Genomic DNA, 71746 nt, shown 5'->3' with positions numbered 1-71746 from the left:
TACTGTATGATTTGAGGGAAAGATCCTTCAGACAAAAAGTTAATATATATTTAATGTATATGCATATGCATATACAGATACATACATGGTGCGTGTGTGTGTGTGTGTGTGTGTGTGTGTGTGTGTGTTCCTCCGCTGTTCTATCATGGGGGCTGAACTCCCATTATTTAAATCTTTGTTAATGCCCCATAGCAAAAGACCACTAGGAGCACATCTGTAGTCAAGCAAAGTTGGATTTGTATTACTTGCTGCTTGAAGGACATGGAGCCCCTTGTGGCAGCTTGGGGTGGGTCAGAGGGTACTGACAGGGGCTGGTTGCTGGTTGGGGAGAGTTTGGCTCTCCCCAAGTGCTGTCGGAAGGCAGAGGCAACCCAGTGATCAGGTATCTTTTTATCTAAGACAGGGAAGAATGGAGAACTAAGTCTATAATTGGTAAAGAAGCCGCCTCATCACTCGTGTTCCCGAGAGAGGAGGATGTTGGTCATTTTTACGATTTTGTCTGTATTCAGGCGTGATTGTGGAGTGGTATATCTTTGTCTTGCCGTGTCACGGTTACTGCGACCTTGTCTCGTGTTGACGTCCATGTTCGCTCGGAGAATGCCATGGCCTAGCTGTGAGTGCCAGGCCAGCCGGCCACTGACAGGGCTGCTATTTTACGTCCCATCTTATTTATTCACAAGACAGTGACTGATGCCTTTTATGCATGATCACACGTATCATCTCATCTAAACCTCACCGCATCATCCTGTGAGGGATAATTATCTATCTCCGTTTTATGGATGAGGAAACAGACTCTGAAAGATGAATGACTTTCTAAATTCATCCAGAAAAAAAAAAAAAAAAAAAAAAAAAGATAGTCTCCAGGGACTTGAATTCAGAACCATCTTCTCCGAGTCCGAGGCTCATCCAATCAAGCCGCTCCACAAGGAGCCAGGTTCTGACATGGCTGAGGATCACCCTAGTCCTCTTTTGCTACCTGAAAGAGATCGCTGTTCCTGGCAGGACTGCTGGGCTCTCCGGGTCCCCCGCCGAGGAGGTGACAGCGCAGAGGGGGTGCTGGGCCGGCCAGCGAGGCGCACAACTGGCTGTCAGTTGCACAGCGGTTTGGCATAACTGAGAAGGCAGGCGCTTGGGCTGTTTGTTCTAGACCTGCCAGTAACTCCCCATGTGACCTGGAATCAGTCATCTCCTGACTTTGGGCCTCAACCTCTCTAATGATCTAAGAGCCCCTGAACTCAGGAAATCTGTGAATAAACAGTGAGTGAATGTGTGAAATGAATGAATGAATGAATGAATGAATGGGAGGCTGACCAGAAATTGATTTTCTACAGTCAGTATTTTGTTTTGTTCCGTCTTTCTCCTCTTTCTGGTTTGTATGGTTCCAACCTCTGCTCCCGTCCCAGGCCTCCCTCCTCCGTGTCCGGGGCTCCCACGTACTCTCCCAGCCCAGTGGCCCAGCAGTGGCTGCTGACGCGGTGGCATCTCCTGGCAGCCCCTCAGTCTCAGTGACCTCAGCCCTCATTTCCAGCTGCTCCAGCCAGTCCGCAGCCACCCCCAAATACTGCTTCCTGCAAACCCCCTCCAGGTCTGCTCACCCTCAGACCCTGAGAAGGGGCTGTGTCCTGCCTTAGAAATGACCAGATCCACCCCCCTCAGGCCCAGAGAGGGGGCAGTGTTTACACATGGTCACATAGCAACTGAGCCCATCACAAACAGAACCCAGGCATCCTGGGACGCCTGGGAGGCTCCGTCGGCTAAGCGTCCGACTTCGGCTCAGGTCATGATCTCACGGTCTGCGAGTTCGAGCCCCGCGTCGGGCTCTGTGCTGACAGCTCAGAGCCTGGAGCCTGCTTCGGATTCTGTGTCCCCCTTTCTCTCTGCCCCTCCCCCAACTCATACTCTTTCTCTCTCAAAAATAAATTCACAACAAAAAAAATTAAAAAGAAAAAAAGAACCCAAGCATCCTGATTCCTAGTCCTACATCCTTATCTCCTGGAAAAGGTCTGTTTTCATTTGAAGGCTGCCAGTTGTAGTCCATTCAGTATGTTGATTCCACACATGTTTGTTGACCAGTCTCCTGTGCTGGATTCTGGAGACAAGGAGAAGAATAAAACACTGTCTGTGCCTCTAGGGAATTCTAGTCAAGTGAGGAGACAAATAAATAGCTAATCATGCTATGAGTGCTCTGGAAACTAGGTAGACAGAATGCTGCAGGAAGATGGGGAGGGAGCAAGGGACTGCTAGGGATGGAGAGAAGGTCATGACATTTGCACTGGATCTTGAAGAATGGGTAGGAGTTTCCCAGGCAGAGAGCCGATGTGGGGCAGAAGAGCATTGCAGTCAGGGGTGGCTACTTAACCCATAGGAAGTCATGGAGCCATTGAAAAGCATGGCAGGAGTCCCCAAGTACGCAGTGGTGATGCAGAAAAAAATGGTCCTAGAATAAGAAAACACTTAGGTTCTGATTTCAGTCCTGCCATGGAGTTGCCGGATGCCTTTAAAGCCAATCGCTTAGTCTCCCTGTGCCTCAATTACCTCCTCGTCTCTCCAGGAAGAGGCCCAAAGGCCGTATAGTCGTAAAGCTGCTCTGTCCAATATGGTAACCACTAGCCACAAGGCACTATTTCAATTTAAATTCATTAAAATTAAATAAAATTTAAAATTCAGTTCCTCCATTGCACTAGCCACATTTCAAGCCCTTCAAAGGCACCTGTGGCTAGTGGTCACTGTATTGGACAGCACAGATATTGAATACTTCCATCGTCCCAGAAAGTTCTATTGGGCAGTGCTGCTCCAGAGGCCTCTGGGTTCGGAGAAGGGAAGGGAATTTTTCCTGTCACAGAGCAAACTCTCCAGCCTCCTCACCTGCCCGTTCAGGAGGAGATCCCAAAGAATGGGATAGAGAGGACATGCCATTCCACTGCCAGCCTGGCTCCTGTCACACGATGACCTGGCTGAGAGGGCAAGGGTTCTTTGCCCCTCAGTCAATGTACACTATTTTCTGGTTTACCTGTGGGAAAACCTATCACAGTACCTGGCCCATAAAAGGGGACTTCATAAATGTTCAACTAGACTACCCCCCAGTTTCCTTCTGGGGAAGCTGAAGCCCAGAGCGGCTTTGTTTAGGACTCAGATCTCCAGGTTTCAAGCTATCTTGAACGATGGGATTTAGGGCACATCGATGGTCCAAGGGCCTCATTTTGTCCTAAGCACCTAGGTTTTGTTTAAGTTGTAATCCAAGTGATCTTAGGAGGAAACTGTCAGATGTGTGACCTCTAGTGTTGCTTTATCTGGGGCCGCATATGTGAATGTGGGCTGGGGCTAGCAGGAACTGAACAGTGGAAAACCCTGTTTGCAACGCGCAAGACTTTCATGTGATCTGGTTCCACGGTTTAATAGAAAGAATTCAGTAGCAGGTAGGATCAATTTTTTTTTTTTTTAAAGAATAGGAATTTCCTGCCTACTCTGTACCAAGCAGTGTTTGAGAGGGTCTAATAGATGACAGCCTGTGAGGCAGGGGGTGAGCAGGCTTGTTATCGTCACTCTGCACACAAGGGGATGGAGACAGGAATACGGACTTGCCCAAGACCCCGCAACTATTGAGCGGTGGAGCTGGGTCTCATACAGGCAGTGGCCTCAATGTCCAGAATGTTAACCAGCCCTCTCAACCTGCCAGTGCTGAATATCAGGACTTGAGGGAGGCTACTGGACCATCCAGTCCAATCCATTTCTTTATTTTATTTTATTTTTTAAATACAATTTATTGTCATTTGGCTAACATACAGTGTATACAGTGTGCTCTTGGTTTGGGGGGTAGATTCCTGTGATTCATCGCTTATGTACAATGATCATGGGGATGCTGAAGACCACAGAGGGGCATTGATCTGCCCACGGCTACTTAGAAAGCTTTTTACGACAGACTTTGAACCTGTGGGACTCCTGACTCCTGTTCGATGTTCTCTTTGCTTTACTACTTTAAAAGAGACAATGGGGATGCCTGGGTGCCTCAGTCAGTCAAGTGTCTAACTCCCCCGCTTTTGCTCACTCTCTCTTTCTCGCTCTCAAAAATAAACATAAAAAAAATAAAGGAGTGAATAATTAAAATGACCCCTGAGCATCTTCTGGTTGCCCAACTTGTGCTGGATACGTTTGTGGAAAAAAACCTTGACCTAACAGAGAGATGCCTGGGAATCAAATCTTACCTCAGCTGCTTACCCAGGGACCTTGAGCAAGTCAATTTACATCTCAGCCTCAATTTCTCCAGATAAGGAACAAAGATATAAGCACCTTAAGGATTAAAGTAGAATGCTTAGCACAAAGTAATTGCTCAAGAAACAGGAATGGATTCTGAAGACACAGGTCCTGCCCTTCACAATCTGGATATGGAAGCAAGACTAACATGCAAGGAGGGTTGGGGGACAGCAGAGAGTAGGCTTGTTTGTCAGGCCAGACAATGTATTTTAGGACAATTAACCGGCTGTTGACTCTGTCTGGGCAAAGGAGTCTTTAACCTTGAGCTAAGGCACAATGAAGAGATGCTATGGAAAAGGCTGGCCTGCAGGAACCAGACTCGACACTAGGTGGCACTGGCAGCCCACTTGGGAACTGGGAGAACCCAGCAGGTAGCAGAGAACCCGGTGACCCGGTTTCCTTCTGGTGGCTGCTAGGACATTGGCCAACAGAGAGAGGGACAATGCATGCTGTGCTGAGGGGCAGGGTGCTGTGCCCCAGGAAAGAAGGATAAACAGGAACTTCTCACTCATTAACAGCCACTCTGCCACGTATTCTCCCAGTTTTACGCATAAGGCACTGTGACTCAGAGAAATTAAATAATTTCCCCAAGAGATACTATTAAGAAGTGGATCCCAGATGTGAATCCAGCCCCACTGATTGCAAAGCCCGTCCTCTTTCTAGGAAAATATGTTGCTACCAGCCAGTGGCATCCCACTTTATTGGCAGGCTAAACAGGATGTTGGGGGAGGTAACACCAGAAAATAGAAAACAGAATTAAAACTGCTTCCTCCCCTGTGACCTTTCTGCATAAATTCCCCATCCTTTTTCACCTGGTCTTCTGCAATAGCTTCCTGATCTATTTCCTTGCTTCTGTTCTTACACCCTTACAGCCTGTTCTCCAAGTGATTTTATTAAAACAAAGCCACATCACATTATTCCCCTGTTCAAAACCCTCCAATGGCTTCTTATGCCAATTAGAACATATTTATCACCAGGCCTACAAGCAGCAGTGTGCTGGTAAATACTTAACGATAGGTTCTCAGGGGTGGGGAGCCCTGATTTGTAGCATTTGCTAATGGTAGTGTGCATTCTCCCTCCAAGGCCAATTCCAAGCTTCCAACATGACATCGCTAAACAATAAGTGCTCCAGAGCCAGTCTGAGTTGGCTCCAGACACTGCTGTGCCAAGGCCCCATATGTAGGAATTGGCCCCAGACCACTCCTCAAGAAGAACTGCTTATCCCTCTCCCCCTGCCCACTCTGCCGGATCCCTGAACTTCTCGCTGTTTCTTGAATGTAGCAAGCACACTTCTACCTCAGGGCCTTTGCGCTTGTGCTTCTCTCGGTTTGGGATGCTCTTCCCCCATGTCTGTGAATAACTTGCTGGACCAGTTCTCTGCTCAAATGTTACTGAGAGGCCTTCCCCGAGCAACTTAACCTAATATATATGAACCCCCTCCCTCCATCACTTTTACTCCCTTACTCTGCTTTATGTTTCTCTATGGGCACTTTCACTAACTGATAATAAATGATAGACTTTTTTATACTTATCTGTCTAGGTCCTTATTGTATTCCCACCCCCTAGAAAAGACAGGGCTCAAAGAATGCACTCAATATATAGTTATTGAATTAATAAATGAATAACTGTCTTTCATCTACCTGGAAGGAGCCCCACATGAGGCCAGGGCTACGCCCCACTCGGGTTCAGTGACTGGGCGTGTGAAACCCCACCAACATCACGGGATGAGAATCTTGAGTCATCAGTGTGAAACCTGTGCTGGATAAGGCCCCTGAGGTCTAGGGAGAAACCATGAGGCAAGGTGGTTAAGTACAGAAAAATTAATCCCACTTAAGAAAACCCTACAGACGAAAATCCCAAAATACATGAGGAAAGCTGAAGCTGGTAATGCCAACAAAATCAGTAACTGGCAGAATGACTCCCCTACAGACAAAAGCAAAATAATATCATTATCTAAAAACGACTTCAAAATCAATGTTGAAGCTCTCCAAATAACATCCACCCATAAAAAGAGAAAAACAAATTATAAATTTAATACAGGCAGAAATGAAAACCATTTATAAACTCTGGAGATGAGAAATAAAGTCATCGAAATAAACTGAGGAGACAGAATATATCTGGATCGGACACAGTAGAAGATAGAATTAATTATTTGGAAGAGAGAATTAGGGATCTCACTCAGGATGCGACAAGAGATGAAGAGCAGTGGAGAAGTCGGAGAAGCTGTAAGGCATAGAGAGGTTGCAGATAGGGTTGATGGCTGCTCACATTCCCTTGGCTGATCCCAGCACTCACCTGAAGATAGCTCTGTACAGGACAACAGCTTCCTGCATGTCGACGTGAGGGCATGCTCTGGCTGCCGGAGCGTGCTCAGTTTGTACAAGGGACAAGCAGAGTACTGGGGGAGTTAGCCCCAGGAAAGACCCTCAAGCAATAGTTCATGGCTAAATGCTCCACCTTCCTTGCGCCTTGGTGGGACAATTACACATTCCGTTTCCCACAGTGGGATAGAGCCTCAGTCACCCCCAACAGGAACTGCTCCTGATCAAATCTTTTGTCTCTTCCCTGTCTCATTTCCCTACTTCTTCACTGTGCTCCCTGGCATCATTTCCCAAATAAACCACAGTGAAACCTTGCTTTGCGAGCACAATTCATTCCAGAAGCATACTTGTAATCCAAAGCACTTATATATCAAAGCAAATTTCCCCACAAGAAATAACAGAAACTCAGATGATTCGTTCCACAACCCAAAAATACTCATATAAAAATGATTACAGCACTGTAATATAATACAAAATAATAGAGAAAATACAAAAGCGGAGCGAAAAATAAACAAATTAACCTGCACTTACCTTGAAAACCTTCGTGGCTGGTGTGAAGGAGACACGAGAGAGGAGGGTTATTGTGTCGGACGACTTTCACTATCACTCACGGAATCACGGCTATCTATTGGCTCAACAGAATCTTTTTCTTTTTATGCAACTTTAACAAGGAACCTATCCAATGACACTTGCTTTTGCCTCCTTTTGAGGATTTTGTGGAAATGCCACATTGCATTGATGATCAGCTACAATCCTGCAGTGAGAGAGAAAAAAAATCATCGACTCAGTTGTGATCATGTGACGTTTAGCATCACGTACTACTCGTATTGTAAGGCATCACTCATTTATCAAGTTAAAGTTTATTAGAAATGTTTGCTCTTCTTGAGGAACACCCACAGAACAAGTTACTCGCCATCCAAGGTTTTACTGTACTTGCATCCAGATCCTTGTCTCAGGATCTGTTTTTGGGAAACCCAAACTAAGACAGGAAAATAACCATGGCTTACACAAGATACAAGTCCATTTCTCTCTCATAGTGGTTCATCATTAGGAAGTTTAGAACAACCTTATAAAATCATTGAGACCCAAGCTCCTTCTATCTCAATTCTTTCTTTCTTTCTTTCTTTCTTTCTTTCTTTCTTTCTTTCTTTCTTTTAGAATTCAGCATATTTTAAATGTTTATTTTTGAGTGAGACACAGTGCGAGCTGGGGAGGGGGAGAGAGAAAGAGGGAGACACAGAATCTGAAGCAGGCTCCAGGCTTTGAGCTGATAGCTCAGAGCCCAATGCAGGGCTCAAATTCATGAACCGTGAGAGCATGACTGGATCTGAAATCGGATGCTTAACTGGTTGAGCCGCCCAGGCATCTCAATTCTACTTTATGGTCTGAGATGGCTCCACCACTCCAGCCATCCTGTGCATTTTCCAGATAGCAGGAAGAAAGACAAGTCAAACAGCACATTCCTCTGCTTTAAAGACATTCCGAGGAAGTTCCATATGACTCTTGCTTGTGTCCACTGTGCAGAGCTCAGTTATTTATCTGTATGTAGGTAAAGGGAAGACAGAGAAGTATAGTCTTTATTCCCAGCAGCCACGTGCCTAATTAAAAGTCAGAGATTCTGTTTCTAAGGAAAAGGGGAAAATAGATACTGGGAAACAACTAGCATTTTATGCCCCAAGCAGTTAAGAAACGTGGAGTATAGGTTGACAGAATGCCATATAGGGGTTCCAGGAGAGCACATAGGGAGTGTAGAAGAAGCAAGATTAAAGAAATAAGGGCTGAGAATTTTCCAGAATTAAAGACAGACGTGAGAGCTCAAATTCAAAGTGCATACTCAATGCTGAACAGAGCAAATAAAAGTAAATTCACACCCAGATGCACTGTAGTGAAACTACAGCATATCAAGGATAAAGAGAAAACATAAAAGCTACTGCAAAGACACCCCGGCTTCCTGGGACCTCATCCAGAACCAGATTTTATGCTGATGCCTCAAGGCTCTCATCCTGTGATGCTGGTGGGGGTTTCACACATCCAGTCGCTGAACCTGAGTGGACTCCGGCCTCACTGGGGCTCCTTGAGCCCCCTACACCCCGAGGGAGTCAAATTCCTGGCTGTCCTCCCTGCTTCTGTACACACATCCCTAGCTTCCTTCCGTTTTATCGAGCCCTTTGCATGACTATTCCATTTCTGGTCCATGAAAATGTCTATCCTGGATTTGAGCAGGGCTTTTCCTGTCTCGAATTTATCTGGTGTGTGTGTGTGCGCGCGCGCCCGCGTGTGTTTTAAATCCTTGCTATGAGTTTAGTGCGTGGAGGTGGGATTCAGAACACAAACTTATAGGTACCATCTTGACCAGAAGTCTCTGGACGCTTCGGATCTCCCCAGGGTGGAGACACCCTGCCTGTTGTAAGACTGTTTCCAGCAACCAGGCATGCAGATATGGGAAAGGAAGGAATCTGCCCTTCTGGATGCTTCTGTTTCCTTCTCCAAGGAGATGCAGGCCCTGGAGGATCCAAAGAGCCCCCCCCCCCCAACCCCAAATAAAGCGTCTTTGGGCCTCCTGGCCTCCCGGCCCCCTGGTTCATTGCTCCCTGACTCTCCCAAGTCACTCCATCACAGGGCTTCCTGCCAACACTCCACCTCAAAGGTCTTCACTGACGTGGGGCTTCAGGTGTTCATGGCCATATTTGAATTTCAACAAGGGACTCATAAAGATGTTTTCATCTTTAAAATGTACAGGAATGGAATTCAAATGGCGGGATGACAGGCGGTGTTTGGGGTCGATTGGCTGGGTCAGAGACATCACACCTGGCTGGCGGGGAGAGCTTTCTGACGACAGGAGCTGTCCAACAAGGCGTGGGCTGCTGTCACTGGAGGAACTCAAGCGGTGGACGGCTGACCTTGCACTGGATGGAGGGAGTCTTGAAGCAAGAGGGAGGGTTCTGGGAGCAGCAAGGGAAACAACTCCACAAAAGCATCTGTACATCGAAAAGCATCACTAAAATGTTCTTACTGTTCTGAAGCCAGCGCACTCCCCACACTGATGCGTTTCCAAAAGCATATCCTACGCTGCCACCCTGAAAATTGAGCACATAGTTCACCTTCTTGGGGTCTCACCTGTGAAGGAAAGGATTGGACTCAATCCCGGTGATTCTGAGAGTCTCCACCAGCAGATCTCAGAGTCCAGGCCATGAGAGGCCTCCCCCCTGCTTCCCAGAGCTCAGCCCCCTCAGTCTACCCCACCCATGTTCTCCCATCTGTGTGACCCATTCTGAAGAGGTGATCCCACCTGCCAGTGCTACTGTCCCCCCAAAACCTGTATGATCTTTCATGTGTCACAGTTACCATAGCGGTAAGATTTATCTTCATCTTTTACAATTAAAAAAAATTTTTTTTAATATTTATTTATTTTTGAGAGAGAGAGAGTGTGAGTGGAGGAGGGGCAGAGAGAGAGGGAGGCACAGAATAGGAAGCTGTCAGCACAGAGCCCAACACAGGGCTCCAACTCACTACTTCAAGATCATGACGTGAGCCAAAGTCAGATACTCGATTGACTAAGCCACCCAGGTGCTGCCATCTTTTACACTTTAAAAATAGGAATGGCATTACTGGTTTGGTCTGTGTTTTAAAGCGATAGCATTTTTCTTCCATTGCTCTCACATTTGCGATGCCCTTAAAATTTACTCTAAGAGAGAAATATAACCGCAGAAAGAGTCTCAGGGAAAAATGGGTATTTTTTCTCCTAATTTTGGTAGGGCTAATAGCATGATTGGCAACATATTAGAGTTTTTGTAGCATGACTGGTGGCATAGAATGGATTCTCTTAAGGGCCCTTTCACTGCTCACCTCCCTTCCTGGGCCCAGCAGGTGACGGCAGGATCCTTGCAGACCAGTGCACCTGTCATTGCTGGTGGCTGCCTTGAAGAAGGAAGAGAATTCATATTTATTGAGTGCTATGTCCCTCACAAGTGCTATCCTTTTCATCTATCCTGGGGCCCATTTTACAGATGAGGTATCTGGGCCCAGAGACGTGGAGTGACTTACCCAAAGTCACACAGCCAAGAAGAGGCAGAGCACCTTGTTCTCTCAACCAAATTCTGTCCAAATCCTGCAGTTGGTCTCTGTTTGGCCGCCTTTTCTCAGGGAGGGAGAGTTTCTGCTTAAGCAAGAATTTCTATGTGGATTATAACCCTTAGGTGATGACACATTGTTACAAATTTTAGCTCTCACCTGTGTGGCACTTAACATTTGGGGCCTTTTCTGATTACGAGTGTAATATACAATCTGTTCTTTGCTAACTTTTTGGGGGGTAACTTTTTATTTTACAGATACACAGGAAATTGCCAAAATAGTACAGAGAGGTCCCATGACCTTTCATCCAGTTTCCCCTAATGGTACCATATCAAAACCAGGAAATCCATTTTCATACAATGTGTGTGCACAGTTCTGTCATTTTATCACATGTATAGGTTTGTGTAACCACCACTGTAATCAAGATACAGAACATTCTATCCCCACAAAACTCCCTCGTGCTGTCCTTGATCCTCACATCCACGGACTTTCCTCCCACTCCCTAACTGCTGGCAGTCACTAATCTTCTCCCATTTCTATAATTTTTTTCATGCCTAGAATGTCATATAAATGGAATCACACGGTATGTAATGTTTTGAGATTGACCTCTTTCACTCAGGATAATGCTGTTGAGCGCCATCCAGGTTGTTGCCTATATCAACAGCTGGTTCTTTTTTATTGTTAAGGAGTATGCTATTGGTGGGGGGAGAGGTCAGTTTTTTAAAAACTTAGAATTACAGACAATATACAGAAAACCATAGGGAAAAAAATCCCAAGCCCCCAGATTGGAGGAGGGAGGTCTCCTGGTTTCCTCCTTGCCCAGGTGAGGCCCGTTTTAGGCCCTAGGACCTGGCTGTGAACCCAGGTGCAAAGTCGGGAGAGGAGAGCCAGACAGAAGACAAAGCTGTGGGCCCCAGGCCCTGCTCCTCCCTCTCCTCCCCTCTGTGGGACTCCAGCTGGCTGCTGGGACTCTCTCTTTGCATCCCTCTTTTCTTTTTTCCCCTCTCTTTCTCCTCGCCCCGTGTGTCTCCATCTGTCTGAGTCAGTCTCTCTTTTTCTCAAACCACAAAACATGGCTAAATGCAATTTCCATTGAGTGCAAAATCTTGTGTCTGTGCTTCATTATTCTGTCTGGATCCGTACATGTTTTCAATTGCATAATTCCCCTCCTTCCTCATTTTCTCCCCAAGACTTTCTCCCACATAATATGAGCATTTGGGGGCCAGCTTTTGACAGTTCTGCCTTTGAATGTTGTGAAAAGTAGAGCGAGTGCCTCTTTCAGCCCTGCGCCACCAGGGAGGCTTGGTTGGCAAATTCCCCGGGGTTCCTGCAGTGCTTTGTCCCCTAGGCCAGTCCCGGGCGATGCGAGTGCCCCTTTACCAGCCCGCGAGAAGGCCAAGGCTTGACGTCAGCACCTGCCTTAGAAGAGTCCAAACAGCCTTCTGATGGTCAGCTCAGGACCCTCCACACCGCTGGTGACCGTGGCGGTGGGGCCGAACTGCCCACCCCCCCTCCTCCAGCTCTTCAGAGCCTTAAACATGTGGACCGCCCCTATTCATTCATTTATGCTTTCAGTCATATACAACTGGAAAAGTCTGGCTTTTTGCTCCAATGGCCATTGCAGTTTTGAAATGCGGTTGAGAGAAAATAACCTAAATACCAACAAGAAGGGAACAGTTAAACACATTGTGAGATGTCCTATGAGATCAAACATTTAAAAGTCACTAAAAATCATGGTTTGGAGAGTTTTCAGAATGGGAAAGGATGCCTGGTATACTGTTAGAATCCCAATGGTGTAAAAATGCCTCAGTATGGAAAAATGGCTTAGAGAAAAGGCACCAAAGTGCTAACAGTTCTTATTTCTAGATTGTGGGATTACAGGTGACTTACATTTTTTCTTAATGTTGGCAATAAGCACGTTTTATCTTTATAATCAGAAATAAATATGCATTATTAACACTAAATGAAGCCTGCTGGATAAAACGTCGCTTCTATAGCCTTCTGCTCAAGTGGTGTTATAGAGCATCTCCCCTCCCCAGGGAGGGTGGACCCTTGTCCAGGCACCTTCCTCTGAGCTCAGGTCCCTGCTGCTGGGCCAGGTGGTGCCTGCCCTGCCCCACCCTCCTCCTCCTTGTGTGTGTGTGTGTGTGTGTGTGTGTGTGTGTGTGTTTAATGTTTATTTATTTTTGAGAGAGAGAAAAAGAGACAGAGTGCAAGTAGGGGAGGGGCAGAGAGTGATGGAGACACAGAATCTGAAGCAGGCTCCAGGCTCCAAGCTGTCAGCATAGAGCTTGACAGCATAGGGACTTGAACCCACAAGTCTCAAGATCATGACCTGGACCGAAGTCGGATGCTTAACTGAGCCACCCAGGTGCCCCACTTCCCATGTGTTTTTAAAGGGAGTTTGCAGCAGAGTGGGCAGGTCCTGCCTGACATGTGCATCCCTGCACTACACTTCTGAAGCCAGGGACGGCCCTACTCTCCTGATGCAGTGCCCTTGACCATCCTCACGGCTTCCAAGTGGATTAGATGGGCCCCGTGTACCCCATGCACTCAGCACACACCCTTCATGCAAGGCCACCATGCGGTCTGGCCACCTGGACACTGGCATAGGCACTGGGCTTCCAGACGTATGCGTGGAACTCACAGCTCCCTGGTTCCAGCCCAATGTACTAGAACGAGCACAGAGTTCTAGAAGCTTCGATTCTGCCATTAACTCCTCCCTGGGAGAAGAGAACCGTCCCATTTGCAGCACAGAAAGTCACAAACAGTGTCTGGGGGACATTTTTTTGACCAAGGGATTTTCAAGCCAGTTCCAAGTGCAAGAATAGTCTGCAGTCTGGCTACCCCAGTAATGGCTTAGGGCTGGGCTCTGGGGCCAGTCTGCCTTGGTTCTGATCCCAGCCCCACCGCCCTGGGCAAGTTTCTTCCCGTCTCTGTGCCTCAGTTCCCTCGACTGCAAAATGGACGCACCTACTTTACAGAATCTTCGTGAGGAGTAAAGAAGTGGACTCATGTCGAGTCCTGAGAGCAGGGCCTGTCTTGGAGCGGTCCACAGGGAATGTTAGCCATTATTCTTATTATTCCACCGTGCGGTCATGGGAATGGGAAAGCAGGATTCTTGACATTGGGGCTCTCCCAGAAAAGCCCAGATGTAAGTCTCTGTGATGAATGGCAAATGAGGATTACCAATTAAAAGCCCTGCCTCAAATCCGCCTGAAGAAATACAGGCCTCAGTGTGGGGGGGAGCGTGGGGGGTGGGGAGGCCAGGGAGCACAGCCAGCTTGGCCTCCAAGGAGGCTGGGAGCAGAGAAAGGGGCTTGGCCAGGAAGCCTGGGGTGCCTCTGCCAGCAGAGGGGGATGTAGCAGGCGCCTTTAGAAAGGTTGGAGTTCCAGCTGGGACGGGGGTCCGCAGAGGGGGCTGGGACAAAGGCTAGGTTTGAGTCTGCTCTTGTGATGAGCGTACATTTGCAGCTGCTGTCTTGTCACAACCACCCGGCCGGTGGATTCGCATATAGAGGAGGAAACAAGGCTAGGCTCAGGACCCTGAGACTGGGAGGGACAGGGCTAAGATCTGAATCCAGTGCTGTCTGTGCAGTAGACCCCAGCTCCTGCCTTCCCTGGGGTGGGGGGATGGCTTTGCTCTGGGGTGGGGGTAAGGAGGGTCGGAGCCTCGGGAGGGGACACCCGGCTGCAGGGAGGGGGAGAGGCTGAGGGAAACCCAGCCCCAGGTGTGGAGAGACCCAGCACTACTGGGCAGCCACGTGGGGAAAGAGCAGAAAGTAGGTCAGTCACGCAGGAGACAGAGCGTGAAATTAATGAGCACGCAGGAGCTGGGGTAGTCACCTTCCAGGAGGGCCCAGAAGGAGGGATGCAGTCTCTTGGGAAAGGTGGTGGGCCCTGAGGGGCTGGGGCAGGTGGGGGACGAGGGCTGCGGTATCAGTGTTTTCTCTCCTTGCCCCTCCGCCAGGGGGAGCATCGTGGGACAGGATGGGGAAATGGTGGCAGAGTTTCAGGGATAGAGACTGGTGGGGAAGGGGCTGTCAGATATAAGGCCTACGAGGGCAGAACCGTAATTGTTTTCTTTACTGCTGCCTGGGACAGTGTCCTGAAGGTAATGGCCCTATCTGAATGAATACATGGTTAGAGGCAGCTTGGCTATGTACATTGTCGGGGACCCAAGGACGTGAGGCCCCTGTTCCTTACTGGTATCGAAGGAACTTGAGCTGAACTCAAGGTACTCGGTAACCTCTGCCGAGACCTACGATGTGCTGGACCCTTCCCTTATGAAGCTCACCACCTAATGGAAAAACAGGTTAGCAAATGATCCTAATACCATCTGCTAAGCAGGGCAAACGGATAGAGGGGACACAGAGGAGAGACAGTTCTGTTGGGGGTGTGCTCGTGGTACAATTTCTTAGAGGAAGTGACTCAACAGCTGGGTTTGAAGGAGGAGGACAGGCCTATATTATGACTTTTGTGGTCCTAGACACTTTTGCCTTTATGGGCCCCTTCCTACACACACACACACACACACACACACACACACACACATGCACGCACACATACACATACACGCACATGCATGCACAAATGCATGCATGCACACGTACATTGTTAAAATTAGGTGTGCAAATGATGCACACGGAGGAAATTTTAAAGTATATGTAAAGTTTATTTATTTATTTTGAGAGAGACTGAGACAGCATGAGTTGGGGAGGGCAGAGAGAGAGAGAGAGGGAGACTGAATCCCAAGCAGGCTCCATGCTGCCAGTGCAGAGCCTGATGCGGGGCTCGAACCCACTAGCTGTGAGATCATGACCTGAGCCAAAGTCAGACCCTTAACAGACTGAGCCACCCAGGCGCCCCTAAAGTATATTTAAAAAAAAACAACAGAAATATACATGAAAATATATTTTGCAGCCACACTAGTATAAAGGCAAATTATTGACGTTACATATTAAAACATTTTCTTTGACCTGAAAGTTTATTTTTTCTTCTTCTGATTTTAAAAGAAATGAAAACATTTTCATGGGTCCCTAAAAGTGTTTCAGGCCTGCAGCCCGATTCCTGCTATGTCTTTTGGGTAAACCAGCCCAGACTGAGAAGAATTTGCTTGGCTGACAGGACCGGGAAAGGCATTCCCAGGTAGAGAGGGCAGCGTATGCACAGACACAGAGGCCTGAGGGTGCCAGCGGGTTCTATCAAGAGCATGTTGTCCTGGGAGGTGGAACGCTAGGTATTTAAAGACACTGGCAGGAGACAGGATAGGAACTGTCAGATGGAGGTGCACGGTTGAACACATTGTTATGTGCATCCCCGAGGTTCTGGAATAGGGTTCAGAGGTTGCTGATGAGAAGGGAAAGTTCCTGGACCTTGATTCCAGAGGCTATGCCCAGAATGGTGATAGGTGCTTGCTGAAGTCTCTCCCAGCTCCAGTGACTCCCCCATACTGGCTAGGACTGGGGGTGGGGATGGAAGAAAAAGAATCCTAGCTGGCTCCTGCTTTCTCTCCACAGGGCAACATGGAGTCCCTTTGGGCCGTAGGAACTGCTTCTCAAAAGAGCTTCTGACCCCTGGAAAGAGGGGATATAGGGTGATTTGGCAGAAAGGTGGTGGGATTTGGTAAGAGGCTGACCTGGGCTCAAATCCCAGAGCTGCCACCTGTGAGCTATGTGACCCTGGGCATGATGCTTCACCTGTGGACCTCAGCTCCTCTATGAATGTGGGGTATAGTCCCCCCTGGCAGGGCTGTTAAGGAGATTAAATGGGATTACACACAAGGCCAGGACAGGGCCCAGACACAGTAGGGGCTCCATCAGGAGCAACATGACTATGTATCTGCTCTACAAGGCGCCAGACATCATATGATGGTGAGCACCAGGCATGTGCCCTTGAACACGGTAGACATGGCCCTGTTCTCAAGGGGCTGCTTCGGTACCCCACACGTCATCTCTAGTCATCATGTTGGGGCTGGCTTGTTGCTGATGTAGGCTCGATCCTGCTTCTCTGGTAACCCAGGTGGTCTAGTTGACTGGGGCCGTGGTAAGCAGAGATTCTCCAAGAAGTGTCGTTTCTAGCTGGGCCCTTGAAACCCATGATTCTCCCAACTGAAACCAGCCAACTCGTCACCTTCAACAGGAAACTCTCTTTTCATGCCAGTCCAGCACCTTGCATATATTCACAAAAGTCCGGCAGGGGCAGGCCAGAGTCTGTGCTCTTGGTTTCCAGGCGAGGGAGAGGGGGCAGGTGACTCACCCAAAGGCACAGGGAGTGCGTAGGAAGCTAAGACTTAAACCTGAGCTGGTCTGACTCTGAAACCTGGTGCTGGTTCTAAGACACGTATGACTGGGGCAGAGCTGGGGGTCTGTGAACCTTTGAACTGGCCCCCTTCTCCTGGGGACTCCTTCTGACCTCCAACCCCAGCTCCATCAGCCCTGCCAATGAGAAGGCAGGGATGGGGGGTGCCGGCAGGGTAGAGTCATGGGGACACAGAGGTCTCTGGTCCGGCCCCCATCGGTCAGCAAACAGGTGGCCTTATACATGCCACGCTGTGCCCTAGGCCTGCCGAGAATAATCTGACATTAATTACCCCTCTGAGAACTCACAGTCTAGAGCAAGGTTTGTCCACCCTGGCTCTCTTGACACTTGGGGCCAGATGATTCTCTAGGGAGGCTATGCATTATAGGGGGGATATGTAGCAGCATTGCTGCTCTCTCCCTGCTAATTGCCAGTAACATCCCCTCAATCATGACAACCAGACCATGTCTCCAGACGTTGCCAAATGTCCCATTGGGGGACAAACTCCCCCTGGTTAAGAACCTCTGGCTTAGGCTGACACATCAGTGCAGTGTGCTGCAGGCTGTGCCCGAGGTGAGCATGGGGGGGACAGAACACAGGAGAGGCTTCTGGGAAGCTGGACCCGACGGTGGCAAGGCCACAGTTGTACGGCAAGTTCCCAGTGGAGTTGGGTTTCCAGCTCAGAATCCTTGTGCCCTGCCCCAGTGCTTCCCTCCTGGACACTGACTGCTGCTCTCCAAATCCGTCCACTCCCCTGACTCCCCTGCCAGAAGTGGCTTCTGCTCTAGGAAGCTAGCCACACTGGTTTGAGCAATCTGGCTTTCTCTACCCAGGGCAGGTCTCACGGCCTTGCCGTAGAGTTGGTGCCCAATAAGCTTTCACGCATGTTAAGAAAGGCTCTGCTCTTCCCTTGGGATGGCCCTCTGAAAGCTGGCTGGGTGGCCACTTAAGTACTGTGCTTATGCTAAGAACAATCCTTCAACCAAGTGCTCTAGTGTGAGCATTTCCAGGTTCCCTGCTCCACAGAAGCTGCTGAAACGTGGGAAGGACAAAACTCTGCAGCCTCTGGGCCCGGAGATGGGGTTCCCCCAGCTCTACCCTTCAGCAGCTGTGTGACCCCGACACAAGGCCGCCCTCCTGCAGGGTCTCTGCTTCCTGATCCTCAATGTAGGCACGGCCGCCATTTGCCCCACTCCTCATAGCGTCCTAGGGATAACGCTCAAACGTCACAGGAGACAATTTTATAGACAGAAGTCTCATGCATGTTAATGATTTTCTGAGTTGCCAAGGGACCTCGAGGGTTGGTGTTCTGGCTTTTTCTTTCCTTTGAAAAGTATTATTTGAATTGTCACCCGCACATGTAACAAATATTTATTGAGCCCTGACTCTGTGCCAAGAACTCAGCAGTGAACACACAGAACAGGAGAGAGACAATAAACAAGGGAAGTGAGGTACCTGTAGATAGTATGTTAGATGGTAACAAATGTGAAAGGAGAGAAATCAAAACCGTGCAGGTTGTGGGGCGGGGGGTGTGTGTTGAAGGGAAGACCCCCTCTGGAAGCTGACATTTGAGTAAAAACCCAAAGGCACTGATGCCAATGTTACTCCAAACTGGGGAACAGCAAACACCATACCCAGATGTTTAGGAACAGGGAGGAGGCCAGGGTAGGGGGCTGGTGGCAGGGTGGGGAAGTGAGGTTGGGGGTGGAGAAGGGGGAGCATGGTAAGGGAGGTGGGGGAGGCAACTCCCAGTGACCTCAAGGCCACCCTAGGGACTTTGGCTCTTCCTTTGGGTCCAGAGGCCAGTGGTGGGTTCTGGATGCAGGAGGGACAGGGTTGCTCTGACTGACCTGCTGAGACTGGCCACGTATCCGGTATTTCTCTTACTTTGTTCTCCCAAGAACCCAATATAAAAAAGTCAATCCTGGGGGCTCCTGGGTGGCTCAGTCGGTTAAGCATATGCTTCGGCTCAGGTCATGATCTCGTGGTTTGTGAGTTCAAGCCCCACATTGGGCTCTATGCTGACAGCCTGGAGCCCACTTCAGATTCTGTGTCTCCTTCTCTCTCTCTGCCCCTCCCCTGCTCTCTCTCTCTCTCTCTCTCTCAAAAATAAGTAAACATTAAAAAAAAAAAGTCAATCCTGCTTTTCACGTAGTTCAGAGACTTCTCTCAGATGGGGGATGGGAATGGCCCAGCTGAGCCTTTGATAGAGCCAGGACTTGACCCCCAGTCTGTCCCAGCCCCTGGTATTTCAGTTAGGGCCACTCCACAGCCCATAGCAAGTCCCCATGTCCCCCCAAATCCTTGTTGAAACAGACAAAAAATACATTTCACAGCAATTTAGGATTATTTATGCCCCACTAAAGAGTGGTTGTTGAAGACTTACTCATCTCTTAAGTGTTAGGTATCACTCCACGAAGAGACAACCTTGGAACAGGGGAGGAAAAGGCAGAAAAAGGTGCTAGAATCTGGAGGCCTGAACTCTGGTTTGGATTTTGCCACGTTGTTGCTGCTTGACCTTCTCAGTTCCCTCCTCTTTGAAATTCCTGACCTGCCGTTCTCAAGGGTGTAGTGAGGACAGAGAAGGTCAGGAGCCCCCTCTGGCAGGGGAAGGAACCCCTAGATCTAATTTTCCTTCCTACCAACCTGCAGTGGAGGCCATATGCCCCTAGGTGGCGCAGTTTTCCTAGGCTGAACCCAGCAGCTGCTGCCAAAGGGGGTCAGAAGATTTGGGGGACACTGCGGGTAAAGATGATACTGGAAACCAGTAAAGTGGGTGTTTGAGGTTGAATTCTGCAGCCGGTGACCCTGCTTATCCTCCAGTGGGCGCCATGGGAGTTAGTAGAGCAGGACACCCAGGCCCCTCTATCAGACCCTACTGTGGAAACTTACGGGCTGTGGTCCTTGGCGTCATGGAATGAAGGGCCAAGGTGTATGCAGTGCAGCATCTATTTTCTTTTCCAGATGAGGGAGCTGCAGGGTGGAGAGGAGGAGGCTTGCTTGGTCACCCTGGGACTCAGGGACGGAACTGCTGCCCAGCTGGTCCCTCTGCTGATTAAATACAGAGCACTTGATGACAGCATGAAGTGCCACCCCCTTGGGTGGCCTTCTTGCCTCTCAGCATTTCTTCCTGGGTTGGCCCTCCTCCTCCACTTCACTGGATGCTCTCAGGAAAGGCTGGGAGAGCAGTCATTAGCTCCTCATATGAAGAGTGGTTCTCTGGGCAGCAGAAGAACACAGGCTAAAGGGTACACTGGGTGTTCCAGCAGCTTTGTCATTACCTTAGGAACATGTGCCCAGGGCACATGGCTCTTTTCTCCCTGCCTTCCGTGTCCTTATCCGTAAAGTGCAGTGGGAAAAGAAAGAGAGGGGTGGGCTGGGTATCACCAAGGTCAGTTTGTAGCTCGGACCTTCTGAGTTACACTTGAAGCTTCACTTCTGTCCATCAGAGTACAGGTAGGGGAGGGGAGGGGAGGGTTTCAGGTCTTTCATTTAAAAACACGGGGAGTGGACTAGATGATGTGTCATTCTGGCTCTGATATCTGCTTGGCAAGGATGAGAGGCAGTCCCAGAGGCCACAGCCACCCACTCTGAGCTGCCAATACATGATGGCTGCCCTGGGAGGTGCAGACCTGCTTCCTTCCACAGCCTCCAGAAGAGGCCCCGCAAAGTGGAAAGGCAGGCCCCTCAGCAAGACTGGCCTCCTTCCGCAGGCTCTGAAGGAGAAAGCCTTCCTCCTCCCTGCAGAGCTGAAACCCATCTGCACATCCAAAGGGTGTTCCCTCCTGGGCTGAATTACTAACTGTCTGACTCCCTGGCCAGACGAGCCTCTTAGTGACCTTGGGCTCTTTCCAAAATCAAATGTTCCTTCAAAGGAAGCAAGAGATTGGTCACCACTGAAGAAATTCAGAGAATGACAGCTGGAGGAAAATCCGAGGGGGAGGGGAGAAAACACTCACTGTCAGGCAGGCACATGCTAGGCACTACAGGGGCCCCCTCCTGAATATTAACCCCGTTAACCCTGTCACCCAAGGCTGAAGTATTATAATGCCCTGTTTTCAGATGAAGGACCACTGCAGAGCTAGTGAATGGAGGAGCTGGGGTTTGACCCAGGTCTCTGAATCCAAGCCTGTCCTTGTCCCACTTGAACATCCCACAGCAGGGAGGAATAACAGAACACGGGTCAGGAAGCCTGGATTCTGGCTTCAGTTTTGGATGTTGTGTGATGGTTAATGCCAGATAGCATTTTATAGTCTCAACATGATGAATCTTGTAGTGTCTTATTTGATTCTCAGATCAGCCCATTATACAGATGAGGAAACTGAAGCGCTCTTCGGTCTACTGACTTCCCCATGTGTGCTCACACAGTGGCTGGGTTGGCTTTAAACCAGATCTTTTGACCCCAGAGTCTGTGCAGCTCACAGACAATTTTTTTTGACACGTCACGCCTTTTTTCTTGGATTCATTTTTTTCCAATCTGAAAATAAGGGGTTGGATTAGATCAGTAGGCAATCCGTAGTTCCCAGACCCCATTATTTAAACAAAAATTGGGGAACTCATAGAATTTGGCGACTTAAAATTTTGTCAAGTAAGTGTACTTAAAGCAACATTTTACCTTTAAAAAGCTAGGGGGATATAATCACAGTGTAGCAGAGAGAGAAAAATAGCAACTGAGAACAGAATTCCTCTTAGAAATTAACTAAGTTGTGTTTAGCCTAACACCTTGATGAGCCATTGTATTCATGCCTAACAGTTCTGTGGGCCTGGCTGGAGCAGACCAGAGGGGAAATGGAACTAGAAGAATTGTCTGCAAAAGAACTGATTTGCAGCTTGGGGTGGGGGGGGTGGGGGTGGGATGAGCAAGCTAGTGACTTAAAGAGGAGAGACTGAAAAGAGTCTGGACACAGAGCAGTGGTTCCAGGGCCTGGAGACAACTCTGCAAGTTTCCTGAGTGGAAGACAGAGAAGGACCAAAGGACCCTAAGGAGAAGGGTGTCTAGTATTTAGTTCTGACCAGCAGGTGTCTGCTGTCTGTGCCAGTCACCCAGCTGACAGCCTGGATCTCCTGTCCAAGTGCCCTTGCACAGGGCAGCACCTCAGTGCACGGAGCCCTGGTGGTACAAGGGGAGTGGTCCCTTGGTTGGGAATGCTTGGAGTCTGGCAGACCTATCTCCATCACCTGCAAGTTACAGGGGCTCTCTAAGCTTTAGTTTCCTTCTCTGCGAAAGGGAAATACTATCCCCTGCCTGAGAGGTTGATATGAGGAATAAGTGCGACCGTGAACCTAGCACAGTACTTAGTACTCAAGCCCTCAATAGCCACTTAGCTGCCTATTATTATTAACCGTGGTTATTCGGATATTCACAATTTTACTTCCTGTGGCAAGCCTGTAGGAGGTTTTGTTTATTTTGTTTAGGGAGGGGGGTAAATTTTGCTGCTCTTAAATCCAGCCAGGATAAGGCAGGAGTATCATCTGGAAGGAGAGGGAGGTAGGTGGGGTATCAAACTTGACATTGCACACCCCCTTCCCCCAACCCTTCCTGCTTTTTCAAGGCTGCGTGCTGTCTGTGTCTGAGAATCTGCTCCCTTGGAAATGACAGCGTCTCCTTCCAGGGCTGAGCCCAGAGGGCAGGGCTCCTGCCAAGGACAGGCTGAGGGTTGGGGGAGACGGGGGGAGACCTAGCAGAGGGGGGTAGTGAGCAGGAGAAGATGTGACGAAGGAGGGAAGGCGCTTCCAAGACTGACAATCAGTCACAGAGGCAGAGAGAGGATGCGTGTTTGCATGCGTGCTTGAATATGTGATCACATGCGTTCATCAGGTAGCAGGTGCATGTGGTTTGCATGTGTGGGTGTGACTGTGTGTGAATGAGTGTGCATGAGAACCTGTCAACGTATGAGCGTTATCAGTGCATGACTCTGCATGTGCGTGGTTTGGGGTGTGTGTGTGTGTGTGTGTGTGTGTGTGTGTGTGTGTGTGTGTGTAAAGAGTTCATGTGCACGTGTGCCTGGGATCAGTGCGGGCTGGGCTGGTGAGTGGGGTTGACCTGTGACTCTCTGGGTGTGAGAGGAGCCCTGGCTCTGTCCTGTAAGAACACCTGGGTAGGGGGCCCTGGTAGGTGAGGCGGTGTCTAAAAGGAGGGACCATCTGTAGCTTCCTTCAGGATCCCCTGACTCCCCACCTCACCCCACCACCACCAACTGACAGTCTTCTTTCCTGGTCTAGGCCAGCACCCCCATTGGCCTCCCCTGCTGGCTGCTGGCCTCAACAGTGGGTGGGGAGGGGCAAAGGAGGGAGGAGGAGGGGAGGAGTGACCAGCCTCCTAGCCCCAACCCACGGTGCTGCCAGGGAAACATCCTCCTCCCACCCCCCACCCCCAATCACCGTGATTCCTGCTGTGAGGGAGAGAGGAACCCTCCGTTTCCATGGCAACCTAGCAGCCCTGCTTCTCAGCCTGAGCCCAGGCTCCTCTGAGCCACGGAAGGAGGTGGGAAGAAAGCCCCTCCTCAGGCTGTCGAGCCCCCACCAAGCGCCTCACCTCTGCACCCCGACCCCCTTGCTCCTCGGGCACCCGCGACCCCACTGGGACTCCTGGAGTGCGTGCCCCATCACCACTCCTGGGATGTGGGGACCTGTCTTGTCGGCACAGGCCCAGAGCTGAGCACGAGCTCTGGAGAGTGACAGGATGGGCTGAATTCCAGTCCTCGCCTGTAAAATGGTACTAATGTCACTACCTCGCAGGGCTCTTGTGAGCAGAAATAAAATAGTGCCATGGAAGCTGTGGAAAGGCTTTGTGGGTGCCGAGCACGGGGTCGGGCATGGGCCGCCAGGGTGGGTTGGGGGGGGGCACTGGCTCTTTGAACGGGGCAGCCTCTCCCCTGCAACCCCACCCTTGGCTCTCCCTCCCACGGAAAAGCTGGCGGGCTCCGGGCGGTGCACACGGCACTGCTGGGGGCAGGGGGCTCTCTGACCGTGCAAACCTGGAAACAACCCCAACGTCCAGCAAGAGAGACGTGGTGAAATGAATCACGGCCCATCCACCGCCTTACAGCTCTTCCGAAGGGAGTACGTGTGCTGATATGGCACAATCACTAAGACATATTGCTAAGTCAAAAAATGCAGTTGAAGAACAGGTTGCCATATGACCCCAGCTATTGGCATGGGGGCAAGCATAGGTGTGTAAATGTCTGGAGGGGGACTGCGAGCAGTCAGGCCCGACCGTTGGCAGTGGTTACCCCACATGGAGGAATGAGACTGGGCCGGGGCCAGTGAAGGAGAACTTCGACTTTTTCTTCTATGTTTCTCTGATCTGCCTTTACGGCAAATGTAATTCAAAAATTAGGTGTCACTGTTGTTATGGTTGAAGAGAGAAAACACCCAGAGACACTCAAAGAAGAGGGCAAGAAAGTACAGAATCCCGTACTTGAGAAGCTTGAAGGAGAGAACGAATGTCAGGAGGGCTTCCAGGAGGAGGAGGAGGAGGAAGGCCAGTTGGATCTCAGAGCAAGAGTGGACCCCTGGATTTGGAGCAGAGAGAGGGCAGTCCAGGCACAAGGGAAAGGTCGGAGGTGAGGGCGTGTGCCACGGGAGAGGAATCTTGAAGTAGGAGAAAGAGCAGGAGAATTGGCCTTTTATGACTGGGGCGAGTCTCATCTTGGCCGTGCCCTGGAGCTACCTACCACCCTGGGCAAATCACTTATGGGTTCAGTGTCCCCATCTATAAATGGGCATAGTGGTACGGACCTCAGTGGATGGATGTGAAGACTGACCTCAGTTTGGAGCAAACTGTAAAGTAGCAGATAGATGGGAATTTATTGTCAGTTTCTTCCAGGGCTCAGGGAGAAGGCAGATTGGGTTGCAGTACCTTGGCAAGTCACGGTCAACCCTTGACCAGCCTGAGCTGGGAAACACTCACACTCGAGGTGATAGGAAATACAGAGCCAGCAGGACTTCTTAAGCATGGGAAGGAAGGTAAGATCCAAAAATGACAAGAAATCTTTATTTAGGATCCACATTATGCCAATCATGAGCTATGTATTTTACATATTTACTCAATCTTCAGAGGTACTTTATGGGGTGAGTATGCCCATTTTTACGGGTGGGGAAATAGAAGTTCAGAGAAATTCATTCATTCAGCAAACACTGATTGAGCAGCTCCCATCCAATGTTCCAGTTGCCGAACGAATGGAAAGTCCCGGTCCTCACGGAGCTTACAGCCTGGTAGGAGAGATAGACGTCAACGCAAACAAATCTATGATATGATGTCAGGTGATAATGAGTGCTGTGCAGGAAACAAAGCTGAGTAAGCAACAGGAAGTGGTAGGCAGGTGGCTCTGTCTTCAAGCAGAGGACTGAATAAAGCAATCATAAGAACACCTGAGCAATAGCTGGTGCAAAGGCCCTGAGGTGGGGACATGCTTGGGGTAATCAAGGTGGGACAAGAAGCAGGTGTGGTTGTGGTGTGGTGGGCAGGTGTGATGAGAGAGTGGATGAGGATGGAGGGAATTGAGGGATACAGGGGTGTAGATTGGATAAGACTTTGGAGGTCAAGCAAGGATTATGGATTTAATTCTACACGTGTTGAGAACTAGAGGGGTTTGACCAGAAAAGTGGCCTAATCTCAGATTTATGCCTTAAAAGGATCGCTCTGGCCACTGGGAATAGATAAGACTGTAGGGGGAATGAGTGAGAGTATGGGGGTCAATTAGGATGTGGCCATACTAGTCCTGGTGAGAGGAGAAAGACGGTGTGGACCATAGTGGCAGATGCAGAGGTGGTAAACAGAGTCAGATCTGAAATATATTTTAAAAAGAGACCCAACAGGATTTCCTATTGGATTAGATGCAAGAAGCCATGAGATTAAGAGAGGAGTCAAGGAAGACTCCAAAGCTTTGGGCCTGAGCAGCCGGGTCAGTGTTGATGCCATTTTCTGAGAAGAGGGAGATGGGGGAGGAGCTGTGTTGGGGACAATCAGGATTCACTTTAATTTTGAGATCCCGGAGACGTCCAAATGGAGATGTCAGGTAGGTAGCTGGATGTATGTGATGGGAGTTCACGGGCGATGTCAGGACTGAAGATATAAATTGGGAAGTTGTCAGCATATAAATGTTTAAAGCCGGGGGATAGGATGAGATCACCCAGAGAGAGAGTGTAGACAGAGAGAAGGGTCCCTGAGTGCTTCAGCATTTGTAGGGCTGGAAGAGCGGGGGACTCAGAAGGTTCACCGGCATCCCCCCGGAGTCATTCATGGTTGTTAAAACACACACGCTGGGCCCACTTGGGTGGCTCAGGGGTGGGGCCCAGGAGCTGCCGCAGCTGCTGGTGTAGACACTGTACTTTGAGAACTACTGGTCTCAGGGAAGGAAGAGTTGCCGTGAGGGCATAGATTTTGGAGCCAGGTAGAACTGATTTCAAATCCAGCCTCTGCTACTAACTTGCTGTGTGGTCTTGGGCAAGACAGTGTCCATCCTTGAACCTTAGTGTCCTTATCTGTAAAATGGGAATAAGAACACCCACTACTCAGGGTTATTGTGAGGGCCAGACAGATGAGCCTCTTCTCTGCTTCCAGCATGGGTCCTAGACAAGCTGGGGTTCAGGACATGTTATCTCTACACCCTGGGAAGCCCTGGGGCTCCATTCACCCTCCCAGCTCTAGGCGGTCAGCTGGAAGCAGGGGAGAGGCGGCCTGGAGAGCAAGACATAGACATTTTGATGATCTGCCCCCGGGGCAGTCCTGAGACCTGGGTCCCTCGGGAAGAGGCAGTGCGCTGAAAGGCCGCCTCAGCCCTGGTCTCCGCTGTCCTCCAAGCACCTTCTGCCATCCGTGTTTTCTCTGGCCCCACGAAGGCCCCTCCTGCCCTGACTCTTGCAGATTTTCATCTCTTCCTGCCCCCGGTGACCAGTGGCTACTTCTCACCCTCCACCCCCTTCCCCTGACCTTGGCGGTGAGCCGCCCCTGAAAGGGAGTGTGGCCTGGCCTGGAGTCAGGCTGACGAGGACGCGGCAGCCGGGGACCGGGGCAAGCTGTCGTTTCCACGGCCCAGGGAGGTGTGGGTACTGATGCTGCCCACCTAAGGCTCAGTGGGCACTGGCAGGAAATGCCTATAAAAAGGCACCAGCCTTACAGTAGGTATGCGGTCTGCGTTCGTCTGTCTCTTCCTGTCCGCACTACTCCCCATCACGCAAGCCAAAGCCTTCCTCTCTGCTGCCTGCAGAGGCAGCCGGGCCTGGATGTGCTGAGAGGAGGCTGCCTTCCCATCCCCCGTTGCTTTTTAATGCCGTTAACAATGGATTCATTAACTGGGATTAATCTCATATACCAGCTCTCTATCCCCTTGGCTATTAATCACTCACTTCATTAACAGGACAGCATTAGCCAACCTGGGAGCGAGACAGGGCGCCCATACCAAGTACCTGTGTCTGCACCTTCTCATCCTTCCCCCTCACTGGTTCATCTTCTTGGTGCCTTTCTGCTTCTGGACTGGTTTCTGCCTCAGTCAAGTAGACTGTATGCACCTCTCTCCCCCATGTTTCCCAAGGTGCCCTTGTCTCTGCCCCTGATAACCTTCTCAGGGTCCATTTCTCTGTTTTTCCTCCCAGTGTGAGGCCTAACACATAGTAGGTGCTCAGTGCAGGTTGGCTGAATGAAGCGTGGAGAGATACAAAGAAAGAGACGCCAATTCCAGGAGGCGCATTTTTCTTAAATTGCCTTTTCTGTTTACAAAGATAATATATGCTCACTGTACAAAATCCAAACAATACAAGAAAGGAGGAAAGGAGAACATAAAAATTCCCCGAAATCCCCACCATCTCAGGATAATAACCTTTAGCGTTTGTTGAGCACCCTCTCAGATCTTGAGTGATATACATATAATTTTACCTAAATGGGATCTTACTACGCATGCTGTTTTGCAACCTGCTTTTCCACTCAACAATATGTTGTTGAGATCTTTCTGTATCAGTGAATATAAATATACTCATACTCTTTTAATGGTAACATAGCATTCTGTTTCATGGACCTATCATAATTTAGTCGATGGATCTCCTACTGACGGACATTTATAATGTTCCCATTTTCCTGCTGATATATTTGATATGAAGAAGCACATCCATGTATATGTATATATCTCTGTGCACTTGCCTAATTAACTCCTTAAGATGGATTCCCAGGAGTGGAATTTCTAGGACAAAGGGTTTGCACAACTAACATTTTGGTATAATGTGGCAAAGGAGAGCTGGATGCCTGGGATTCAATACCCGATCTGCGATTTCCTAGCAAAGGGGCCTTCGGCAAATTACTGAACCGCTCTGGGCTTCAGTTTCCTCATCTGTAAAATGGAGAGAATAATAAGATTTAGTTTGTGGGATTGCTGTTTGGATTATGACATGCTGAGCACTTACAACGATGCTTGGTGTGTAACAAGGAGTGAGTGTATTAGTGACTGCGGTGGGTACGTTGGCCCACTGGCCTCCAGAGACACTGAACCTGTCCGCGTTGTCCCTTTCCTTACACCACTGCCAACTATAGACACCCTAGCCAGGTGTTGTTCGGGTTTTGTTGTTGTTTTTGTTGTTCTGTTTTTTGGGTTTTTTTAGCTTTTCTCCCTCAATTTTTTTTTTATTGTAGTAAAATATATAACACACAAAATTTACCATATTAACCATTTTTAAGCGTATAGTTCTGTGGCATTTAGTACATTCTTGGGCAGCCACCATTATCATTCAACTCCAGAAATCCTTTCATCTTGTAAAGCTGAAACTCCGTATCCATTAAACACTAACTCCCATTTCCCCTCCCCCCTCCCCCCCCCCCAGCCCCTGCAATGGCCATTCTCATTCCTGCCTCTATGTTTCTGACCGTGCTAACTACCTCATAGGAGTGGGGTCATATATTTGTCTTTTTCTCACTGGTTTATTACACTTAGCATAATGCCCTTAAGGCTCATCCATTTTGTTTGTTTTTTTTTTAATTTTTTTTTTTTAACATTTATTTATTTTTGAGACAGAGAGAGACAGAGCATGAACGGGGGAGGGGCAGAGAGAGAGGGAGACACAGAATCGGAAACAGGCTCCAGGCTCTGAGCCATCAGCCCAGAGCCTGACTCATGGACCGCGAGATGGTGACCTGAGCCGAAGTTGGATGCTTAACCGACTGAGCCACCCAGGCGCCCCTAAGGCTCATCCATTTTGTAGCCTGTGTCAGAATTTCCTTCCTTTTTAAATGTTTATTTATTTATTTTTGAGAGAGAGAGAGAGAGAGAGAGAGAGAGCAAGTAGGGGAGCAGCAGAGAGAATCCCACGCAGGCTCCTCACTGTCGTGCACAGCCTGATGCGGGCTTGAACCCATGAACCGTGAGATCATGACCTGAGGCGAAATCGAGAGTTGGATGCTTAACTGATGGAGCCACCCAGGCGCCCCAGAATTTCCTTCCATTTTAAAGCTAATATTTCATTGTATGCATAGCCCATATTTTGTTTACGCATCTGTCTGTCCACGGACACTTGGGTTGCTTTCACATTTTAGCTATTGTAAATAACGCTACTACAAACGTGGGTGTACAAATATTTTTTCAAGATCTTGCTTTCAATTCTTTTGGATATATACCCAGAAGTGGAATTGCTGGATCGTATGGTAATTCTATTTTTAATTTTTTTGAGGAAGTGCTTCACTGTTTTCTGTAGTGGCAGCACCATTTTACATTTCCTCAACAGTGTACCCGGGTTCCAATTTCTCCACATCCTCACCAACACTTGCTATTTTCTGTTTTGTTTTGTTGTGTTGTGTTTTGATAGTAGCCGTTCTAAAGGGTGTAAGGTCATATCTCATTGTGGTTTTGATTTGCATTTCCCTAATGATGACTGTTGCACATCTTTTCATGTGCTTGTTAGCCATCTGTGGGTATTATTTGGAGAAAAGTCTATTCAAGTCCTTTGCCCATTTTCTTAACTTGGTTGTTTTGTTGTTCCTGTTGAGTTGTAGGAGTTCTTTACATAGTTCAGATATTAACCCCTTAGAGGATATAAACTTTGCAAATATATTGTCTCAATCTGTGAGTGGCCTTTTTACTCTGTTTATGGTGTCATTTGAAGTACAAAATGTTTAAATTTTCATGAAGTCCAATTTATCTAATTTTTCTTTCTTCACTTGTGCTTTTGGTGTCCTGAGAAATAATGTGCTGGATCCAATGTAAAGTTTTTGCCCTGTGCTTTCTTCTAAGAGCTTTATTCTTTTTTAAGTCTTGCCTTGAGGTCTTTGACGCATTTTGAGTTAACTTTTGAATACATAGTGTTGAGTAAGGACCCAACTTCATCTTCTGCATGTGGATATCTAGCTTTCCCAGCTCCATATTTGGAAAAACTGTCCTTTCCGCACTGAATGGTCTTGACACCCTTGTCAAAAATTATTTGACCGTGTACTTGAGGATTTATTTCTGGGCTCTCTCTTCTATTCCATTGGTCCATACGTCTGTCTCTATGCTACTACCACACTGTTTTGAGTACTGTAGCTTTTTAATATGTTTTGGAATCAGTTAAGTATGAGTCCTCCGGCTTTGTTCTTTTTCCAGATGGTTTTGGCTATTCAGGGTCTCTTGAGATTCCACATGAATTTTAGGATGGCTTTTTCTATTTCTCTACAAAAAAAAAGATCATTGGGATTTTGATAGGGATCACACTGACTCTGTAGATTGCTTTGGGTAGTATTGACATCTTAACAATTAGTGAGTCTTCTAATCCATGAACACGGTGGGAAGAGAGCGCCCCTTTCCTCACACTGTTGCCAATGACAGACACCCTTATCAGTTAAAAAAAAAACTTTTGTCCACCTGATAGGTGACAACTGATACTTCTTTTTCTTTTGCATTTCTTTGATCACTGTTGAACCAGAACATATACTCAGTTCTTAATGGGCGTTCACATGTCATTTTTGAATTGTCTGATCACATTCTTTGTCCATTTCTCTACTGGAATATTTATCTTTTTTTTTTTTTCTATTTGTGGGACCTCTTGTACGTATTAGAGATAATATTCCTTATGGTTTTCTACTTCATCTTGATCTTCCATCTTATTTATTTTTTGTCTTTCATAAATACTTGATTTTTATGTGGTCAAGTCTGCCAAGCTTTTCCTTTAGAACTTTGTATTTCATATCATGCTTAGAGAGACCGCTTTTCCTTTAAACAATACCAATATTTACACTTTGCTTTAGTGCTTCTGTGGTTTCATCTTTTTACACTTTATGTTTTTACCCTTTTGAATGTATTTCTGTGTAAAGGCTCCAGATTTATTGTTTTCCAAACAGTCGGTCAATTATCTCAACAACAAATTTGATTATTCGATCTTTCCCCCAGTGAGGACTAGAGAGGGGAAAAGGGTAAATAAACAAGGTTCCAAGACAGAAAGGGATGCCAATAGGTCAAAAGAACAGTTCAGACAAGATTCCCCAGTCTGCTAGCAGTGAATCCCTGTGGAATCTCTCTTCACTGTGGTCCCGCTCGCCCTTAATGGGCAGAGGCAGGATGTTACAGGGTTGAGGCAGACCCGCATTATTATTGGAGCCCTTTCCGGAAAGCTCTACATGTGCAGCCTTGCTCTTAGCTCTCAGCAGTTAAGAAGAAAATCTGACCTTCTTGTTTTGGAGTTAATAGTAAATTGCCATGTAACTTGGGATCTTTGTCAGCCTACTCTCCTGTTACTTCCTCGCCGTCACCCACTCCGGCCGCTCACCCAGACTCTCCACACTACCACATTAATATAGAAGTAATTCATCCCATCTTCTTCATCCATACTGCCACTGCCCTAGCGGTGAGCGTCATCCTGTCCTCTGGATGGCAGCCCCAAAGCTAGGGCAGTCTGTGTGTGTGTTTGGAGGTGGGGAAAAGGGAGGACAGGGTGATGAGAGCAGTAGCTCCCAGGTTGCCTGTGCAGCAAGAAGCCTGGATTCTCACCATCGGTGCTTACACCCACATTCTGGCTGCTGGCATCCTCTTTGCCAATTTGTTTAAGGCAGCTTGGATTTTGACTGAGGTCTGGGTCTGGGCACAGAGAGGAGTTCGTCCTGAAGTTCCTGGCCAAGTAGGGGATCCTGGAAGATGTTGGGAGTGGTAGGTACAGCTTGTGGTCCTCTTTCCTGGGAGACAGAGGCTTATGTGATCTCTATCCACCACTCTCATCCCCAGCTTATTGACACAGCTTGGATCTGGGGCCAGGAGGACAGGCACAGGCAGCCTGGAGCTTAAGGCAGGCAAAACGCCAGGCCGGACAGTCATCTTGTGGGCGCTGCGGGTGAATTATGGCACCAGGGTCCACAGAGCAGGCACAAATCATGGGCTGTCAGGAACGGGGGAAAGGCAACGCCTGCCCTCCTCCCCCAGTTGGATTTATGGGTTCAGGGCCTGGGTCTGGGTTCAAGATGATTGGACTTTACCATGTTTCATTTCCCCAGAATGTTCCTGGGGAGGAGCTTGTCGCCTAGGACTGTGTATGTGTGAGCGTGTACATGTATTTATCATTATACATGACTTGCTGTGGCTGTGCAGGATGGTAAGTTTCTGCATAGCTCTCTGTGTGCTTCTGATTTTATTTTTGCATGGCTGACCATGCATGAGCTTTGTAGGAGTGTGGGCTTTGTGTTATATGACCCAGTGAGCTGTTTACAGGATGAAGATCTCGTGGAGCTGGGAAGTCCAAGAGTTTTTTGTGTGTGTGTCCGTTGGAGAGTGGGTCAGGGAGGGGCTTAACTTGGGATGTCTGGGTAGCTGATGTAGCTCCAACCAAGAATAGGGGACTAGGAGGGAAAGTAGTTTGGGAGGGACAGTTTTGGGTGTGATGAGTCTGAGGTCTTGGCAGAACATTGAGGGGACACATCTAGAAAAGCAGGGCTGGGCTTAAGGGAGAGTGAAGGGCAGGAGGGCCTCGGTTCAGGCTGCCTTCCAAATGCATTCAGATGACAATGCACTGGGGGATGCGGCGCTTGGCTAGAATGAACAACACACACACACACACACACACACACACACACACACACACACCTCTGAAAGCTGAAAGGATACATGCTGTGTTAATCCCAGCTGGACAGAGTTCAATAGGAAATTTCCAAGGGTTGTTGGGATGGCATAAGTTGTGCCCAATAGTGAGAGTCAGGGAAAACTTCCTGGCAGAGGTGATTATTCAGCAGAATCATAAGGAAAAGAGAATGCAGAGGGAAAAGGATAAATGCCCTGGCATTAGGGATGGGACATGGGGATAGATTCCACAACATTCGGTGCGAGGAGAGCAAACGATTTTGATGACAATGAGCCCCTAGGAGGTTGGGGCTATTGACTACTCATCATGGCATTTCGAACACCTTGTGCGGGAGTAGGTGGTCTGGATGTTGAGTTGACCTGGAGTCAATGTCTGAACCACTATAACTAGAGAGAGTCCAGGTAGTTTACTGAAGGGGAACTTTGAAATTGACACAAGGCACTGGGTAGGGACTGACGGGAGAGGGGATGGGGATGCTAGGTACTTAAAGGGGGTGCCCAGCCCTGCCCAGCTCCTTCAGCCCGGCAGATCTGCCATACCGTGTTCCATTTTTAAAACCCAGACTGTGCTCTACCCATTCGCTTCCTCCATGACTTGCCTCCAGAGCTGTTGGTTTGAAACCATCACCTTGCAATCCCCCTCGCCACATTGCCTCCTGATCTTCCCAACCTCTGTGTGACCTTGACTCACTTTCCTGATCACGTCCTTGCCAAGCTCAATGGGTGGAGCAGCCTTCTGTCTGATCGCTTGCTGAATACGCCAGGGCACCAAAGGAAGGGTCAGCTAGAGAACACCCAGGACTTGAGAAGACTGTGTTTATCCTCTGCTATCAGGGCATGGATGCAGTGCAAAAAGGTACAAGTTATATTTGAGGGATCCAAGGTCCAAGACATGCTAAGAGGTCAAAAACCGGATTTCTGGGAGCTACAGGGAAGGAGGCCTATGGTGCCACACCTGGATCATGAACAAGGTGAGTGTCCCGGTAGGTAAAAGGAGTACAGCAGTAGAGGCTCTCAGAGTCTGAGGTCTGCACAGGTGGATATAGACAGAGGTCAGCCTCAGTGGCACAGGCTGTGAGCAGGGGCTGCCTGGGACCAGAAGTAACAGAAGACCTCAAATTTGGCAGCCTGAAGTGGTGAAAAAAAAAAAAAAACACATGCATTATCTCACATAATAGGAGCTCCCTCCAGAGAGGGAGGATAAGCTCCCATGCTGTGGCTCAATGATGCCATCAAGGACCCAGGTTCTTTCTGTCTTTTGCTGCTACGCTGAGTGTGTTGATTTTGTCCTCAGAATGGCTTCCCTCGGGGTCACAAAAGGGCTGCCCCAGAGTCAGTCAGCCTATCCAGACACCACAGTGTCCAGTAAAAGAAAAGACCCTCTCCTCTGGGTGTTCTTGAGTGAGAAACCTTTCCCCCAAGCCTCCCATTGGGCTCCTCCTTACATGCCTTTGCCTCTCCTGATCATTGACCAATACTAACTTGTGTCAGCCAAGAGTCTTCCCTGGGGCTGGGTCTGCTTCTTTGAAACATACGTCCCAAAGAGGAAGGAGGACCCCTGCACACAACCAGACTTCTTTTAGGAACGAGGAGGTGGATGTTGGGTAGACAATGAATTATCTCTGTTCCACCAGGCCTCCACCAGTGCCAGAGAGATGGGTGCAAGACAGATCTGCAAGAAGTTGTTGCAAAAGCTCCATATTGGGAGACCAAATCTAGGAACCGGTTATTTGAGATGAGGCCCTACGTCCCAGTGGAATCAGCAGACAGGTCAAACTACTAATTAAAAAACTCGTTTATCGCCATCTCCGCTCCGACATGTCCTATGCCCACTTCAAAACTGGAATCCCTCACAAACCCTACAAAATCCTACATGATCTAGTCTGCTTTTAAAGCCCCATTTGGAGTTCTTCTCCTCTCCTTTCATATACAGTGCTCCTTTCTGCCTCGGGGCCTTTGCTTATGCTGCTTTCGCTCAATTTTTCCCTTTTTCATTCACCTACTTCTTCCCCTCACTCTTAAGTCAGGTCACTCCTTCTTCAGTATATTCCATGGCTCTCTACAAGTCTGTTTGGTACCTTCAGGGAACTTGTCTATTTACCCGGCTAGATTACAGTCTCCTTGCAGTCAAGGAAGGTATCTATCTTATTGTACACTATGCACTCCTCCCTAACGCAGTGCTTGGCACATAGTAGGCATTTGAAAATATTTTTTTGAATATATGAATAAATGAATCCCTACACTTAGGAACAGATGTGGACCTAAGCCTTGGGCCAGGACAATGGATAGATTAATGAAGAACCTGTTCTACTGGAAGCCCCTGCTGGTTTCTAAGCACAAAAAGGGCATGTCCACCATGGCCTCAAGGGCAGTGAGGACACCAGTGTGCACAGGATGGGTAAGAAGGCCCCTGAGGACCCTGTGCTCATCATCCAGGCACAAGGTTCCAGCCACGGAACCGTGTCTTGTGAATTGGCCATGATATTGTAGAAACAAGATGGGTTAGAATGGCTGAGTGTTGGGAGCAATGGCTCTGAGTGGTGGTGCCAGAGACCTGGCACACAATGAGAATGGTGATTTTATTTCCCATCAGGAAGGGTATATGAGATGAGCCGTGTCAAGAATTTAGTCTAGCGTCTCAGTAAATAATTAAGCCTTGACTTTGCCTTTACCAACTTCTTACACTGAATGATTTACTGCCCCTATTCCTCATTCCAAGCCAGTTCTGAATTCGTCCCAGTTCTCTTTCTCACCCCGACAAAAACTCCCAGTGTGGATGCAGTGGGGCTGTACTCTACCACACTTACCCTTTCTGAACTTCTGTTTCTTCTTCCAGTTAAATGGGAGTAATAGTGCCCCCCTCACCTAGCTGGCGTGAGGGTCAAATAAGATAACACATTGTAGGGTGCTTTAGAAACTGTAAAGGACTGTAAGGAATCACTGTTCTTATTATTTCGTTGGAGTTGGGCTCGTTCCTGGGCCTGGCATCTGCTCCGACTTTCCCAGTTCCTGTTTCTTGCTCAGTCTCCGTTTTCTTGTAGCCACCCACGTTTCTGGCACTGACAGCGTAAGGATATAAGATGACATCCAGGGAACGAGAATGTAGAAGAAAAAGGAAGAAACGTGACAACAACCAGCAGCTCTCTCTCTCTCTCATTCCTCTACTTGGGGATGACCCCACCACCTTTCCCAGACCCCAAATCTGGGCATCATTCATGTTCCAGTTAGCTAAGGCTGTGTAACAAACCACTTCAGTACTTAGTGACTTAGAACAGCAAGCTATTATTACCTTTCATGGTTCTGAGGGTTGACTTGGGTAGGTAGTCCTAACTCAGGGGCTCTGGTAGGGTTGTAGTCAGAGGGCAGCTGTGGCTGGAATCATCCAAAGGCTTGCCTGGATGGGACATCTAAAATGGCTTCCTTTACTCACGTGTCTGGTGCCTGGATTGGAATGGCTGGAATAGCTGATGGCTGGCCAGGCATCTCTCTCCATGCTCTCTCCCTCTCCACATGGCTAGAGAGGGCTTTCTCATAGCTAGGGGTTTGAGCGTATCTAGCCATTTTACATGGCAGCTGGCTTCTCCCAGGCTGAGGTGGGAGCTTTGTGGCTTCTTCTGATCTAGCCACAGAAGTTAGAAGGCACTGTTGTTGCATTTTATTGGTGACAGGGATGGCCCAGATTTGGTGTGGTAGGGGAGTGCACAAGGACCTGGCTACTGGAAGGCATGGTTCCTTTGGGAGCCATCTTTGGAGACTAGCTAGCAAGATCCTAGTCTGGATTCAATCGTTGCTCTGAGGAGCCCTCTCAAACGTCAGGGCTTGGGACACAGGAGGAGCAGTGAAACTGCTGAAGCCCCCCAGTTTTAATATTTAATATTTATTTATTTATTTATTTATTTATTTATTTATTTATTTATTTAATATTTTGGACTTTCACAAAGAATAGAATGTGAATTAAAAGTTCTGAGGCTCACTGCACCAAAGAAGAGATACAGATGTCGAATAAGCATATGAAAATATGTCCAACGATGTCAGTCATTAGGGAAATGCACAAAAAACCACGATGAGATATTACCACACACCTACTGGAATGGCTAAAATAATAATAACAATTTTGAAAAACTGATAGTGTCAACTTCTGGCAAGAATGAGAACAGCTGGAATTCACACTCATTGCTGGTGGGAATGCAAAATGTTACAGACGCTTTGGAAAAGAGTTTGGCAGTTTCTTAGGAAGTGCAGACATTGCTACGAATCCAGCAATTCCACTCGCAGGTATCTACCCTAGAGAAATAAAAAGATACCTTCACGCAGACCTGTACACGAATGTTCCCAGAAACTTTATTCATAACAGCCAGAAAAAGAAAAAAAAAAAACCCAAACCCAAATGTTCACCAATTAGTGATCGAATAAACTAACTGTGGCACATCCATACAATCAGTAATAAAACAGAATGAACTGCTGATACGCAGAACTTCATGGATGAATGTCAACAGCATTATGTGTAGAAGGCTATCTATGGCATGATTCCATTATGATAATGTGGAAAAGGCAAAGCTATAGTGACAGAAAGCAGATCAGTGGTTGCCAGGGGCTGGCAGGAGGGGAAGGAGTCGAGTCCAAAGGGGCACAAGGGAACTTTGTGGGGTGATGGAGGTGTGCTATGAGTCGATGGCCAGGGGGTGGTTACACGGCTGGACGTGTTTGTGAAAATCTGTCAAACTGTGTACCTAAAAAGGGCGGGTTTTCCTGAACACAAATCATGCACTCCTGAGGCTAACAGTTTGAAAATGCAGAGCCTCTTCTCTCTCCCGTGCTGTTTCCGGTTTCCAGTGCACCTGCACACGAAGCACGTCCCATCCCCACCCCTGCGTCTTTTCCTGGTCACTCTTCTCCCTCTCTCATCGCCTGGAGAGCTCCTAATTTATCCTTCAGGCTTCCAGCTAACTCTCACTTCCCAGAGAGCCTTTTCTCCCTCTCCAATATAAATTCGGTATCCCCTTTTAACTTGTTCTTCCTTCTTCTGTAGAAAGTAAGCTCCGTGCGGACAGTGGGGATGTTTTGTTCATCTCTGCATAGTTCGCACTTGGCACATTTCATGGATTAAGAAACGTGGGGAGGATGTTCTGTACTGCATGAATTTGTTTTTTTATAAGGATGCACCACTTTTTTCTTTCTTTCTTTTTTTTTGTATTTTTAAACTAGTTAAGAATTGAAATGATTTGAAAGTACATACAGTACAAGGTAAAAGTCATGCACGCACACATTTTAAAAGTAGAAATAAGGTTCTGCCTTTTCTTGTTGGTACCCAGAAGTCTCACTCATTCTTTTTAATAGCTATGTAATATTCCAGAGTGCAGTTCTACTATTTTCAACATTAATTAATCATTAGTGGCCATTTAGGGATTCCCCCTCCCCTCATATTTCAGTGTTTCCTTATTTAAAATGCTGCATTATACATAGGCACATATGTGTGAGTATTGCTGAGGGATGGATTTCTAGAAATTTGAGCTGTTAGAAAAGAAGTTATATGTATTTTAGATGTAGAGAATATCTATCCTATTCCAAAAAGATGTATGCAAATTCATATTGTCACCACACTCTATGAGAGAGCCCATGTGTCCACACCCTCACCAATTCTGGATAGCGAATCAACCTTGCCAATTTTCACCACTTGGGCTAAAATGCTATCTCATCATTTACATTTGCATTTCCTGCATTATTACTGAGGCTTGGCATATTGTCTTCTTTTTTAATGTTCATTTATTTTTGAGAGAGAGAATGCATGTGTGAACGCATGTGGGGGAGGGGCAGGGAGAGAGGGACAGAGGATCAGAAGCGGGCTCTGTGCTGGCAGCAGAGAGCCCTATGCGGGGCTCAAACTCACCAACTGTGGGATCATGCCCTGAGTCAAAGTCCAACGCTTAACCGACTGATCCAGGCTGTGCCCTGAGGCTGTGCATATTTTCATGTGATTATTAGCTATTTCTATGTTTTGCACTCTGAATTCCTAGTTTTACCTTTTGCCTGTTTTTATGGGGTTGTATGTTTTTGTCTTAACTGATTTGTAGGAACTCCTTGTGTATGTATGATATGGAAATAATCAGTTTGAAAGTTATAAATAACTTTTGGGGGTGATGGATATGTTCATTCTTGATTGTAGTGATGGTTTCACAGGTGTATACTTATGTCAAAACTCATCAAATTGTACACTTTAAATATGTGCCGTTTATTGTATGTCAATCATACCTCGATAAAGCTGTTTAAAAGAGAAAGTACATAGTTAGTAATATATTTGCTCCCGGTTGTCCTTTTTCTTTAAACTTTATTTACTTCTTTTTTGTCATACGGGAGTTTAATGTGTCAATTATTTATATTCCGGTCTGGAGTTATCTTAGCGGTGTGATTTAGGCAAATTACCTAACCTTTCTGCGCCTCAGTTTTCATATGTAAAATGAGGCCTTGAGTACCTCTGCATAGGGTTGTTGTGAAGATTAAATGGATTAATACACATGAAAAGGTCTTAGATTGGTAACCACTGCAGGGCATCACACAATAAAGATTAACTATTATCATTGCTTGGGATCTCAGATCTTACTTTAGGTAAACCTCTATCCCAATATTATAAGAATATTCTCCTTTATTTTCTTCTAGTTTTGAATGTTTAGTCTTTTAATCCATTTGAAAGTTACACTTATAGATGGTGTGAGGCAGGGGTAAAAATGATGTTATTTTCCCCGGGAATAGACAGTTGTCCTGACACTATTTACGGCATGACCTATCCTTTCTGCACTAATTTGAAATTACCGTCTGACCTACATAGTAACTTCCCATGTATAAACAGCTCTATTTCTCTATAGTAATTGGGCCCTTTGCTCTCTGTATTCATTTATTTTTTTTTTTTTTTTTGCCAATACTGATGAATGAGAATAACTTCTCTCCAACAATAATCCCATCATAATTCTTGGTGATGTCCACATTCAAATAGGTCATTTTCCCTATACCCTGGTCTCTCAGTTACTTGATTTCTATTAAGATCTGGTTTCTCATCCACTCATGGCCATGCTCCTGCCACAGACCGAATCATGACCAATAACTCTGACATCCCCGTAGCCCAGTTAAAGCAATTCACCTCTCTGAGCACCACTGGTAACCTTTCCAGCTCATTCATTCTGTTCTTCTACTCCAACAATTCTGTAGCCCACCAGGACCTACAATCTGTTGGTGCTTCTGTAGTTTCACTATCCTTACTCTGTACCCTGCCCGGTCCAGAGCCCTTGGTTCATCACCCTGACCCCCTCAACTTCCTTGTTCCTCACTCATCAGGGAAGCTCTCAACCCTCACTAGGCCCCGTTCTCCATATGCTCCTGGAGGAGCATATGTTTCCTGAAGGAAAACATGACATGCTGACCAATCTCATGCTAATTTCATGGCCATGAAGCTCAAGTGGACTCTTGGTATTGCAGGTGAAGGCAAGTATCCTAGGTCATTTGCTCTCCTACTCTCTCATTTAACACCTTCTCATATTTCCTCAAAAGACTTGAACGGCAACTTCATAAAAGCAAGTATCCAGATGGGCATTGACTGTATGAAAGGGTGCTCAACCTTATCAGTCACCAAGAGAATGGAAATGAAAAGCTTGGTGGGGCACCATGACACCTGCCTCAGATCGGCTGAAATTAAAAAGACCTAGGAGAGTACCAGGTATTGACAAGGATTGCAGAACAACTGATTGCCGTGCTGGTGGGAGTGTAGATTGGTATCACCACTTTGAAAAACTACTTGGTAATATCTACTAAAGCTGAATATACGCTTACCCTCTTATCCAGCTATCCCACACCTACCGTATATACCAAACACAAAGGCATATGCTTGTGTACCAAAAGATATAGGCAAGCATATTCAGGTAACATTAAGTATAATACACAGACAGTAAACAATCTAAGTACCCATCCGTAAGAATAGAATGGGTGCAGAATTTGTGGAATAGTCATAAAGGGCATGCTATGTGGTGATGAAAATGAATGGGCTATTGCTATATTCAACATCTCAGAAATAATGTTGAGCGAAAGAAGTCGCATTGTATGATTCTACCACACAAGTTTCAAAAACAACGGAATTAATTTATGGTTAGAATAGCGGCTACCTTGGGAAGGAAGAACTGGATAATGACTGGGCATGAGGGACCTTCTGGGGTGCTGGTAGTACTCTCTTTCCTGATCTAGGTAGGATTTACATGGATACATGAACTTGTGAAAACCTACTGACTTGAAGCTCATGATTTGTGCACTCCTCTCTATGTATGTCATACCATAATGGAAAGTTGTTATGTATGTGTGCATGTGTGTGTATGTATGTATGCATAGATAAGTATATATAAATATATATATATATTTGTATTCCTCTCTTGACCTCACTTTTATTTCCAGCTGTTATACTGTTTCTCTTCTTCACTTCACAGCAAAACTAAAAAAAAAAAAAAATTGTTCATGTTTATGATCTCCCAAGTTTTTCTGTCCTCAACGTTCTGCTGAAATCGCTCTTGTGAGTGTCACCAATGACATCCATATTGCAAAATGCAATGGTCAATCTCAGGCCTCATTGAACTTGACCTGTCAGCCAAATTCAACACATATGACCCTTCTCTTAGGCACACTGTCTTCACCTGACTCCCAGGACACCACTCTCCCGGTTTCTGACAGTCATGTTGGACTCCTTGGCTAGCCCCTCATCTCTTGTGTAAACATTGGAGTGCTCCAGGTTTAGTTCAAGGCCCTTCTTTATCTATACTCTCTGGCTGGTATGTTGATGAGTTTCTCAGCTTTTTTTTTTTTTTTTTACCTATATATTCATGACTCCCAAATTTATGTCTGCAGCCTGGATCTCTTTCCTGAGAGGCCTCATATCGCCAGTTGTCAATCGCCACCTTGATAAATTTGCTTGGGTGTTTAATGGGCGTCTCAAACTTAACACATCCCCCAGACTCCTCGCCTCCTCCCATCCCCTCAGGGTGCACCTCCTCCCGCAGCTGTGGCCTGTTCTTCCAGGTGCTAAGGTTCCACAGCTCACACTAATCTTCAACTTCTCTTCTTCCCTCACTTCACCCAATCTGTCTCCAAGCAAAACTCACCCGCGTCTCCATCACTTTTCATTACGTCTAAAACTATGACTCTGGAGCAAGTCGCCTTCATTCCTCCACTGGGCGCTTCCGTGAGCCCCCTACCCAACAGGCCTCCCCATTTCTGTCCTTACCTCCTTCTTTCAGGCAGGATCTGCCCATGACAACAGAGAGCGGTCCACGAGGGAAGGTAATACTGACACCAGCTACACAGTGACAGCTGAGAAGGCAAATAGGACACCGGGAGGCAGCCCCCATATTGCCAACAGCAAGAAGCTGTGACCACCTGTAGACCGTATGCACGACAGGAAAAGGTGGCGTTACCTTCACCCAGGGGCCAGAGCTACTTTGAAAGAAGTTGTGAGCAACATAGGCCTGTTGGGCTGGAGCTAGGAGCACAGAGGGGTGGTTAGTGATGTGGGAAGGACTGGCTTCTCCTTCCTTCCAGGCCTCTTGTCTCCCACCGGGCCTTCTCATTGACAGGGTCCTGCCAGAAGGCAGCTGACGCAGGATCCCTGGACATGGCCTGCAGGGTCACTCCCCCGCCAGAGACCAGGGCAGGGGGGACACAGAAAAATGAGTCTGAGGCAAAGATGCCAAGGACTAGCTCACTGCAGCCCCCATTGTCCATTCATCCCCGGGAGATCCAGGTCTTGTGGGGCCTGAAGCATATGCAATTTGCGGAGCCCTCGTTAGGAAGAAATTAAAAGACGAGAAATACTAAGTTAGGAATGAAAGTAAATATTTAGATGAAAACACAAATCACGGCAAAACACAGAGTTGTAACAGGCCAGTAAATACCACAAATGGATGACATCGATCGGGAAAATAACAATCTCTTTTATCAATTGATTGCCTGGCCTACCTCTACATTACTTTCTTTTCTTTTTTTCTTTTTTTAATGTTTATTTATTTTTGAGAGAAAGACAGAGTGTGAGTGGGGGGAGGGGCAGAGAGAGAGGGAGACACAGACTCTGATGCAGGTTCCAGGCTCTGAGCTGTCAGCACAGAGACTGACACAGGGCTCGAAGTCACAAACTGCAAGATCATGACCTGAGCTGAAGTCGGACACTTAGGCTGAGCCACTCAGGTGCCCCTGAAATAGGTTTTTTGTTTTTTTTTAATGTTTTATTTATTTTTGACTGAGAGAGAGAGAGACAGAGAATGAGCGGGGGAGGGGCAGAGAGAGAGGGAGACACAGAATCCGAAGCAGGCTCCAGGCTCCGAGCTGTCAGCACAGAGCCTGACACGGGGCTCGAACTCATAAGCTGTGAGATCATGACCTGAGCCGAAGTCTGTCGCTCAACTGACTGAGCCACCACCCCTCTACGTTGCTTTCTCCCTTGTATTTTTTGGCTTCATATTCTTTGTCATACCTTTTCCCACGACAAAGTCATTTCATAGAAAGAGTACAAATGTGTTCTTTATTGCACTTGATTGCCTTCTTTTTAATTAATGGTTTAAAAAAGCTTCCTCCATTTACCCAACTGGTTATGGTAAATTTTTAGAACTGTCAAGTTTGGGAAAGCTCTGTCAAGTTTCTTTCATATGTGAACTGCAAGATTTCTGGGCCTTTCAAATTTTCTTGTGAAGTGACTAATTTTTTAAGAATTCTGTGAGTTGACAGCACTCGGGTAAAGCTCTCACATCACAGTCCCGGGCAGTGACACGGTGGGTGGTAGGCGGGTTCCTAAAAGCCATTCGTGCTCCAGGACAGCCGGCAATAACTTCTAAAAACATAGGAAGAACTGTGAACCACACGAATATATCCCTGAACTCAAACTGAACTCACACTGGAAGTACCCCAGCTCAATTTTCCCCAGCTGGACCCCAAAAATGCCTGTGGCCATTCCAGCACTGAGAGCTGATATGGTAGAAAAATCAAGAAAGAGATCAGCTGGTCCTAACGAATTGTGGTTATAGTATCATGCTTTTGCAAGTTTTATAAAGTGTATGACCACACGAATGCATTGCTGGAAACTTGGAAGGGGCCGGGCAAGTGCAGAGTTCTTTAGGATGAAGCGGGTAGACACCTACAAGAGACAGAGTGGTCCTTAACAAAGTGTAAGTTGAATTGTGGACCCCTCTGCTCTATGTGCTCAGAAGGCCTAAAAAATCGAATCCTTACAATCACCTCTGGTGCCCCACCACTCCTCCTGGACCCCACCTTCTGGTCCCCTCCCTCTGGCTCCTGCTGTTCAACACACCCTGGCCTGTTGCTCTTACTCTAGCATTCCTACCACAGGGCCTTTGCACTGGCTTTCCCCTCTATCTAAAACTCAATTCTCCCAGATAGATGCTTATATCTTCTCTTCCCTCAGGTTCTTATTCAAATATCACCTGCTGTATGTGCTTCCTATTGTGACTGTAACAAATGACCACAAACTTAGTGGCTTAAAACAACACAGATTTATTATCTTCTCATTCTGCAGATCAGAATTCCAAAATGGGCTGGCAGGGCTTCATTCCCTCTGCAGGCACTAAGGAAGAATCCATTTTCTTTCCTTTTCCAGTTTCCAGAGGCAGCCCATGTTCCCTGGCCCACAGCTGCGTCTCTCACCTCTCCTCCGACTCCGAAACTCCTGCCTCTTTTTTTTTTTTTTTACCCCCCTCATAAGGATCCCTATGATTACATTGGACCCACATGGAAAATCCAGAATCATCTCCTCCCTCAAGATCCTGAATTGAATCATCCCAGCTCATCCCAGCTAAGTCCCTTTTGCCCTATAACCTAACATATTCACAGGTTCTGGAAGTAGGACCTGAACATCTTTTATATATATATATCATATATATATGATATATATGATATATATATGTCATATATATCATATATATGACATATATATCATATATATAAAAGATCTTTTATATATCTTTTATATATGATATATATGTCATATATATGTGTATATATATACACACACACACATATATATATATATATATAATTTATCGTCAAATTGGTTTCCATACAACATCCAGTGCTCATCCCAACAGATGCCCTCCTCAGTGCCCATCACCCACATCTTTAGGGGGAAGGGGCATTCTTCTGCCTACTTCATCTTCCTGGTAAGACCCTCCCCTATCATCCTTTTATTGTTTTTAAATGTTTATTTATTTTTGAGAAAGAGAGAGAGAGAGAACATGCTTGAGAGGGGGAGGGGCAGAGAGAGAGGGAGACAGAGGATCTGAAGCAGGCTCTGTGCTGACAGCAGAGAGCCCTATGTGGGGCTCAGACCCATGAACTTTGAGATCATGACCCGAGCCGAAGTTGGACGTTCCGTCAACTGAGCCACCCAGGCGCGTCCCCATCATCCTTTTAAAATGTTGGAATAGTGGGGATCTTGTCTCGTCCCTGCCTGAGAGGAAATGTTTCCTGTGGTCCACAGGTATGTATGATGTTTTCTGCAGTTAGAAACCTGTATCAGTCAGGGCACTACCAGAGAAATAGAACTGCTAGGAAATATATATGAACAGATTTATTGCAATTGTGGGGGCTGGCTAGGCAGGTCCAAAATCCATACGGCAGACTGTCAGGAAGGGTGGGTGGAACTCACAGACAAGAGCTGAAGCTGTGGCCCACAGGTGGAATTTCTTCTTCTGCAAAGTCTCAGTTCTGCTCCTAAAGCCTTTCATGTCGCTGAATCAGGGCACACCCAGATTATCCAGGATAATCTCCCTTAACTAGAGTCACCTGATTATGGACTTTAATCATACTACAAAATATGGTCACAGTAATGCCTAGATGAGTGTTTGCATAACTGGGGACTGTGGCCTCACCAATTAGACACGTAAAACTGACCACTGCCAGGACCCTTTATCAGGTTAAGGAAGCGGATTACAAATTCTTATCATCTTGTTAGAGACGGCCATTTAGTTTTCTTCCTTTAATGTATCACTATAGTGAATTTAAAAATAAAGATTGGCTTGTAATGTTAGAATCTATGTTTGATTCTTGGGATGAAACCTATTTGCTCATGATTTATTGGTCTTATAATACATAGCTAGATTAAATTTGCTACCATTTTATTTATGAGTTTTGCATCAGTGTAATTTTGATTGGGCCACTTCCTTGTGTGTGTTGTCTCAGTTCAGTTTTTGTCTGTTGGGGTTAGAGGCTTCCATTGAAAATGACAGAAAATTCAACTTGAGCTTGTTTTAAACAGTGGTTCTGAGAGCTGGAGGGTACGGGGTGGGGGTAGGGCATACCTGGAGGCAGGGCTCCATTCAGGGGTCAGATACTGTAATCAATGCTCGTTCTCTCTCTCTGTCCTGGTTCTGCTTTTCCCTTGTGTCTGCTTTCGTCTAGGGCTCCACACAGCAGGCAAATGGTGGCTCCAGGATCTATGGCCCAGAAGCCACTGAAAAATTTGTTCTTAACAGGATCACATGCCCATTCCTGAACCATTCACAGTGGTCGGGAGAAAGGAAAGCTGAGCGAGGTTTATGTGCCCAGCCCGGGAACTAGGGATGGCGTCACCCCCTCTGGAAGTAGAGAGACACAGACCAGGGTGGAGAGGGAGACGGCTCCCGCTGAGGGTAATCAGGGTGTGGTTACTAGAAGGATGAATGAACACTGAGGAGAAAAACCACAGATGCCCACTCCAGTGCTAGCCCAACAGACTGGATTGGGGAAGTTTTCCGTCTTTGTTCTCTGCTTTGTAGCTATTTAAATAGCAGAAGTTATTGGTTCCTTGAAGGTTTGCTATAACTCACTGTTAAAACCATTTTGGGCCTGATGCTGTTTTTAGAAGCATACTTTGATGGTCTAATTTCTTCTGTGTATGTTAGCATTTTTTTACCTCTTCTTGAGCCATTCAGGGGAATAAATAAATTAAAGAAGCAGCATTTGGTTTCATTTACCAAGTCAACATTTGTTTCTCATTTCATTAATTTCTGCTTTTATCTCTATTAATTCCTTATTTTTATAGAGGTTCCCCCCCCCTCTAATTTTCCTATTCCCAATTGCTTGCATTCAACTCTCTTTCCTGTTTTCTAATAAATGTGTCCAGGCTATACATTTTTCTGTAAATACTGCATTGGCCTTAACAATTGAATTCATTATATGGTGCTCTCAGTGTCATTAATTTATAAATAATCATTTCAATTTTGAGTTTGTCTTTAACCTGAGAGTTATATAGAATAGCGTTTTAAAATTTCAGGTTGCTGAGGGGCACGTGGGTGGCTCAGTCAGTTAAGTGTCTGACTTCAGCTCAGGTCATGATCTCACAGCTTGTGAGTTTGAGCCCCGTGTCGGGCTCTGTGTGGGCTCTGGGCTGACAGCTCAGAGCCTGGAGTCTGCCTCGGATTCTGTGTCTCATTCTCTCTCTCTGCCCCTCCCCTGCTCACACTCTGTCTCTGTCTCTGTCTCTCTCTCAAAAAATAAACGTTAAAAATTTTTTTTAAATGTTTAAAATTTCAGGTTGCTGAGTATTTGTTACATTGTTTTGCTACTCTTTTATCTTTGATTCTAGTTGTTTTTTTTTTTTTAACATTGTAGTCAGAAAATGTAGCCTATATGATGTCTACTTTTTGGAATTAAGATTTTTTTCTTCAAGCCAACTTTAATGGATGGTCAATTTTTGTTTGTATCGTAGATATTAAAAAGCAACATGTAAATGTATATTCTCAGTTCAGTAAATCTTCTTATATAAATCTCAAATCAAACTGACTTCTTTTTCTTCACCAGATCTATCAGCTTTTGAAAGGCATGGGTGAATGAAGTGTCATTACAAGTTTGACAATTTCTCTTTGTAGTTCTATTTCTTTTATATTTTGATACTTTGTTGTTTAAGTATAAAATGTATTTCATTGTCATAATTCCTTGGTACGTTGTACCTTTTATAGGTGCTTTATTTTGAATTCTATTAAATCTTATACTAATATTTTCATGCTTTCGTTTTGTTTTGTTTTGTTAGCATATATTCATTTTTCCATTCTTCTATTTTTCTTCCTTTTTGTAGTACATTGTTTTAAATGCAACTCTTCAAAATAACTGTATTATGTGTGGACATGTGTATATGTTGTTGAGATTTCTTTCACCCATTCTGAAAGTCTCTGTCATTTAATAAGAGAGTTTAACCCATTCACAATTATTGTGATTTTGGTATGTTTGGATGTCTCCCCACCTTCTGTTCAATTGATCAAGTTTTCTTTATTTTTATTTTTCTGTATTTTTTGGCAAGTTATGTGTACTATTTCTATGTTCCTAATGCTCTATTTTTTTTTAAGTTCATTTGTTTTGAGAGAGAGAGAGAGAGAGAGAGAGAGAGAGAGAACCCCCACCAGACTCTGCACTGTCAGCACAGAGCCCAACATAGGGCCTGAACCCAGAACTGTGAGATCATGACCTGAGCGGAAACCAAGAGTCGAATGTCCAACTGACTGAGCCATCCAGCACCCCTCTAAATTTTTAATAAACTTATTCAAGCACTTTTTCTTTCAAGTATCTTAGACCTCTTCCTATGTTTCATATTTTGTTGAAACTTTAGTTCCAAGTGTTATTGTTTTATTTCCATATTTTTAAAATAAATCATTTCTTTAAAATTAAAGTTTTATAGATGCATTTTCATTCATTATTTAGACTCTTAAACATTTACTGGTTTCTTTTCTTTAAAACATTTTAAAATGCAAAAAATAAAAAATAAAAATAAAACATTTAAAAATCCATGACATTCTCCTTTTTGAATTCTATTTTGGTTTTCCTATAGTACATAATTATTTCTTCAGAAGGGGTGAATGAATAATAGTAAATTTTCTTTGTTCTTCCTTAGCAGAAAACATCTTGGATTTGTTTTCATACTTGATAGTTTGGCTGATGTAGAATTTTAGGTTTGAAACAATCCAGAAACATTGAGAATTCTGTTTTCATTTTGTAATTTAGAAATGCCACAAGGATGTGTATCTTTTTCGTGTTTTCTGCTTACTACTGGGTGGGTCTTTTTATAGTTTGAGGACTCAGGTCCTTCTGTAGCTCTGGAAAATATTTTGAAATTATATCTTTAATTATTTCATTACCTCTGTTGCCTCTTTTATCTAGTCTAGAGTGTTTATAAGTATTAGGTCATGTATTTTCTCATATTTTGTATCTCTTTGTGTTTCCACTCTATTTTCTAGGGGATTTCTTTGATTTTATCTTCATGTTTCTAATTTTCAAGGATAATTTCTTTTTATTTGATTGCTTCTTTTCAATAGAAATCTACTCTTATTTTATAAAAGCAAATTTCTTTTGGATCTCTCTGAGGATACAATCTAGAATTCTTTTAAAGTTCCTCTCTGTTCCTACATTCTCTCACTTTCCTCCAGGATGAGTTGTTTTGGCTTTTTATCTTTCTCTTTCTCATACTTTTGGTTTGCCTCAAAGGTGATCCATGATGATCATTTCAGATTTATACATTTAAAATTAGGTAGCCTAATATATTCAGGAGACTGGTATGAGTTTCCTTCATAGCTGTGTAGGTGTGCATTCAAAATGGACCTTCCCCTGGAAAGGAGGCTGTCGGCAGCTCTGTGTCAGTGAGACAGCAGGAGGGGTTTGCTCACTGTAGGGGGGTCCTGTTAGAAAGAATGAGGGGACCACACATAGGCAGGCTGGGGACTCTCATGACTGCTAAAGTAAGGTAGACTTTATTCTGTGTATGAAGTGTTTTAATATATTTCTTTGCTGAGCAGGCCTACCTCATTGTCTTTTCTTTCTTTTCCCCTTCCCACGACCATTGCAAAGATTTAGTTCTGTTCTGCTTCACTCAACCCCTACATAGTCATTTCTCTTGTATCAGTTACCTAGTGCCACATAACAAAACACCCCACAGCTTCATGTCTTAAAACAACAATTTGTTATTTCTTGTGATTCTATGGGTTTCCTGGGCTCATTCTTTTACTCCATGTGGTATTGATTAGACCCACTCATGTTGCTGCACTCGGCGGGCAGTTGGGCTGTGTTGGAAGGCCCAGAAGGCTTCACTTTCATGTCTGGGGCCTTGGTACTGGCTATCTGCTAAAACATCTAGTTTCTCGGGGCGCCTGGGTGGCTCAGTCGGTTGAGCATTTGACTTCGGCTCAGGTCATGATCTCGCGGTCCGTGAGTTCAAGCCCTGCGTCGGGCTCTGTGCTGACAGCTCAGAGCCTGGAGCCTGCTTTGGATTCTGTGTCTACTTCTCTCTTTGCCTGTCCCCTGCTTACATGCTCTCTCTCTCTCTCACTCTCTCTGTCTCTCAAAAATAAATAAACATTAAACATTAAAAAAAAAAAAAAAACAAGAAAAACATCTAGTTTCTCCAACAGGTGGGATCTTTCTCCACATGGATTTTTATCCTCCAGAACGTCTTTCTCCAGAATAGGGTGGACTTTCTTACAGAATGGTGGTCCCATTCTAAGGGGGAGTGTTCTAAGCAGACAAGCCCCGGTAATTTCAGCAGACTTGCTAATGTCCCATTGGCCAAAACAGGTTACAATGTCAAGTCCAAACCCAATGTGTAGGGAATCCCACAAGGATCTGACTACCGAGAGGGGTTGTTCATTGACACCAATGTGTCAGTTTACCATACCTCCTAAGGTAGATCTTTCATGTTGTTTAGAAGGCAGTCCACCAGGCTTCTGTGTCAGGAGCAAAAGCCACAGCCAGTCATTCTGTACACATCGGGAGAGAAAGAGACTGCTGCCTGTTTATTCAATAGTTCTTTGCCTGATGTCTACACCATGGCCTGCTCCCTGCTCCCTAAACTGGGAGTCTCCCCAAGATTCTGTTGGAGACAACAGCTTACATCTCCTTAGTCAATTTCTTCATGCTGATTTAACCACTCTGGTTTTCTCCATAAATTGGATTCTATCTGCTTTTGGTCTTCTAGAAAGTCTTCAAATTTCTCTCTTCTCCTGGAGCCATGATTTCTCATTTTCTTGGGCAGATAGGAATATATTCTTTTTATGTGCCTTTCTATTATTTCAGTGAAATTTGATGAAGGGAAGGGTTTGTATGTATTTCAAACATCATCTCGAAGCACACGGAAAAAGCAAAAGAGTTTAAAGTTTATCCTTTTAGTAAGAGGAAAGAACGTAGTGGGATTCCTGTCCCAGTAGGTAGGGGTGCACCCGTGTGGCAGGAACGCGGAAGAGGGGTGGTGGTTAGACCAGAGGACAGTCTTGCAGTTTGCCAGTTCTGAGATGGTGGCCTTGCTGGCACTCTTCTTCCTCGGGAATCCAGGTTGATGAGTTACCGCTGACCATTTTTGTTCAAGCACCATCTGGGTCTCTGATGGCCTTTGAAACTGGCCTTTTAGTGGATCTAGTTCAGACTCCTCGGTTTGCAGTTTCGGAAACAAGGCACAGAGATGGGAACAAAGGTCACCCCACACATCAGCAGCACAACTGGGGTTCAAACCCGTGCCTCCTGCCACAGAATCCTGCAGTCTTTCCACCACGTGCTTCCCTGCATCTCACCCCCATCTGCACCTCGGAGCGTCCCTCAGAGAAGCCCAGGGTCTTACTGTCAGCCACGAGACCAGGCAGTACCCCCACCCCAGGATACCCAGAGATGAAGGATTTGGGGCTATAGGTGCCCCAAATGAGACAGATGTCTGTCTGGCCCTTCCTCCCAAAAGGCAATCATTTGAGCTGGAGATGACAGCCGCGTTTGGATCATAGATTCTCCTTCTCCCTCCAGCGCCCTCTCTCCCCTACTCAGTTATCTATTTACCTATCTATTTACGTGAGCCTTTTTCTTTCCCAATGAATTACGTCTGCAAGGCAGTAAAATGTTATGTATTTGCAAGGCCCATAATCTTTAAAAGCCCAGTGATGCCAGCTCCAGACAGCAGCGAGCTCCCTCCAGTATGTTAATAGATAGTATTAGGGCAATAATGAAAACACTTGAGACAAGTAAGCTCCTATCAAAAGCTGAGTAATAGGGCTTCGCCGAGTGAATCACAATGCAGAAGAGATTAAGACGTCTGCCGTTGTGCAGTGTCTATTCAGACTAACAGCTGCTCCGTTTCTGATTAAAATGGGGTTGGGGAGACCTTTCCGAGCAAGTCCCCTTTTCATCCTGCCTTGTCCTCACCCTTTCCACCTCCACCTCCACACACGGGCACCTTCATTTGCACTCAGCCGCAGCCATTCACACACACACGCGCGCACACACACACACACACACACACCCCTCAGAACAGAGTCACAAACACACGTTGCGTCACACACAGAGCCGCAGCCACACACACACAGCCATCAGCGCTGACACGCAGCCACACTGATGCATCCACGCACACAAACACAGCCACATCCTCGTGCATAGGCACACATGCGACCACCTCGCACACACTCACCGCCTCAGCCAGTCTCTGACACGCACATCATTATTATGATCTGTCACCAACACGGTCTCATATATGCGTGAGATGGCAACCTGTCACACACACACTCTTCGGTCACAACCAGACACTCAGAGACAACCTGACCAGAGTCACAGGACGCACACATACCTGGCAGGTCACGTACAGCCCTAGCAAGCCGTTCGTGTGCAGGTTCACACTTGTGATCACGGTTAGTCGCACACACACAGCCCTTCATTGGCAGGCCATCAGGAGCACTGCTACCCACATCCAGTCACTGTCAGAGACATGCACACATGGTCACGCTGACACGTGACCACAGCCCAGGCACATAGGGAAGGAAGTGATGCCTTTCCTTACACATACAGGGCTGGTCTGCATCCCTGCCAACCCCCAGCCGTGAGCATGCAGTATAATTCACAGATAAATCCGGGCACACACGCAGCCCTAGGCACCCCTCTGCACGCCCCTTCAGAGAGTGACCCAAGAGGCAAGACTCAACTACGAGCTCAAGGGATGGCCTCGGAGATGGTTCGGAGGCCTCCCGAGAAAATCCTCAGGGGCCAGGTATCAGGGTCTCCATTTTCCAGTCCCTGCAACGCTGTCTCACCACGCGGGAGATGGAACTGTTTCTGTGGAGTCTCATAGCATAGAACTTGACCTTGAGTGGACCTGCAGATTTAGACGTAGGAAAACTCAGAGCTGTGCAAGCAGAAATGGCTGCTTCAGGAAGGAGTGAGTGCTCCGTCAGTGGAGGTATGCCCATGGAGGCTGGACAGCCACTTGGTAAGGGTGATGAAGAGGGACTCCTGCATGGCACAGGGGTGAACTCGATGCCCTGCAGGTCCATTCCAATCCCCATCCTGGGCCCCGACGTCCTTTGTGTCCTCTTTTCACACCCCTGCCCCATTAACGACTCCCTTCTTCACCCCACTCTTCAGATAGGAGAAGCCAGCAGTCTTGACCTTCCACTTCTCCCTTTACATGATTTCTTCCAAGATCATCTTTCAGTTGATGCTTTCTTTCCATCTCTGTCCCTAAATGTCTGAGACCCGAACTCTAGGCACAGGGGCAGAGACAGGTGTAGTTAAGCCAGCAGTTATTCAGGAACTCAACTTCTACCTTATTCCGAGAGACCTGGCAGGGCCTTTGGAGACTGACCTGGGCATCTCCTGATTGAAAGGCACTAGGTCACCAGAACTGGGCAGCTAGAAGGATCTTTACTAGGCGGCTGATCAGTCCCAGGGCCAGGCTTTGAAAGCATATGAGGACTTCCACTGGGCTGCAGCCGGTGGCCGCAACTCACCACCCGCCCAGCGTCCTCTCCCCAGGCACCCATCTCCACCCTGGCGGGGGGGGGGGGGGCATCTCGCTATACCTTTCTCCCCAAGCACACCGCCACCCCCCCAACCCTGGGATGCCTTCCCCCCTTGCTCCCAGCGATACCTGCATTTGTCCAAAACCCACCCACCCACCCTGCAGGCACCATGCAGCCTCAGGAGCCCTGGGCTAGAATCAATCCTTTCCCCATTCTTCCTCCCACAGTCATTGTTTTTCTCTGCGAGGACGTGTACCATCTGTCTTCTGCTCAAGGGGTGGGGTTAGGCAGAGGGCTCCTGCTGCTCAAGGGGGTGGGGCAGGAGCTGACTGGACAGGCCCAGGAGCCAGGAAGGGGAACTAGTCCCTCAAAGTGTAGATAGAGCCAAGGGCATAGTTGGGAAAACAACTCTCAGGTTCAACTATGGTGTGATTGGGGCATGGGGACTGAGCCTGAAGGGGCTGGCTACACTGGGGTCTGGTGGGTCAAGTTGCTTCAAGTAGAGGAGTTTGTTATATGGCCCAGAGACACCTCATACAAAGGAATAAGGACCGCAGCAGGACTGGCATGGGAACAGGGTCAGATTAAGCTAGAGGTGTCTGGGATTCTGGGCAGGGGCTCTTTTGGGGTCTGCATCCCAACCTTTAGGAGCCTGTATGGATGGCTGCCTTGAAGAGTCAGAGCTTATGCAGAACCCAAGGGTCATATCCATAGGGTGATACCCCAAACAAGAGAATTAAGAGCCACGGTCAGTACCAGAAACCCAAACCAAGATGGCCTGGAGGAGCCCTTCAGAAGTAAGGTAATCTTTTTATGGAGCCTGGTAAAATCTGTATCCCAGGAGTTTGTCTGGGTATTTAAAGGAGCCACAAAATGTCAGCACTTACCTCTAACTATCCTGCATCTGGGCCATCCATCCACTTGTGTCTCTCTCCTATTAGATGGGGAACCTCCCCAGGAAAGACCACGTCTTATGTCTTCGGGTTCTCCCCTCTGGCTTTGCATAGTGCCTGGCACATAACACATTCCCGGTGACATTTCAGTTTTGCCTCTGCTTCTGAATCTGGGGTCTGGACTTGACCTCCAGGCCCCACATAGCTGCTACCACCTGATTTACCTGCAGCGGGTCTCCTTCTAGTTCCCAGGAACAATCCTGCCCGACCTGAAGCTGGAAGGATCTAGAGCCTCCAATTTGGCCTTTGGCTGCTTGAGCCCAAGTTGTGTTGGCTTTGCTTAACTGGCATCATCTCATTTGCTGTTCACAAGGCCAGATCCTATCCCAGAACCCATCTGACATCACAGTTCTAGATGGAATTTCAGCGTATTCCCTGTTTATTCATACAACCGACATTTACTCCCCATCGCCAGTGGCCAGCTGTCCCCAGTTCTTCATCTCCCCAGAGCTGACATTGCTCTAAAACCAGTGATCACATCCTCCTTCTGAAACGCTTCCTTTATTTACCTTCTAGGGCACCACCCTGGCTTGGCTCGTCTCTTCCTCTGCTCGGGGTCCGTCGTTAGTTACCCCCACCATCTCCCCAGCTTCTTAGTGATGCATTACTCCAAGTGCTGTCCTCTTACCTCTTCTTTTTTTTTTTTTTTAACGTTTATTTATTTTTGAGACAGAGAGAGACAGAGCATGAACGGGGGAGGGTCAGAGAGAGAGGGAGACACAGAATCTGAAATAGGCTCCAGGCTCTGAGCTGTCAGCACAGAGCCCGACTCGGGGCTCGAACTCACAGACCGTGAGATCATGACCTGAGCCGAAGTCGGACGCTTAACCGACCAAGCCACGCAGGCGCCCCAGTCTTACCTCTTCTTTTTGCCTGCCCTCACTTCCCAAGGGACCTGCTCCAAGCTCAAGGCTTTAAAACCCCTTTATGGGCTGACCACTGTCAAGCCTCGGGTGTTTCTTCAGCCCACATCTCTGCCCTGAACCCTACCTGCTTGCTCAACATTTCCACCCGGATGTCTGTTAGCCTCTCAAACTTTAAACAAACTCCTGATTACCACCTCCAACCTTCTGTCCCCATAGTCTACTTGAACTTGATACATAGTAACTCCACTAATGGTAATTCTTCCAGTCACTCAGCCCCAAGACCTTGGGGTCATCTCTCAACTCCTGCTCAGACTCAGTATGAACCACCCTCATCTCTTGCCTGGATCACTGCAGTGGCCTCAGACTGCTCTCCCTGCTTCTGCCCTTGTCCCCACCCGAGGTGTTGGCCCCCTGCTGGGTTCTGACCTACCCCTCTGACCCCTCCACACCTCACCCTGTCCCTTGTGTCATCCCCAACTCTTTGTTGCCAAGAGCCTGGCTCCTCTTCCTCCTATTCGAACTTCCGGGTGCTGACATCATCTGAGAAGCAACAGAGAGGACACTTGTGCTCCTGCCCCCTCTTTTCTGTTGGCCTTCTATCACCTCAGTCCCTACATTCTTAGTGCCCGTGCTTAGCAGTCCTGAGCAAAGAAGACCAGGCCTCAGTCCGGTCCCTTGACCAACACCTTGGACCTAACATCAGGACGGGGGCCCTGAGAGGTTGGAACATTTCTTTGGTGCAAAGCCCTTATGTTCCCCCATCTCCTTTAATCTTCAGGTGATCCTGGGAGGCAGGAGTAATTTCCCCTTCCTCTGGGGGGTGGGGGGGCAGGAGAAAAGAGAACCTGTTTGACTACAGCTACACAGCTAGTCAAGATTTGAACCCAAGTCTTCTGACCCCAGGGCTCCTGCTTCTTCCACCTCTAGTGTCCTTAGAGATCAAGTCACCCTCCTCTCTTCCCTCTCAGCCCTGTATCACACTTCTAGAAGGGAGCCCTGAAATCCAGAGGTGGGGAGTGTCTTTCCCAGGGTCACAGACTCAGTGACTGAGCCCAGAGGGGTCCCCAGCTAACCCAGAGCCAGTGGGGGGACCCACACCCCAAGGCCAGGCCCTTCTCCCTTGGGCTCAGCCTGAGGTCCAGAGGCCTAAATAGCACAAGCGATGTTGTCTCCCTCCTCGGGGAGGGGAAGGCAGTGGCGGCAGTTGTGGCGGGCGGAGAGAAATTTCCCCTTTCTGTAGATTGGATCAGTCACTCTCAGAATTGATGGCAACGGCTTCATCACGAAGATCTAATGCTTTAATTATGTTGTGACATGACCTGACACGGGGGTGGCATTTGATGGATTCTCTGGTGTCATCAGCGTGGCCCTGACATAGGAAAGTGGCAGAAGGCAGGGGGGTGGGGGAGGAGGAAGGGCTCCCAGTGGGAGACAAGTCCTCTCAGGTCCCTCCACCTTTCCCTGCTCCTCATCTCCCGGGGCAGCTCCAGCAGCAGTGGGAGAGGGCAGAACAGCTTCTGTGTAGGAGAGGGTTGATGTGCCCTCTGGGATGGACTGGATCCTGGGGGGGGGGGGGGGGGGTGCCCACGCGAGTGCATGTGTGTGTGTGCCTGTGTGAGCGTGTGCTTAGATACACAGGGACAGGTCTGAACAGGTGAGAAGATTCGGACCCATGTTGTAGAAGCAACAGCTGAATTGCTGTCTGGCCTGTAAAGAAGGTCTAGAAGGTGAAGCGTGGGGGTGGGGCACGGGGCTGGTCCACAGGAGTAGATGCGCTCATGCAGTCTTGGAGGGCAGGGCTGGGACCAGTGGAGGGACTCATGCCGGGCTACAGTGTAGACCGCCCTGGGAGCCAGTGAGCAACTCGTCCCTGGCAAAGGCTGCCAGGGCTCGTGCGGAGGGCATTCCTTCCCCTGGGGACACCTTACAACTAATGGCCTCTGGGGCTAGGATTCCCTGTATCTGTGGGCGAGCCACTGAGTGTGTTTCTCTCCTTGTTTTACTGTCAGGGCTTTGTAGTGCCCTCAGTGTGGCAAGAATAAGAAGCAAAGCTGCTCCCCTCAGCCCAAGTTCTTTGTCAGGATGCTAGATTGTGCAGCCCCTGCTCTGCTCCTGCGGCCGGGGCTCTTCCTCCCCAAGCGGGACAGTCCCACTTTTCAGCGAGAGTGGAGGCTGGCAGGGGAAGGGGGTGGGGATGCCCACCGGCGGGGTCCACCCCGGGTCAGGGGCCCTGCCAGTCTGTCCTCATGACGACCTGTGACCAGGAGCGAGTGGTTAGCCCCGCCTTACAGGGGATGCTAGAGAAGCTCAGAGACATGGAGTTGCCTGCCCAGGGCTACCTGACCAGGAAGGGGTGGATCAGATTGGATTTGGCAAATGCTTGTGAAGTGGCCCCTGCGTGGCAGACCCTGGAGAAAAAGCCGCAGATCCGAACCGCAGTCTCTGCCCTTGAGAAGCACAATGCCTGCCCACAGCTCCCTCTCCTTCAGATGTCCCTGCTCTTTCCACTGCTCCGCTCTGCCCTGGCTGGGGGCTTGGGGATGGCAGCCCAGAGTGGGGAGGGCGGGAGAGCTAGAGAAGGTGTCAGGGGACTGGGGCCTGGTTCGGGATGCTTCAGTCGCCAGCCCTGCCGTGGGGAAAGCAGAGGTGGAGAAGTCACAGAATGGAGGGACCTCCCGAGCTCTCTTCAGTACTATCCTCCCCATCCTCCCTCACCCCATCCCCTCGTGGGGCAGAAGGAGAAACCAAGGCCGCTAGAGAAGAAGAGAGAGGCCCAGGGTCACTCCGTGTGTTAGCACAGGAGTCAAGATCATGAACATGGGCTCCCGGGTCAAGGCTTGACCACATCGGTACCCAGGGGGCAGGGCTGCCAGACCCGGCCATAAAAGGCTTCCGGGGGGAGCCTTGAGCTTCTTCTAGAAAGAGGAGTTAAAGAAAGTCTGGCCAGAGAGGAGATTCATGTCGGAGATGTCAAGATGGGGAGAGAGCGGGAGCTAAGGCTTGGCTGTTCTCTAAAATCCTGGATGCCCTGCAGGCTCTGAAATGACACCTGAGGGAGACGTGAGAACAGAAGGACCTCGCAGATACGAGCGGAGCAGCAGTGTGTGAGTCCGGGCATGGACAGAAGCAGGTGCTCACGCGTGCTGCCCAGAACCTGCAGTCCGGGGGCAGCGGTAAGACTCTGCAGAGCCCCGAAGTGTGGAGTCAAGGGTCTGCACGGGTGGGGGCTGCGAACAAGAGCTGGGTCAGAGAGGAGGTGGAGGTTCTCCCGGAGGAATCTGTGTCTGGATGTAACTGGTATTCTAGTGTGACTGTGGAGCCGCCATATGCCTTGGTGTGCCCTGCTAGGTGACCACTCCCCCGGGCTTAGCTGTGGCCAAGTATGGTTGGGTGTCCCTGTGTGAAGGTGTTAGCAGGTGCAGCCATGCAGCCATATCTGGTCAGGCTGGTTGGACACCTGTGCCTGTCTGACCTCCCTAGTCTGGTGTGTACTTGGAAGCAGCTGTGTGTTTAGTGAACGCAGCTCTAGGCATAGCCATGGCCCCTATCATAGCTCTGTGCCCCCTTTTAGCCACATTTGTGTGGAATTGTGCGGCCCTATTTGCGACTGTCTCTGAGGTAACCTTGGCCCTAACCTCTGGGCTGCTGGGGCTCTGTAGCTAGACAGCCCCTCCATCACAAGACACTGTGTGTCTTCCTAAACCATCACCATCAGCTGGTTTCCAGCGCATGGGCAGGGAATCAACACCAAGACCACCTTGGGCAGGCCCAGACTCTTCTGCCCTTAGGCCCCTGGGCCCTTCCACGGCTTTTCTCAGATGGAGAGAAGGGCAAAGATGTCACTAAAACCCTCCCTACTAGGTCTCACGGGGAGGGGTCATAGAGCTATCTCCTCCGATGGCCTCATTTGGCAAATGGAGAAACTGAGGTTCAGACAGGAAGTAACCTGCCCCAGATCAAACCCCAGGATTATGTTCCAAACTTGAGATAAAGCTGAGAATACCAAATGTGGAAACCGCATTTCACAGTTTCCAACACAGGCTTTAACGTGCCCATTTGACAGATGGGTATTAACAGTGGGTATTAGAACTGTTCTGGCCTGGAATTCTGGTCCTGACTCCACACCCGATATGTGACCTTGGATCATTCATACCCTTCTCTGAGCTTCTTTTTCTCACCTATAAACTGAGAGGCTTGATGGGTTTGCTTTTTAAGTGCCCTGTTCTAGCATGGTCCATGATCAGTCCTGGAGGCTGGAGGTCAGTACGATCTGGGAGGTCGTGTGCACCTGTTGGGTGATCATTATTCAAAGCTTAATTATGGGTGAGTATTAAGCATAGCCCAGAGGGGACAGCTGTGAATTTGGGGTCACACAGTGAACTGGTGGCAATATCAGGGTGAGAAGGAAGCTAGGCCTCCTGACGCCTCACCAACGCCCCCTCACTGCACCCCAGAGCTGCTCCCGGGACTCTCTGGGCCTATAGGTGTCAATGACTTCTTGACACAACCTCATGGACCTCCCCGAAGCTGTCTTGCCATTTCCTGAAGTCATATGCCTGGCATGTCCATGCCAGGCAGGTGCTGTGCTAGAGACTCTTCTTCCCATTCCCTTATTTAATCCTGGTGGGAGCCCATTTTACAGATGAGAAAGCTGAGGCTCGAAGGAGTTAAGAGATAATAATTGCTCATACTTTTGAGCCTTTCTTGACTGAATGCAAGACCCTTTGCTGGACACTCACTGAGATGAGGGGAGGGTGACAATCCAGCCTCCAAAATATCCCTCCCGAATAGCGCCAAGACCTGCATGGGATCTGCCAGCCTGATTTAGACAGCAATTTGCATACAATTTACCCGGAAAGCTGCACTGTGAAAAATATAATTACTTTTTTAATATTCTTGCTCTGATGCGAATGCTTACCGCCCGGTAATGAATTACTTGCTTAATGAAGATAAACCTGAATTGGAGATGCACTTTGGAGAGCTGCTGGGGCAGCCGACTTGAAGCCATCATTTGCAGCTGTTAATCTCTGAAATTGATGCCCTTGTTGGTAGGATCATAAATCGAGGGGAAAATCTATGAGCTCCAGCGCCTCCAGTAACTTACTCTGTGGCACTGGTGGAGTCACTCGGCCTCTCGGTGTCTCAGTTTCCTCATCTGTCCATCGTATGGGGGTATGATAGAATCGTAGAAATGCAGGCATGGAATGGGCCTTCATTCAAGAATGATCGAGCATCTACAGTGCGCCAGGTAAGAGCCAGAGGGAGGAAGCGATTTATTTTCAAAGACACACATAGACTGAGGGGCTTGGGAACCAAAACTGCGCAGCGTAACCACATCTCTGCTCACAGGTGCTATACCTGGATCCTTGCTCCTAAATGGACTCTAAGCTACCTCCCGGCTGCTGGTGATGGAAGAGAGCACCAGGTAGGAGTCAGATCCTCATAGGAGGGAAAAACCCTGTGGTCTGGTGTGGCCACTGGAAACTGACTGTTCTTGTACCTGATGCTGGCCATTTCCGGGGACCAATCAGAGCCGAGGCCAAGACTCCCAAGTCCCCCTTCACAGAAGTTTCTCAACACATACACCCAGGTGAGGGCTGAGGGTTCCAGGATAAGTCCCCAGCTTAGTAAATACGTATTTACCTCCTTCTATGACAAGGTGTTATATAGGGTCTAGGGACATAATTATGAATAAGACCAACAAGTCACCGCCACAAAGACCCCAAATTCTAGAAAAGTGTGGCAACCACTTAGAAATAACAAGTCAACTAATAATAAAGATAATGTCAGATAGTGATAAATGCTATAAAATTTTTTAATGGATAATATGATGTAGAGCAATTGAGGAGACTGTTTTTACTTGTTAGTCAAACAGACCTTCCTAAAGAGGGGACACCTGGGCTAAAATCTAAATAACACTAAGAAATCATCCTTGTGGGCACCCTGGCTGACTCAGTCGGTGGAGCATGTGACTCTTAATCTGTGTTGTGTGTGAGTTCGAGTCCCACATTGGGTGCAGAGATTAACTAAATAAATAAGAAATCATCTTTGTAAATATCCAAAAAAAAATGTGGTTCCAAGTAAGATTTGAAAAGCAGGCAGAAGCCAGGTCACAAAAAGCCATATAAGTTATGGAGGGGATTTCAGATTTTATTCTTAGTGCAAGGAGAAGTCGTTGGATGTTTTCATAAGGGGAGTGAGATGATTTATTGACATTTTAATAGATCATTCTGTAAGAAAAAAAATAGAAAATCTGGATAGCTCTATATCTTTTTTCGATAGCTCTATATCTATTAAAGAAATTGAATTTATAATATAAAAATTTCCCACCCAGATGGTTTCACTGGTAAATTCTATCAAATATTTAAGGAATAAATAATACCAATTGTACACAAACTCTTTCAGAAACTAGACAAAAAAAGAACATACCCCAATTCTCCTATTGGTTATTTATTTCTGCACAACTATCCCTAAATGTAGTGGCTTAAAACAATACTTTATTATTATTATATCTCATGATTTAGACAGGCCACACAGTGGGGTTGGCTTGTCTATGCTCCACAATATCTGGGCCTCAGCTGGGCTGAGATGACTCAAATGTCTAGGGATTATAACAACTGGAAGCTAGCTTAGCAATGTTTCTCTCTCTCTCCATATGGCCTCTTGGTTAGCGTGGGTCCCCTTACAGCATGGTGGTCTCATTTCCTGCATGGCAGACTGGGGCTCTAGCTGTGAGCATTCCAAGAAGACGGGAAGAAGTTGCAAAGCTTCTTAGGACCTAGCTTTGGAAGGACACCGCTGTTGGTCAAGCAAGTGCTCAAGTCAGCACAAATTCAAAAAGAAGAGAATTAGGCTCCACCTCTCAATGGAAAGTAGCAAACAATTTGTGGCAGTCTTTAACCTAACACACCTCTGATGCCAAAACCTGACAAAGACATTACAAGAGAAGGAAATTATTGTGCAATATTACTCACAAAAAAATGTAAAACTCCTTAAGAAAATATTACCAATCAAGTCCAACAACATATATAAAAGAGAAAACATTATTACTAAGTGTGGTTTATTCTAGGAATGTAAGTTTAACATTACAAAAAAAATCAATCCATTTGGGGTGCCTGGGTGGCTTAGTGGGTTAAATGTCCAACTCTTGATTTCAGCTCAGGCCATGATCTCATGGTTAGTGGGATTGAGCCCCTCATTGGGCTCTGTGCTGACGGTGTGGAGCCTGCTTGGGATACTCTCTCTGCCTCTCTCTGCCCCTCACCCACTCATTCTCTCTCTCTCTCTCTCTCTCTCTCTCAAAATAAAGAAAATAAACATTTAAAAAATCCATTTAATTCACATTAACAGAATAAAGAGGAAAAACCATAACATTGTCTCAATAGATGCAGTAGAAGTACATTTGACAAAATCCAACACCCATTTATGATAAAAAAAAAAAACCTCTTAGCAAACTGGGAATAGAAGGGATAAAGTATATCTATACTGAACTTACAGTTAATACCATACTTACTAGTGAAAAAAAATGAATGCTTTTCTCCACTTTAGGAACAAGGCAAAGATGCTTGCTTTCATTGCTTCTATTCAACATTGTACTGGAAATTCTAGCTAGCCAGTGCAATAAGGCAAGAAAAGGAAATAAAAGGTATAAGGACTGGAAAGGAAGAAGTAAAACTGCTTTTATTTGTAATAAGGGATCCTTAAAACAACTACCAAGCTCATAAAAGAATTTGACATATTTGCAAGATACAAAGTCAATATGCAAAAATTAATTGCATTTCTATATATCAACAGTAAGCAGCTGGAAAAGGGGAAATTAAAAAAACTTATTTATAATAGCATAAAAAGCACAAAATACTGGGAAAAAATAGGAAAAATCATGCAAAAATCTCTAAACTAAATACTATAAATCAGTGTTGAAGAAGACCTAAATAAATGGACTGGTAGACTATGTTTATGGATTGAAAAGCTCAATATTAGTAAGATGTTCGTTGTGCCTAAATTGACCTATATGCTCACGGCAATCTCAGTCAAAGCCCAGTACGGTTTTTTGTTGCCGTTAAGATGACAAGATTATTCTAAAATTTATGGGAACATTCACAGGAATTAAATAGCCAAGATAATTTTGAAAAAGTTTAAGGACTCACCCTAGCTAATCTAAAGAAATAGTTTATACATAACCCACTTTGGGTTATTGGTGTGGACTGGATGAGAGATGATGGGAACTGGGACTCTGGCGAGAGTAAAGACGATGGAGAGAAATGGAAGTTTGGAGCTATATTTTGGAGATGGAGGCAGCACAGTGAGATCTGTAGATGATTGTAAGTGAGGAGTGACGGAAAGAGAAGAACTAAATGTAATTTTTGCTTGAACAACTGGGTCTTAATGGTGTGACTTAATGAGATGGGAAAAGTGGTGGAGAGAGATGGAATAGGAGAAGTGTTGAGTCTCTGTTCCATGTGTATTAAGTCCGAGAGACCCAGGAGGCCTATATGGGGAGGTTTCAAACAGGCTGTTAAATATATAGGTTTGGAGTTCTAGGGAGAGATCAAGAACTGGAAATATAAATTTTGGAGTCAGTGTAGAAATGACACATATGGGCCTGGGTGAGATCACCTAGCCTGGGGAAGTAGACAGAAGGAAGAGGAGGGAGGGCCAAAGATTATTCCTTGGAGCACTCTCACCTTCAGAGGGAAGAGAAGCAGTAAGGCCTAACTCAGGAGTCTGGAAAGAAAGGTGGGAGGACAGTCAGGAGAATGTGATGCAGGGAAAGTCACAGGGATCGGAGAGGGGAGACGAGAGACATGGGAGGGGAATAACTCACATTGCTCCGTATCTTCCATGTGCCAGGCACTGGCTTGGGACCTTCACGTGCGCTGTCTCAGGACAACCTTGTGCAGTAGGTATTGTTCCTGAGACTCAGATTGATGAACTGACTTGTCCCAGTCTTATAAGCAGGAAGCGGGGAGCCCGGCTCTGCAGCCAGACCTGGCTTTGCAGTTCTTTCCAACAACCCCAAGCTGCTACCTTCTCCCGGTGCCTCCAGCAGGGGGTGCAAGACTAGGGGAAGGCGCTTAACGGTTCCTTGTCTGTAGATTGTTCATCTTTCAGGGTTATGAGGATAAAATGAGATAATCTGTGTTAAGCACCTGGTAGTGCTTGTTTAGCCCTTGCTAAACAGTGACGACTGCAGCTGTATGTGCAGAGCACAGAGGAGTCCTATGGTCAGTGAGACCACTGCCGGGGGAAGGGTGCAGGGGAAGGTTGTGACGGGCTTCAGGCTTCCTGGAGAAGATGCAGTGTGAGCTGAGGACTCCGCGGTTCCAAACACTGGTCTGTGATGAAGTTTCCAGTGGCTCCTGGACCAAATGAGAAAAAGGACGATGCAATAGGTTTTATGTAACGCCAAATGTGTTCCAATGTAAAGGATTGCTCTCTTTGTTTAATGTTTGTTTATTTTTGAGAGAGCGCTCACGCAGGCACGCGAGAGTGCAGGGGAGGGGCAGAGAGAGAGAGGGTGAGAGAATCCCAAGCAAGCTCTGCAAGGTCAGCGCGGAGCCTGATGCAGGGCTGGAACTCACGAACCTGTGAGATCATGACCTGAGCCAAGATCAAGCGTAGGATGCTTAACCGACTGAGTCACCCAGGCGAGAAAGGATTACACTTTCTCTTGAGATTGGCCTTCCTACTTCGTTGGTATTAAAGCATTCTTTTTGTGAAACCACGGTGGATAGAGAGTGGTAGTTATATTTTAAATATTGTTCCTGATGAAATGAAAACGTGGCAACCTTCTGTCATTCTCTGAACTTTCTTTTGAAGCTTTTAACTGGTTAATGAAATTCAAAACTATGAGAACCACTGACAGCTGGCGTGGAGAGGGCATTCTTGGCAGAGAGAGCTGCATGTGCAAACACAAAGGTGCAGGGAAAAGCACAGTGTATTCTGGAACCGCAAACAAGTAGCAAGAGTAGCAGGGACACCTGAGGAGAGGGGTTTGCAGTGAGTCTGAACAAGGGAGCAGAGGCCAAGTACTGGGGTGGGGTGGTCACCACGCTGAAATCCCCGCCCTCAACCTTTCAAAGGCCCAAAGTGACAGGGGAAGTCCCTCTGGCCTGAGCCTGAGCCCCAGGGCATCCCATGACCGTGCAGGATACGTGCGCGCGCGCGCGTGCGCATGTGTGCACGTGCACATGCGCACAAATCCTTGGTGAAGAAAGGAGTCTCGGAAGAAGACAGCGTTAAGGACGAGAGGGGCCTGGCCTAATAAGTGAAGAGACACACAGGATGGAGAGAGAAACCAGGAAAGGCAGTGGGGAGAAAAGGAAGGAGAACCCCAGGACTATCTAAGTTGGGGGAGCAGAGACTGCATGTCTGAGCACAAGTGTGTGTGTGAGTGTGTGTGTCCCTGAGATCTTGCGTGTCTGTGTGTTTGTGCATTTGCACCCTACATAATGTGTCTTTCTTTCTTTCTTTCTTTCTTTCTTTCTTTCTTTCTTTCTTTCTTTTTTTTTAGATTTTTTGATGTTTATTTATCTTTGAGAGAGACAGAGCATGGGCAAGGGAGGGGCAGAGAGAGAAGGAGACACAGAATCCGAAGTGGGCTCCAGGCTCTGAGCTGGCAGCACAGAGCCCGACGCGGGGCTCGAACTCATGAACCGGGAGATCGTGACCTGAGCCGAATTCGGTCACTTAACCGACTGAGCCAACCAGGCGCCCCACATGTGCCTATTTCTTACACATGATACTTGAAGGTGGACCTGGGGGAGGGCAAGTCCTTGAACCCATGTCCTTGTCAGCCTTGAGAGCCCTCCAGCTGGAGTGCGGGGCGGGAGAGGCCCTGTGGGGCAGGGGTGGCCTTTCCAGAGCCCTGCTCTCAGCCTGGCTCCGTCGGTAGAGGCTCAGTTTGCCTGTCTGCAACGCTCTCCACCCCCCCACCTCGGTGTCTCCCTCCGAGGCTGGTCTTGGGCTCCAGATGGCTCAGCTCACTGTCCCTGTGAGCAGACCGAGGTCAGCCTGGCCGCCCTCCTCAATGCCCACCTCCCCCCTGCCTCAGGTCCCCTCTTGCAGGTTTCTCCCGAGTCAGGCCTCTCTGATGGGTCTTGGAGAGCAGGCTTCCCCCTCAGTGCCTTGCCTTTGCCGCTTGGCCTCTTGGCCCACGTCCAGGAGCCTGCCAGGGGGAGTTCAGCAGAGAGAAAAAGTGGGGCAGGGTGGGCGGTTGTGTCTGGGCGTGATGAGGGTACCCCGTGAGTGTGTGTCCGTGTAAGTTGGAGCATGACAGGTGTATCCGTGAGCAAATGGCATGCCCGTGTCAGAGCGCCCCTGGCAACGCTGATGTGTGAGTGTGTGCAAGACAAGACTGTGTGTGAAAGTGGGGGGGGGGGGAGGGGCTGTGAATACAAGCTCACATTTATCAAGCGCCCACTGTTAGGCAGGCAGGACGCTAAGTGCTTCGCTCAGATTATCTCATTTAATAAGTGTGACAGCATGTGAGAGGGTGAGAGAGGGGCGCAGAGGGCGGGTGGCTGGAGTCCTCGCGCACTGCGCCCCAGCAGAGCCACCCAGGCAGGTGTGAAGCGGGCCTCAGGCCCGTCACCATATGGAGGCCGGCAGCAGGAGGGAAGAGGCTATTCCCTGGGGTCCAGCCCGGCTCCCTGTCCCGTCCTCAGCTCTTCCCAGGGATGGGCTGACTCCCTCCCGGGACAGAAGACTGCCTGGTTCTTGTGTTCCCTCCCACTGTGCTTAGCACGGGCTTAACCAGGTGCTTAACCGGCCCCTATTCTTCCATAGAGGGCGAGGCAGGCCCTTGGAAACGTCTGTGCATTGGTTCAGCCCGGTCCTTACTCTGTAAATGTCACATGAAGGGGAGGAGAAGCCCCATGGGTCAGAAGCCAGGCCTCACAAACAAAGGAAGGAGTGGCTGCAGCTGTCTGAGCTGAGCCAAAATGGCTAAGGTGCCATTAGACTCACCCGAGGCCTCAGAGGCCCCTTCTTTGGCCCATTGCTTTATCCCACTCCTGTTTGGGTCTCAGGTAAGTGAAGGTGCTTGGAAGTGAGCACTGGGGTCTCTTGTCACCCCGGTGGTAACACTGCAAGGATTTCTAGAGGAACAGTGACAGGAAGGAGGGGGAGGGAAGAGGGCGGAGGGAGGAAAACCATGGAGGTAAATGGAGTCTCTCCTGTCCCCTGCATCAACCACCCCGTGGGGGCAGGCCAGTTATTCAGAGACATGCTCTACAAGTATCAGAAGACCCAGAACAGCAGCCGTGGGGAGGGCTTCCGGGAGGAAGCTGGCGGCCCTGGAACACAGGATTGCCACAGGGAGGGGTCGGAACTGGGGGAATAGTTCCAGGAAGGGCCAGCAAGTACGTTTGGGGGTCAAATGCACCTCCGAAAGAGCACGTCACCTCCCACCCCCTCCCTGAGATGGTAGTTTTCAGGAAAATACTAGTATTAGTTTATCATTTGTTGAGTATTTTGAGAGAAATACGATATTATTCCTGCATGAGGAAATCAAGTTTCAAAAAGGCAAAGGTCCTTGTCCAAAGCCTCACACAGAACCAGTGCCGGGATCTGAACCCAGGGCTCGGCTTCAAGCCTCGTGTACTGACCAACTCGTGTCACACTGCTGCCCACGTCTCAAGCCCACCCCTGCTAGGTCTCGGAAGTTGTGGCACCAGCACGGGCCAGGCTTTGGGGCTCAAAACCTCAGCGTCCCCTCCACCACCACTTCCAGCAGGTGCCAGATCCTGAGTATCCTTCCTCCTCAGGGTTGCAATCAGACGGCTGTGGATTCCGATCCCAGCTCCATCACTTGTCAGCTGGGTGATCCTGGGGAAGTCACTTAACCTCTCTGTGCCTCAGTTTTCTTTATGAGGGAAAGAGAATGGCACTTAGAGGATTGTGGTGAGATTTTTTATAAGTTTATTTATTTATTTTGAGAGAGTGAGGGAGGGGCAGAGAGGGAAGAAGAGAGAGAATCCCAAGCAGGTTCCGCACTGTCAACGCAGAGCGCGGCTGTGGGCTTGAACTCCCGAGCCATGAGATCGTGACTTGAGCCAAAGTCAAGAGTGGGACACTCAACCGACTGAGCCACCCAGGCGCCCCAGGGTTGTAGGGAGATTTTAACCAGTGAATGCCTGTAAGGAACGGAGCACAATGTCCAGCATAATAGATACTCAGGAAACGTGAGCTATTTTTATTTCCACTAAACTACATGCTGTTCTTGTAACTGTCCTATACAGGGACCTGTCACTCCTGCCTCATACCTTGCAGATGAACAAGGCAGACTGGCCGGAAATTCCAGAATACATCATGCTACCTGCACCGGTCTGGCTCAGGCTACCGTAACAAAGCCCACAGGCTGGGGGCTTAAACAATGGAAATTTATTTCCTCACGGTTCTGGAGGCTAGAAGTCCAAGATCAATAAAAAGTGTTGGCAGGTTTGGTTTCTCTGAGGCCTCTCTCCTTGGCTTGCAGACACATGGCCTTTCCTCTGTGTGTCTTTTCCTGTCTCTTTGTGTGTCCAAATTTCTTCTTCTTATAAGGGAACCAGTCAGATTGGATTAGGGCCCACCCATATGACATCATTCAACCTTAATTACTTCTTTAAAGGCCCTATCGCCAAATACAGCCACTTTCTGAGGTATTGGGGTTTAGCGCTCTAACATACAAATATTATGGGGGACACAGTTCAGCTCATAATATGACGTTCCTTTTCCGGGTGTTTGCTCGTGTTGCCTTTCTCTCTGCCTGGAACACTGTCCACATTCTCTCCTCCCATCCCCTGAAGACAGCCTCCTACTCATCGTCTAAAACTCAGAGCATCACCACCACCAAGAAGGCTTCCTGGCTAGACTGCTATCTCCTCTGGCCTCCCACAGCACCCTACCCATATCATGGCAGGCACCACACTCTAAGAACTGTCTTTTCATATTGCCTGTCTCCCCTGCTCAGGTAGATGTCTATTGTTTTGATCTGTACAGCATTTTCTCTGCCCCTTCCTCACATGGAAGAAATGACACTCCCACTGGTACCTCCCCTCCTCACGGCCTCATTTAACCTTTCACCTCCTCACAGGGCCCATCTCCCCGGTCACCCTGGGGGTTAGGGCTTCAAGATATGAATGAGGGCAGGAGGGACACAAACATTCAGTCCACAACAGTTGGTGAGAATGTGGAGGAATTAGGACTCTCATATCTTGTTGGTGGGAATGCAAAATGGGGCACCAAATCATGGTTCCTGCTGCTTGCCACTGGGATGAGCATGTGACTCCTTCCTTGAGCTTTTCGTCTGTGAATGCTGGGTGAGAAGATACTTCCATTTCCCCTGGGGTCCAGAACGATGTAAGCCTGGAGCTTTGTGTGGCCGTGCCCCACTCTCCTCCCACCACGAAGGGCCTCAGAGGAAACACCTACTGTGGGCCAGATTCTTGAATGAACTGTAAACATTTCATGTTTCATTTTCTAGTGTTTGGGATAAGTAACACATTGAAATGGTTCAAAAACTCAAAATAATATATAAAGCTATACAATGAGAGTGCTCAGTTTTATTCCTGTTCCTGACCCACCTCCGGCCACATGGCTAATCGCTTTATTTCCTGTAGATCCTTCAAATGGTTATTTATGGCAATATAAGCAAGTAACAATTATATGTGTGTGTGTGTGTGTGTGTGTGTGTGTGTGTGTGTGTGTGTATTATTGTCTCTCTCTTTTTTTAAAGCAGTGGCCTTTGGATCTGAAAGTCTGGGTTTCAGGCACACCACATTTTTTCCTGATGTTTTGTTTGTTTGTTTGTTTGTTTATTTATTTATTTATTTGAGAGAGAGAGAGAGAGACAGAGCAAGCACAAATGGGTGGGGGAGGGGCAGAGAGAGAGAGAGAGAGTGAGAGAAAGAGAGAGAAAACCTCAAGCAGGCTCTGCACTGTCAGCAACAAGCCCGATGTGGGGCTCGATCTCGCAAACCATGAGATCATGACCTGAGCTGAAATCAAGAGTCAGACACTAAACTGACTGAGACACCCAGATGCCCCTCTCCCTCTTTCGTCAAAGAAAGAATACTATACACACATATACTATATCATATAGTATTATATATAGTTCTACACCTTGTTTGTTTTCCTTTACCAATATATTCTGGTATGCTTTCTATAAAGTATCCCCATGACCCTTCTCTTTCTTTTTTACAGCTGCATAATATTCCAACGTGGGAATGAACTACACAGTTCCTGATGACGAACACCAGGGTTATTTCCAATGTGTTGCAACCAATAGGCTGTGTAGGTATCGTTTTACATGAGTATAAGAATATACGTGGGCTTAATAATAAAATGATAAGCCAATTGAAAAAACTGGGCAAGGTATTTGAATATACATTCCTCTAAAGAAGATACACGAATGGCTGATAAGCACATGAAAAGATAGTCACCATTGTTAGCCATTAGGGAAACCCAAATCTAAACCACAATGAGATACCACATCCACGAGGATGGCAATAATCAAAAAGACAGACAATAACAAGTGTTGGTGTCTTAGCCTACTCAGGTTACTATGACAAAAAGACCACAGACTGGTTGGTTTAAACAACAGAAATTTATTTCTCGTAGCTCTAAAGGCCAAGAAGTCCAGGATTAAGGTGTTGGCCAATTGGTTTCTTGTGAGACTTCACTTTCTGGTTGTAAATGGCTGCCATGTCACTGTGTGCTCGATGGACTCTTTGTGCACGTTCAGAGAAAGGAGAGAGAGCTCTGCTGTCTCTTCTTATAAGGGCAGCGATCAGATTAGAGTTCCACCATTAGGACTTCGTTTAAGCTTTCACCTCCTCACGGGCCCCATCTCCAAACAGAGCTGCACTGAGGGTTAGGGCTTCCGCATATGAATTTGGGAGGCATGAAAACATTCCGTCCCTAATAGTTGGTGAGACTGTGGAGAAATTGGAACTCTAATACCTTGTTGGTGGGAATGCATAATGGTGCAACCACTTTGGAAAACAGTTTGGAAGTTGTTCGAAATGTTAAACATGGAGTTATCCTTTGACTCAGAAAGTCTACTCCTAGGTAGATATCCAAGAGAAATGAAAACCTGTGTCCATGCAAAAACTTGTACGTGCATGTTCATAGCAGCATTATTCATAACAGGCAAAAATAGAAACAATCCAAATGTTGGATTCATCAACCGGTGAATGGGTAAAGATGTGGTATATCCAG

General features: G+C 47.4%; 3 long non-coding RNA genes across 3 annotated transcripts in view; 2 read left to right on the top strand and 1 right to left on the bottom strand.

Moving 5' to 3' along the window:
* The window catches only part of LOC132672084 (uncharacterized), a 26840-nt gene extending 16870 nt beyond the window's left edge, over positions 1-9970 (top strand). Inside the window, exon 3 of the long non-coding RNA XR_009607356.3 lies at positions 9312-9970. This is a non-coding gene — a long non-coding RNA (uncharacterized LOC132672084). The remainder of the gene's footprint in view (positions 1-9311) is intronic.
* A 14796-nt stretch (positions 9971-24766) lies between these two features.
* On the top strand, positions 24767-69029 carry LOC132672844 (uncharacterized). Its single transcript, XR_013557112.1, has 4 exons — positions 24767-24911; positions 58578-58716; positions 60893-60968; positions 68785-69029. It is a non-coding gene; the product is annotated as an uncharacterized LOC132672844 (long non-coding RNA).
* Positions 51102-55289, bottom strand: LOC132672843 (uncharacterized). The gene is made up of 4 exons (XR_009607727.3): positions 54842-55289; positions 54612-54734; positions 53017-53078; positions 51102-51377 (listed from the first exon to the last, which is right to left on the bottom strand). It is a non-coding gene; the product is annotated as an uncharacterized LOC132672843 (long non-coding RNA).
* Positions 69030-71746: the final 2717 nt, after the last annotated feature.

This window comes from Panthera onca, chromosome C1 (genome assembly GCF_046562875.1).
Source record: "Panthera onca isolate mPanOnc1 chromosome C1, mPanOnc1 haplotype 2, whole genome shotgun sequence".
NCBI lineage: Eukaryota > Metazoa > Chordata > Mammalia > Carnivora > Felidae > Panthera > Panthera onca.
Note: the sequence above shows the minus strand (reverse complement) of the source record. Positions and strands in the feature narration are given on the sequence as shown.